Genomic DNA, 72,089 nt, shown 5'->3' on the forward strand with positions numbered 1-72,089 from the left:
CTTAAATATATATATGTATATATACATATGTATGTATATATATAAGTATATATGTATATATATATATGTGTATATATATATATATGTGTATATATATATATATGTGTATATATATATATATATACAGAGTATAATCAAATATCACAACATATAGACATATTTATATATAATTGTATTTATATATAAATGTGCATATATGTATTTAGATTTAAAAATATATACACAATATATAAATTCCAACTCTCAGAATTTTCTCATAAACCTTGATCTCAAAATTTTTTTCCAATAATTAATCTAATGGGTTTGATTATGAATCTAAACCCTAGCCCCGTGTTCTTTTACAGATCTATGCATATAAAATTCTCAAATAAATTAATTACCCATATTGAGAATGCATACAATAAAAATATGAAATTCCTCAGAAGACATATGGAAGACACGAAGAAGACAGGGAATGCAAGATGCGGAAATAGCATAAGTAAAATCACAAGAATCTACCCAGATTCTGATGCTAATTTTCTCTTCCTCAGAAAACCCGCAGAGCAAGCTCCTTTCTTCAGAGTTCTCAAATCCTCCAATGCTCCAATTTCTCTCCAATGCTATGTCTAAGCTTCTAGGAATGCCTGAATATAAAGAGCTCTCAGGAAACATCTAGAATGCTTGTAGAAACAGCTAGAAGGTGTCACCAACTAAGCATGGGTCTTTTCCAACCTTCTATATGAGTCATAGGGTTGTAGACACCATGTGCTTGATTGATGCACTAACCCCCATGTTGTTGACACATGAGAAATAGAAAAGTGCGTTAACTCCCATGCAAGCTTATAACTCCAATTTATTTTTTATAAAATTTCTATTCAAATATTTATAACTTTTATTTTAATTTTTATAAATTTTATTATTATTATTTATTTATTACTTTTATTATTATTAATTTTAATTTCTAATTTTTTTTATTTAATTCTTTTTCCTCAATAATTCATATTTAATTAATTATAATCAAAATATCAAAGATCATGATATTTTATATTAATTTTCTCAAATAATTAATTTATTAATTAAATCTATTTATTAAGACTTAATTAATAAAAAATTCACCATAGACCTCCAAGATAAAATATGAAAACCCATCATAGAGAAATTCACTCAAAATTGGTCTAAAGGGTTAAAAATCACAAATTATGTCATCTAACACATTCGGTGGGTAACATATCCAGATACTTGTCCTACCTCACTAGGACAAATGGTTTAAGGGTTTGGGATTTGGACTTGAGAATTTATCTCCCTTCTCTTATCACTGAGATAGTATAATAGGGTACGTTCATCCTAGCAATTCAGGGAAGTCGATACCCGGTACCTGCAACCTACAGAAAAACCATGCATGTACATACAATATATATAATGCTAAGCTAAACAGACAATGGCAGGAAGTGGTGCATCGTGTAGATCCCAACTAAGTAGGTGACTACAACTCCCTTCCTTAACCATATCAAAAATGCCATACAATAAGAAAACACACACACCATACACATGCAAGTATGGGGTAAGTATTCATAATAAAACACATGAGATAATAAACCATCTAACTAATCATCAACAATAACTAAAAGCAATGTAATGATCATCATGCATACATGAAATGTAAAGTCTAAATGATCTCATCATGTAACCACTGAGCCCATAACATAATATCTGATAGTCTCAAAACAATACTTACTAATCCATCAACATAAAACTAGTCTAACATAGTCTGATAATAATAGCAACAATGTGTCCAGAAAAGATGTGAATGAGGGTAGGCACTACAGTACGAACACCATAATTTGACACAAATAAATGAATTTTTGTAAATCCTTTTAAAGGAAGTTACCCTAAGATTGATGACAATATTTTTTCTTAAATTTTTATTAAATAATTTTTTTATTATTAATTATTAATTGGCTATAAAGGTAAATTTTAAAACCTCTCATGTACAGACACCATAATTCAATCAAATTTTCACTTTTTTCAAAAAAAAAAATTAAACCTCAAAAGAATTGTATGTAGATTGATGACATATAAATTAATTTAACAAAAATTATAAAATAAAAAAGTTATTAAAGTTTTAGTGAATGTCACTTTTTAACATTTAAGAGATAGTTTTGATTAATAAATAATGGAAAAATAGAAAATAAACTAATAACACTACAAAATTTACATTTTTGAAATTAGAACAATAAGACCTATAATGGGTTTTTATTTCATCAAAAAATTCAATGGAAATGACCATATAAAAATTACGACAATCTCTAAAATTGTCGATTAAATGCCTTAGAAAAAATGGATCATAAAGGCATGGCTTGGTGGGACCAAGCCTATGCCATGCCTTTCCCCAAGGCAAAACCCCATGAAAAAGTTGCGGCTATTCCAAATTCCCGCTCATGTGTCAAGAATCAGGCACCCGATTTGTAATTCAAAAATTGGGTGCACAATTGCATGTTAATTGTTGTAAAAATTGGGTACCCAATTGTTTAAAAATTGGGTAACCGATTATTTTAAAAATTGGGTACCCAATTTGTAAGTGAGTACCCAATTTTTAAAGAATCGAGTACTCAATTTTTAAAAAATTAGGTACCTGATTCTTATGTACCGTTGGGCCCCAAAAGTTGCCCCACTAGCCAACTTTCAATGGTTGAAATGATTGAATAACAGTTTCGATCTGCAACAGTAAATTTTGTCATAGTTATTCTATTTTCTTGTCTTCTTCTACAATTTGCAAGTTATTGATTCAAATTCAAAACTAGTGCAAACATGGGATCAAAACAATGAAGAAAGAAGAAAACAAAAGTTCTGACAGATGAAGAGATTGCAACAAATAAAGAGAATGAAGCATGATGTCAACAAGAGAGAAGACAAAGAATTAGAGACTTGAACAATGTTTCAAAGGAGAAAGACATTGAGGATACCATGATGGGTGAAGAGGCCAAAGAAGACAACTCAAAATGAGGAAATTCAAGTGCACATTCTAATCATACATTCAATACAAGTCTGTCTCCAAACCCTCAATTTTTTTCTCATGGTGAAATTGGTGATTTTTTAGAAGCAGGTTATGATTTAAACAATTTATATTTTCTTCATGAGAATAAATTTTCAAACGATCATGCACAAAAAGCTCCAATGGAAATGCATGCCCTGAAAGAAATACCAAGAAAAACTTGAAAATTAGATTCAAATCCCAAATAATAGTGAAAATGAAATGTCAATTGAAAATAAAAATTGCATGAATGTACACATAGAAACACCAACTACTGAAAAAACATGTTAAAATGATAGTAAAGTGTCTGAACATAATTTTCATATTCCTAATGATGTGCTAGATAACCTTGAAGGATTGGTTTCATGAAGACAAATTAGGACACATGCTAATAGATTATATAGACATTTTTTTTATAATAAGAAATTTGGGTTTCAATATTAGTCGATGTTGCAACTAATTAAAATGTCTAAAATGTGAAAATTAATGAGACGGTTAGGAATGTATGCAAAACCCAAGAATAAAAATGAGTCTTTAAAACAAGTTGTATCCAGAATTTTCTCTAAAGATAAGAATGCAACATGACGAGCAATAACAACAACTTTAGTTAACAAATCAACAACTGATAAAAGATTAATTAGCAACATAAGTGGATATCTTAATATGAATTGTAAGACTTTAAAAAGAGTTTTAAAGAGAAGGGTTAACTTTGAGTGTGATCCAACAAATATTTTTTGAACTTCTAGTGGTGGACTCCTGAGATGTGATATGAAACTTACTAGTGTAGTCAAAATTTTGGTATGATAATACAAGAGTATCACCTAATTCAAGAGATGTTCCTAAATTGAGAATTGGGTCAAAAATATGTGATGCACATCCTAAACACCTTTTGGACATGACTCAAACTGAATTATTTAGAAAATTTGTAGATGGTAAGGTATTAAATATTACCATTAGTCAAAGATCTTTTGAAAAGTGTAAACCATGGTATGTAAGGATTAACAAGGAAAGAATCACATATTTTTGTAAAACTCATATTCAATTTCATTACCATTATGATGTATTTTGATCTATATGTGGTACCATGCATAGTAAAGAAATGTTGCAAGAATTTGGTAAAAAAATACCACCTCAAACTATAAAGGGTTTCATATCAAGTTTGTTTTATAAGCCACCTAATGATCAATACTCTCTTTTCAATGCATGTCTTTCTGGTACATGTGATATGTGCAGCAATCTTTCTTTGTTAGATGAATGTTTGCATGAAAATGCTTTGACTACTTTTGGACAATAATTAGTTGAGGTAAAAACATGCAAAACTATTGAATATCCGTTAAGGGATGGGAAGATTGGAAGAAGGTGTGATCTAGTTACAGATAAAGTTAGTTGTCATGCATTTATGGATGAGTTTAAGAGTGTGATCATACCAATATATGTTAAACACTCAATATGCTAGATGGGTTTGATGGACGATTTTACATATGTAAGAATACATTTCTAATTGGTATTATACTTTTAGTTGTTGACTTTGCAAAGAACTACACACTTGTACTACAAGAAGAGGTACAACCACAATATTACAATTCAGTGCAAGTAACAATTTATGTTCATATAGTTTATAGGCATGCATCTGATAGAATCGATGAGGATCAAAAAGTATTGAGAGTGCCATTTTTATATGAGTGATAATAAACTCCATTCATCTGAGTTTGTCCAATATTTTTTTAAGGTCTTTTATGATAATTTAAAAGAGAGAGAAATTCAAATGACACAACATTGGATATGGTCAGATAATTGAACAAGACAATTCAAGAATGCTAGAATGTTCTATTGGTTGAGTAGAAAACATAGGAAAATTAACATCCAACATGTGTGGAGCTTATTTTGAGGCTGGACATGGTAAAGGAGAACATGATGGTGTTGGTGCATGTGTGAAGAGAGCCCTTAGTAGAGAGAAATTAAAATCTGAGGAAAAATCTAAATTCAAAAATGCAAATGAGATTGTCGAATGGTGTAACAAATATTTATACACAGGATCAAGTGAGAACTCTACAATCAAACATTTCTTCTAGCTAGTTGAAGAGAATAATATCCTTTCAAGATATGATTGTGATACAATTAGTGGGTTAGCTAAATGGAATTCATTTAGGAGTTTAGATTCTAACACTTGGACTATATGGACTAGGGAGCTTGCTTGTTTTTTTCAATTTTTTCATGCAGGTGAATGGGAAGAATGTGAGAATACAGAATGGGTTTAAGATTGGCAACAAAAATCATTAGCACCTATTGAAACACATTTTTAAGATGATATAGTAAATGAAGGCCAAAATGTTACTTTTGCATCAGAAGACTATGATCATTTTTTAGACCTCATAAAACCTAGTATGCACAATTTAATTAGATTTTGTTGTGATCTCATGCTTCAATTTATATAATTTGCATATGTACTCATGTGATTAAAGTGTTTTTGTACTTTATCTTATCTTGTAGGACATGTTTATGTTGTTATTGTGCCTAGTAATAATGATGAACTAACTAAGTATTGGCTAGCTAGATGTATGCAACCTAAGAAAAAATTGATATGTCATCAAGTAGACGATGATGGTTTTGAGTATCCAGTTGGGTCTTTCATTGTAGCTGGCACCTGGCTATGTAGATTACTAACAAGAAGAAATGGTTTACCCAGCATTTGAAGACTACCAATCCGAAAAGAAGATTTTACACTATTCTCATTTGGTTGTGGCAATGAATATCAAATTAGAAAGATACAAAGGGGACCCACCAATAAGGTATTATGGACAATTTCAATGGATGAGCACAAGACAATCATTGATTCATTGCAAAAGAGAGAGGATGTAGATGGTACAGTGGGATGACCACATTTAAATCAAACACATGTAAGTTTTTTCTTTATTGTGTTATTTTTATATATGTACTTATATAATTTAATTACATGTATGTTTGTGCTGTCAATACCAAATTAGAGAACTTATATATATTCCTCTTATTTAGGTCTGAATTACAATTTATGCAAATTTAATTGTTAAAGTGGATCGAGCATCAACATCTTTTGCAATTTCACATAGTGAGTACATACAAATTACCCATACATTTACATAGTTCAGATACCTCATCTTAATTTATGCATTTATTAACATGTGTTTTTGTTTTACAATTTTATTTTATTGGAGCTCATTTGAAGAGATGTGTTGAACCAATTTTATATTTTGAGTTCACTTCTATAAATTTATCATTGACATTGTCTTACATATATTGTGAAATATGTTGTACAAAAAAATTTAAAAATAGGAGTTTACTTCTATTTGAAAGTTAAAGGTGTGCACTTGATATTATAAATTAATTGTCAATTTAAGTAATGGCCTCCTATTTTTTTCCATTACTTTTACATTCAAGCATTTTTAAATTAATGTTTTTTTGAAGTTTCAAATTACTATTGATTGTAATATTAAACCCTTCACTTGTACATGATAATTTAAAGATCATTAATCATTGTATTGATTATATGCTATTGTTATGTTGATAATTGACATGTATGTTTAACCACATGTTAACCATGTTAAGTGAGAGGGAGGGGAGGAAGAGAAGGAGAGAGAGGGAGGGAGGGATATGGGGAGAATTATAAGTGCTTGTAATTTATCAGAAAGGGGTCTCATTAGGGCACCTTAGGACAAGTTAGCACCTCTTAGGACCCCTTACAACACATTAGTTATTGTAGTCCTAAAAGTAATCTTTTCTAATGTGTACTAGTACATTCTAATGTTTCCAAGAGGTTTTGATGGGTCATATGTGGTCAGAAGAAACCTTAGAACCCATTATGACTCCTTAGAACCCATTCATACCATTAACACACTTTATGAACCCTTAGAACACATTAATCATCATAGGATACACTTTGGGGTTGTAATGTGTCCTATTCAATCCTATTTTTTCCTAAGTTTTAGTGTGTCCTAAGTGGTTCTAGGAATCCTTGAGACTAATTACAACCTCTTAAGAACCATTATGACCCATTATGAGCCTTTATAACATATTAGTCATTGTAGGACACCGTTTAAAGGTCTAATGTGCCTTAATGAGTCATATGTTCTAAGGGGACATTAGGGATTTTTAGGACCCATTAGTACACATTAGGTCTTATTAGGACACATTAGGGTCCACTCACACACATTTGGACCCATTAGACCCCATTAAAACCTCTTATAACACATTAACCATTGCAAGACATAGTAATGTGTCCTAAGTGGTCCTAATATCTCACAATGGATCATGATTGATCCTATGTGGTTTGAAAACCCATTAATACCATTTAGGGTGCACATTATGACCATTTAAAACATATTAAAATCCATTAATGCCTCTTAGATAATCTTAAGGGGCATAAGACACACTAATGGATTGTAATATGCCCTAATGGGTCCTAATGTGTCTTAAGGGGTTCTAATGTGTTTTAAGTGATCCCATGACCTTTTAGGATGCATTAAGAACCCTTATAATCTATTAGGAGCCATTAGGACTCATAATAACCAATTATAACCCCTTTAAACACATTCACCATCATACGATACACTACTATGTCCAAATGCATTATAATAGTTCCTAAGTCATTGTAATCAATCCTAATGTTTCCTCTTGGATTTTAAACTGTGGTCTTAATATATCATGAAGGGTCATAATGGGTTCTTAGTGGTCCTAGGACATCTTAGGGCCTATTAGGACCCCTTGGAACACATTAACTATAATAGGACACACAAATGGGATGCTAATGATTCTAATGTATCATAAGGGGTCATAATGGATTGTAAGTGGCCCCATGACCCATTACAAAACCTTAATAAAATATTAGGACCAATTAGGACACATTAAAACTACCTCAATCAGTTATTTAATTACATAGGTAATTATATTTAATAAAATGTAACAATTTGATAAGACATCAAGTGTCTTGTCTAGAAAAATACGCATTCTAGCTAGAGTGACACTTGGGATGTAAGAAAACCTAAGTCAAAGTTATAAGGAACCATCTAGGTACATGAATTTCCTAGGTACATAATCATATGAACATAAGTGCATAGCCTTGATCAGAAAATGTGTTAAAGGAAGGGTATCATCCATCATTTCATTAAAAAAATCTTCAATCTTTACCTAAATTTTATAAATTTGAATTTTTAGGATGAAAAATATTTATAATACTAGGTCAGTTTTATTTGTATGAATCTCAAAGCATAAATTTGATGTGATATTTATCCAATAATCTTTTTGATATCAGTACTAATGCTATAAATAGTTAAAATTATTGTTCATGTAGCATATATACTTACAAAATATGTCATATGTTCATGAATAAAATATGTCGCAATAAAGAAAATGGTTTGAATACTTAAAACATGATTAAACATAATAATATATACTACATACACTATCATGATAAGAAGTTGTAAAAAAATAGTACATGGTCTAACATGTCATAACATGATCTATGAAGTCAAAAAATACATATAATATAGTCAACTATCCTAATACAAAGTGTATCAAAATAAATAATATGTTTCATAAAAACACAATCTAATGGTTCCAACAAGACCTAATCTATATGATCAAATGTCTTCTTTACTCCACTCAAAGAGGACTCAGGTGGATCATCCTATGTAATATGAGTTGTCTCATCATGTGGGACACCCTGTGAGGTAGATGGATCATCTTGTGTAACATGAGGCACATCTCATCATGTACATGCTTAATTGAAATAGGTTTCAAAATATAGCTTGTAAATAAATTAAATATTCACTACATAATAAAATAAATACCACATAAGATGGGTGTCCCTCTATAACAAGAGGAGGTACACTGTGAAAGCTACCAAATGTAGCAGTGGTGAGGTCCTATAATTTACAATACATACATTTTTAAAATTTGATAAAGAACATAATGAACTATGTATATACATAAATCACAATATTGACCTCAAAGGATGATTTAGGTACCTCCATCTAGCTAAGTCTCATACTCTTAGCAACTCTCATGGCAACATAGTCCTAAAATTATGGATACATAAATGTTGAGTCAAAATTTTATATATATATATGAATAATTACAAAGTACATAATGTGTACACTAAATTTTTTATACACTATAAAAATATGTATATATATTATACCTAAGTAGTAGCCAATGTCACAGATGTGTCTACAGGTATGCTAGCATGATGATCAAAAGATGGAGTCAAAAATAAACTATATCGAGGCCTGTATGGATGAGTACGATCCATCTCCTATTTGTAAAATTAAAACACATAAAATATATACATGAGTCAAAAAAAATTAGATTATAAGTTATTAACAATGTACATACATAAAAATAGTACAAATTATTTGTCTTCAGTCAAAAGTTCATACTGTATGTATTTGAGGTTGTGCCTCAATGGTAACTAGATTAGGACCTATACTGACATCAAACTATGTAGCAGTGGACAATCCCTACAAAATCAAATAAAAAGAACATATGAGCACATTTTATTAAATTTGAGTTTGAATGTACATTTTTACAGTGTAATTCAAAGTGCATACCATATGAGGGATGCCAACTTTTGTAGGTCTTGAAAAAAGACTATACTACCTCCTACGAGGAATAGTATCATCCATCCTCTATTATTTAAAAAGTAAAAATTAAATATGGTTAATACAATTATGCATGTATATAGAAAGTAAATAATTATGTACTTTATATTTAAATTTTAATTAAAATTTTACCTATTGCTCTTGACTATCTTTGGGCTCTCCCTGCATGAGGTCAACAAATGATGACACATCAATCTCATCACTACCATCACCATGGGTAGTGTATAAGTCATCATCAAAATCAGCACCCTCAGCATAAAGGTCATCATGTGCTACATCAGCATCACTCTAGGGGCCTCTGCATATGCCTCCACAGCTAGTATGAATATGTCCAAGTAGATGAACATGTGTCACCTGTGTCCACTATTGTACTAAATTTCCTAAAAGGGGACTCAAAGAGGTAAGAGCAGATAAAACTACTTGATGATGGTGTGGAGCTGGTACAACAAGTGTAGGAAGAGGTACAAGGGGATTAGGTCATCTATGGTTTCTTGTTCTATCACTTAGCTTTGCCCCAGGCCTATCCTAAGGCATCCCTCTAGCAAACCCCTTGAAATGATTTGATATCAAAATAATTGGGTTTCAAACCCAATTCAAACTCAGCCCATAGCTTCCTAAGGAAGTACATGGGCACCTCATGATTAGCATGTGGTGGATGGTATTTTACCATCCACCACTGCTCCCAAAAGTGTGCTGCTATGTGTGGATGTGTGCACCATCTAATAGAAATATGAGGCTTCTTCTCATTAATCTCTAGACTCATCTTAGGTTTTACAAAATATCTTGTAAAATATCCTTTACCTATTTTAATTTTATGGACCTCTCTATATGATTAGCCATCAGAATAGAAGGCACACATGTTTTTCCTCCATAATCTAAATGAATCACTATTGCAATCTAGATGTTTTATGGAGTGAATGGTGCCTTGCATGCTATCTAAAAGGCATAGTAGGTGAGGAGGGGGGTGAGCCTCATGTCTGATAGCCTCAATATCTCACATGAGGTTGATAAGATTATGCCTCATGCTCTCTCATAGATCATCTATGGTGGGTGGTGGAGGAGGACTACATGGTCATGGAGGTGGGGGTGGAGATGGAGGTGGAGATGGAGGGGGCGAAGGCGGGGGTGGGGGAGGGGAAGGGGGTGGCGGCGGGTCCATCAAATATAATCTGCATATATATTTAAACAACATAAAAAATGACAAAATTACTATTTAATTAAATTTAAATCTAAAATATCAATTATATAAATGCGCAGATCCATATCAATTTAAAAAATAAAGTTAAACACTTAAGTAAACTTTAATGTTAAGGATAACTGAACATTATATCGAATTTAAGTCTAATCATAAAATAATACTCCAAAAAACTATATTAATAAATCAACTATATAAATATGGTTTTAATGTTAGATACCAACTTGTTTTGTCTATGCAAGTTCAAGGGAACATGTTTTTGATAGTAAGGAAAAGAATGTGAAAGTGCCCAATAGTTTAACCATTGTTTTGTTAGATTATGATCTAGATCCTAAATGGAATTACTTTATGAAATATATTGTAGTGATTTTTTTATTATTAATATTTTATATTGAATGCTAGAGCAGTTATATTCCTATTCTATTTATTTTTTAAAGTCTTCTTGAAAAAAATACTACAGTTATATGTTTTTGTCCTAGATCCCTAACTGACCTTATAGAAAGGGAAAATATATTTTGATACTCCTATAAGATTTTTTATTCAAAACTATTTATGCATTTATTTGGCCTACTAAACTTGTGAGGAAATGCACAAAATCATTAAGAAATATAAGGATAAGATGAGATAAAAATGAGGATAATTAACATTATGGAAGGAAAGTATGAAGAAATTGGCAGGGTGACTAAGAATGCAACTTCTAATGTGTTGTTTATTCTAGGGTTGTTTGCCTCAAAATTGTTTCCCTTTTCTATATTCAAGTAGCTAGATCAATTTTTATGTACACTTATTTTGTGACACTAGGGGATTGTATTCTCTTTATGGATTATATGTTCATCTTAGGATCAAACAAAGTTAAGATTATGGCAAGGTTATGGTTTATGATTTTGTTATGTTTAGGGTTTTCATGATGGCTAAGCTTAAGATTATTATAATGATTATGACTAATGTTAGGGTTTACCTAGGATTATGGTTTTTATAGTCAGAATTATATTTAGGTTTCAGATATTTATTATGGTGTTATTGTTTAAAGGATATATAATAAATGGCATTAGGATGAGAGTTAAGGTTACAATTAGAATGAAAGCTTAGAGTTAGAATTATGATTTGATTTATATTTATGATTACTGTTCATCCTAAATATTATCCACTAATGCAAACTATAAGTCTAGATCCTAATTCTAAAACATCAACCCTATCCCTAACCATAATAATCCTAATTCTAATCATAATACTTAAACTTATAATATCTTCTTTAGTAATTTAAATCTTAACTTATCATTTAACAATTGTTATGAATTACTAATAGAACTTTTCTTCCCTCTAAATCTCTATGTTGGAATGTGTTATATTAATTGCATTTTCTAATTATGACCAAATTCTTTTTACTATTAGAAAACTTTGTATTATATTAATCACATCTTTTATAATTACTTTTGGATGCTGACTTGTCTTCCACCTGTGAACTACTCTTGGCTCATCCAAACATTAGCCTCAGTAGTTTCAATGATTAATAAAATATGTTTTCCTAATTCTGATTTGTAGGTGGAAGCAACTTCATAAATTATCATTTTTCTTAACGTGTTTCAATGAGTTGTTGGATATAAACCTTAATTATAAACCTTAATCATAAATCTTAATTATAAACCTTAATTATAAACCTTAATCATAAATCTAAATATACACCTTAATTATAAAATCCAAATTATAATACTTATCGTATTTATATTCTAGAATTGAATACAAATCCTAATACTAGATCCTAATCTTAAATGTTAAATGTTAAACCCTAACCTTATATGTAAATCATAGTTAAGGTCAAGATTAGGGTTTAACATATAAGCTTATCATTTTTATTTAGAATTAGGAGAAGGGCTTAGCATTTATGATTTTTTTTAGGATAAAGGTTTAGCATTTAGGATAACTTAGTTAGGCTAAGGGTTAAGAATTTAGGATAAAGGTTTAGGATAAGGGTTACACTTGAGATTAGAATTTAAAACTTAATGTCAAGGTTTAATATTTTGTATTAGGTGCATGTTTTACCATTTAAAGTATAATTTTAGCATTTATAATTAGGGATGAGATTATAATATCATTGACAACTATAGTTTAGTATTTGAAGAGTTTAGATTTTTTCATTTTAAATTATCATTTACTATAACTTAGGGTTATTGTTTAGGTATGGATCTATTATTTAGTATTTAATACTTTAGATTTATGTAAATATTTTAGAATTAGGGTTAGCATTTTAATAAAAGTTAGAGATTGTATGAGGGTTACGTTTTAGGGACAGGGTTAGGATTAGGAATATTAATATTTAAGATAAGGGTTAAGCATGTAGGATAATAGTTTATCATTTAAGGTGAGGATTATGGTATGACAGTTATAATTAGTACTTGGTTCTTAGGATACTTATTTAATTATTTATGTTAGGGTGTAGGTTTTAGCAAATTAAGATTATGGTTAGGATGACAGTAAGGGTTATGATTAGAGTTTTTGTTAAAATTGGGATTATAGTTAATCCTAAGTGTTTTTCCTTAATCCAAAACTATTAGTGTAAATCCTATGCCTAATACTTGAACTCTAACCCTAACCATAATAATAACCTTGATGTAAAGTAAGGGAGCACATTATGTAACGCCCAGCCAAGGGATCTAAAGAACTAACCCAAAGTTTTACTAAGCAAGCAATAACATGTACAATAATTTACATAAAAAACTTAAGAGATTACATTCCTTAACGATTCCTTAACGAGCACATTTACATTTCATTTTAAATAATTATAAGTACTAGAAGTAAAATAAATAACACATCCACATGGAAGAATAACTACAAGTTCAATCCATATAAATAATATACATTTGTTCTTAATGCCACTTGGCATTAATTCAGAATGCACAATCATCCACTGTACATGTCACAGGGTATGAAAGGCTAAAAGAATATACATTTATAAAATAGTTTACATCATCCATTTTTTATCCATGAAATAAAGTACAATACAATAAGTAAAATCATTAAATACTAAGTTTTGTGTTTGAATCCATTGGCGGGGTGTTACATGATTAAATACTTAGTTATATTTTTAGGGTTTTATTGTACAGTTATGGTTAGGTCAAGGTTAAAGACTTATGAATATAGTTAGTTTTAATTTCTTTGTTATATGGTTTACAAACTAATCTATAATTAATCACTATTTATTTGAAATAAATATAAAATATTGAATGTAACTACATGTTTAAGCAATGAAATTACATCTATCTAATCATTCGACATTGTAATTTACATATTAAATACATTTCAAAACATCTAAAATAATAATTTTTAAATGAACATTTATGAAACTATTATTTAAATTAACAGAGACAATAATCTAAAGATAATACTCATTAACAATGAAAATTTACAATTTTATGTATATTAAAACTAAAAAAATAAAAACAATAAATTGATAGTATATAAAACATAAAACTAAAAACAATTAAATAAAATAGTACAAAATAGAACAAAATAAAATACCTGGTGTGTTAGAAAATAGCAGTAGGGGGGTCAGTAGAGGTCAAAAACAAGCTCCCATATTGCTCGATAATCGAGCTCCCATTTTCTAAATGATAAAAATGGCACCAAAAATGCTAAAAATGGGGTATTTATAGTTTTTGAAAATCAGATACCTGATATTTTTAGAATCGGGCACCCAAGCCACGATTCAAAAATTGGGCGACCAATTTTTGAAAATCGGATCAGGTGCCTAAAGCAGGATTTAAGAAATGGGTACCCGATTCTAAGCAAATTGGGTACCCGTTTCTAAGAGGTCTAATTCCATAGAATTATGACCCAACTTTGTGCTCTTACCCTATGCTAATGAAACTAATGTAGTTGATGATTCTTTTGTAAGGTTTAACAAGCTGAACTCTCAACTTGATTTAGTAGACCACATTGACTTTCCTAGGGCTTATTCTAATGTGGGTACCTTTGATGATTTCCCTATAGGTCCTAACTCTCTTGTCACTAGAGATATTTCTCTTGATATGAACAACTTAGAACCTTCCACTTTGCTATCTTGTACACACCCTAATCTCATTGATTGGTCTATGAAAAATAAATGACTAGAGCTACCATCATTTCAAAATGTTTGTGAGATTGCTTGCTACCTAAATATCATTGAGCTTGTAGTCTCTTCCACCAATAAGCATTCTATCAACAATACTGAGTTAGATATCAAGTACCTTAATCACAAATTAAAATGAAAAATGAAAAAGAGGAGCTCTGATGGAAAAAAACCACCTTGTGGTAGTATCATATCCTAAAAATAGTAAAAATAAAGATGTATCTAAGGGTGAAAACCTCTTTGAGGCACTCAAAGATGAGGTACTTGGTAGTCTACCTAGTCATTTCAAGATAGATCATTAGTATTGATTGAACTCACACAGCCTATCAACCCCCATAAAGATGAATCTCCCAAGATCATAAATTTAGCTCAATCACTATTAACTAAAGAAAAAGAACAATTCACTCAGGTTATTTGTGAGAATAAAGTTAACTTTTCTTGGATATATGTAGACATGTATGGTCTTGACATTTATTTAATCATGCATCACCTTTCCATAACTCTTGGTGTCAAGCCTATGATGTAGTACAAGGTAGGAGAATCTATTAGATACAATTGTCTAATTGTGTGTTGTCTTTAATGTTACACAAATGTCATTATTAGTTGTCAATCAATGCTTGCCAAGCTCACTTGGTCAACAAGACAATTTTCCTTGTCTACCAAGCATTCCTGGAGATTACTCTATGAAGACAATGTCTATTGAGCTCACTCAAGCATCGAAGGAAATTATGGAAAAAAATAGTATTAACCGAGTTATCATGGTTAACAAAGGAAAGTTGGTCAAGTTCAGTGTTCACCGAGTTCACTTGGTTGCCAAAGGATTTTGCAAGTTTGCAAAGTTAACCAAGCTTATGTTGATTAACACAGGAAATCATTTCAGGATCAGTGTTTACCGAGTAGGGTCGGCCAATGAAGGATTTTGTTGATTTGGGGATATGAAGTTTAATTGTTTCAAGTATTGATTTCAACCAATTGTGGTAATGTTTAATGGTCATTGTAAGTTTTAATTAAGCCAACTTGATAATTTTTATGGTATAAATATATGGTCAAGTTGATATTCTAATGTATGTGAGAGAATGCAAGTGTATTGATTGATTGAGAAGGAAAGAGTGTGAGAAAACTTGAAGGATGGTCAAATATCCTTGTGGAGCAACAAAGTAATAGTTGATCAAGAAGGATCTAGCATGAAGTAGAATAGAGATCTGTAATCAGCAATTCAGTTGCATCTCATTTAGGTCATTTCATTGTTACTTTCTTACCATTGTAGCAGTGATTCCAAAATCTCTTAACAGAGTTGGTTTAACAACCAATTTTAAATCCTCTAACAAGGTGACAGTTCCATTGAATTATTTTAAAGAGCTCTTGCAAGGCCACTCCTTGTAGGGTGATTAAATCCTCTAACAAGGTCATGCCTAACAGTGTGTTTTGTCACCTTTAACTAGGTTGGCTCCTAACAGAGCTCACTTCAAAAGAGTGAAAATTGGTAACTAGTTGCATTGGTGGTTTTTCCCATATTGAGTTTCCACGTTAAATCTTGGTGTCTCATGTGTTCATGTTATTGCTTTTATGCTTTCAAGTTAATCATTGTGAATGTTTAAGATCATAAATAAGTAAATCACACTACTTTTATTGAGTTACAACAATTTCTGTGTGTTTACCAAATAACAGTAGCAATCAATTTTATTGTTAACATCCAAGGGATCTGAAATATTTTTGTTGTAAGTAATTCACCCCCTCTCTTAGTTACTCCATCTATATTTCCAAAAATTGGTATCAGAGCTTTTGGTGCTTACAAGAAATGTTTTAAGGACCTAAGCTAAAGATTAGGATGCCTTACAAGAGAGAAATTCCAAAGCTTAACAGAGATAACTTTTCAGCATGGTAGGGACTATGAGACTTAATTTGGCTTCCATTGGTGATTTAGGATGCAAATATCTTGATGAAGATTACACAACTACTACGGGTACATTATCTATTGGTAACATTGCTGAGAAAAAGAACCATAACACCATGATGATAGATATTGAATCTACTCTTAGCAATGAGGAATTTGATGATATCAAGGACTCCAAAACTACCTTTGAAATATGCAACAAGCTAAAGGATATCTATGGTGGTGATGACAATGTGAGGAGAGCCAAAGAAAAAAGCCTTAGAGGACAATTTGATTGGATGAGAATGAGAGAAGATGAAAATGTTGCCAAATATGTTGAAAGAATCAAAGAAAGTATCAATACAATCAAAGCTTCTAGAGGAGATATCAAGGAAAAAACTATTGTAAATAAAGTTCTTAGAACATAGCTTCCTATCTATGCAATTAGAGTATCTGCTATTCAGGAAAGAAGGTGTGAAAAAAATCATAAGATAACTTTGAATACCTTAGTAGGAAGATTGATAGCTTTGAGCTAGATAACTATGACAATTATGTTCCAGCTTCCAAGAATATTGAATCTGCATTTGAGGCAAAACTTTCACTTGAGGAGAAAGGCAAGAAAATAAAGGACATTCAATTAGAAAGTAAAAAAGAATTAGAGGAAATTTTTGATAGTGACCTTGAAGTTGTTGAAGCTTTACTTGCAAGAAAATATTCTAGAGGTAGAGGAAAATACAGAGGTAAAGTTCTCCTAATCTATTTTTCATGTGAAGAAATTGGTCATATTGTTGGCAAGTGCCCAAAAAAAGAAAGCAAGGATGAGAAGAAAAATCACAAGTGCAATGGCAAGAAGGATTTCAAAAATCACAAATCATTCAAGGACAAAGGTAAGAAGACATGTTTTATGCTAAAGATTTTTATAATAGTGAAGATGAAATATTTTACATTGTTGTGATAAATGAATCCGATGATGATGAAGGAGATAAGATGGCACTTATCTCTCATGTGAGCAAAAATGATACATGGATCATAGATAGTGGATGTTCACATCATATGACTGGAGATAAAAAAAAAAATTGAACACTTTGAAGACTATTTTAATGTTAGTGTAAGGTTTGGAAACAATAAACCTTTTTGCATAAAAGGGAAAGGCCAAATCTCATTAACCAAAGAACTTGTATGTGACAATGCCTATTGGGTTGAAGGACTAAAACATAATCTGTTGAGTGTGGCACAACTAATCAACATTGGATTCAACTTGGAATTCATGCATGGCTAGGCAAGACTACTAGATGACAAAGGAAAATTGATTGGATCAAGTAAACAAACAAAAGGTAACCTATTTTATCTTGATCTTGGTGATTTCTCATGTTTTATTGCTCAAGTTGAAGAAAGTTGGTTATGGCACAGAAGGTTATGTCATTTAAATTTTGATAACATGTTAAAAATAAGCAAGTTTAGGAAATTAAGAGGCATTCCTAGTTTGAAGAAACTTGATGTTGGTTTATGCAAAAATTGTCAGATTGGCAAAATAAGAAAGACTAGTTTTAAAAAGGAAAAACTATCAATCTGAATATATATTGGAAATTGTGCATACTGATTTATGTGGACCTATTGGAATAGAAAGCTATAGTGGAGAAAAATTCTTTATTCTTTTTGTTGATGACTACTCTAGGATGATGATTGTTATGTATCTAAGAGAGAAGTCAGAAGCATTTGAGAAATTCAAATGGTATTTGGAAAAAGTGGAGAAAGAAATAGAGAAAAGACTAAAATGCTTAAGATTAGATAGAGGTGGTGAATTCATCTCTAATGAATTCAATAACTTTGCATTGAAAGAGGAATCAAAAGATAGGTATCGACCCCTATAACTCTTAAGTAGAATAGAATAGTTGAAAGAAGAAATAAATCTATCATGGATTGTGCAAGGGCTCTAATGATTGAAAAGAAAATTTCTATCAAATACTGGAAGGAAGCTATTAGCACTACAATTCATACCTTAAACCAAGTATAGTTGAAGAAGGACTTATACCAAACTCCCTATGAGTTATGGTATGGCTATAAACCCAATGTAAGTTACCTGGAAGTATTTGGAAGTAAATGTTATATCTTGAAAGAATCTAGAAAACACAAGTTTGATGTGAAAGTGATGAAGATATATTCTTAGGTTATTCTTGTAGAAGTAAGGCATATAGATGTTTAAATTTTTCTACTCATAAAATCATAGAAAGTGCACATGTGAGAATTGATGACTTTGTAGAAAGGACTGAAGAAGAAATTAAAAAGGAACTAGAAGATTACAGGAGATTTGTTTACATTGAACCTGATACATTTCCAGACACATCTGTCAATAAGGAGATTTTTACTCCTGAGTCTTCCTTAGTCATCAAGTTCAAAGAAGTATGAATTGAGTCACAAGGACCCAAGTCACATTCTAAAGCTACTGAGCCAATGCCTACCAAGTCTAAGCAACCAGAACTAGAAGTTGAAATTCAAGAAGATGAAAATGCAATCCATTCAAAAGTAAGGAACCTATTTTAGCTAAGTATGTTAGGAGGCATCATGCACTAGATTAGATTATTGGAGACAAATCAAAAGGTACTATGATAAGAAGTAAGCTAAAATGTACATGTTTACTTGCTGATTTTTAACCTAGAAATGTCAAAGATGCATTGGAAAATGAAATTTGGATTGATGCTATGAATGAAGAAATAGAGTAAATAGAGAAGAAAAAAACTTGGACTCTTGTACCTAGGCCTAAAGATAAAAATGTGATTGAAACAAAATTGGTATTCTAGAATAAGTTGAATGAAGATGATAAGGTATCAAGAAATAAAGCTAGATTAGTATTTAAAGGCTACTCTCAAGAGAAGGCATTGATTATGGTGAGACTTTTGCTCTTGTTGCAAGATTGGAAGGTGTCAAGACCTTACTTGCATAGAAGCACATAAAGGATTTAAAGTATATCAGATGGATGTTAAATCTACATTTCTCAATGGTATTCTTGATGAAGAAGTTTACATTGAACAACCAGAAGTTTTTGTTGATCTAGACAAAAGGGACATGGTCTACAAATTACACAAAGCATTGTATGGTCTAAAACAAGCTCCTAGAGCATGGTATGAGAGGTTTCACAACTACCTTATAATAGATTGGTTTTTAGAGAACTAATGATAATAGTAGTTTGTACATCAAGGAAGGACCAGACAACAAGATTGTATTGGTAGAAATATTTGTGGATGATACTTTATTTATAGGGAATGATGATCTATGCACAAAAATTTCAAAGAAAATGAACAAAGAGTTTGAAATGTCAATGTTTGGTGAGATTAAGTTCTTTGTTCGATTATAGATATAGCAGAGCAAGAATGATATCTACATCACTCAATCTAAATATATTGAGGAGATACTCAAGAAGTTTGGTATGGAAGATTCAAAACCAATTGGAACCCCCATGTGTACTAGATTAAAACATACCAAAGATGATGATTCGAGTTAATCATTATGAATGTTTAAGATCAGAAATAAGTAAATCACACTGCTTTTATTGAGTTATAGCAATTTCTATGTTTTTACTGAATAACAATAGCAATTAGTTTTATTGTTAACATCCAAGGGATCTAAAATATATTTTTTTGGTAACTGATTCACCCCCCCCCCCCCCCCTCAATTACTCCATATATATTTCCAACAGAATCCCCAAAGGAGATGTCCTAGCCCCTAATAAATAGCCACACATTAGAAGAATAAATAATAACATAGATAATTAGATCCAAAATAATGCCAATTCTCATAATATAATCATAATATTTACATCCAACATGCCTAGCTATAAGGCCTTCTGAGTTACGAAAAAATATATGATCAATTGCAATAGTAATTCTACAAGATCCAACCCAAACACTAGCTATTCTAGATCCACACTCTAGTAGAAACCTCCAAGGAAGATCTCTACTTGTGCTTGCAAGCCCGCCAAGCAATCTCCTTATTTTCCAAGCCTTGACTACTAGCCCTTCTCAAACTTTATCCAAGATCCAAGTGTAAACTACCTTACATTTGGTGCTCTATCCATATACTCTAGAAAACTTTGCTCACTCAACTACTCCATCTTCCATGCTCTTCTCCAAGTTGGATGATTAATCATAATCCTATTGTAAACTACCTCACATTTGGTGCTCTATCTACAAACTCAGGAAAAACTTGCTCTTTAACTACTCTCCATACTCACTCCTCCAAATGAATGAATAATGACAAGTCAAGGCCCTCTACTTATACCAAACCAAGCCACAATTCAGTCACTAGAAAGTTAAATTAAATAAACCCTCTAGCCACAAGTTACATTTAATAATGCCACCTATTAAATGCCTTTTCCCTCTTTTCTCCATTTTTTATTTATTTTAATTTCTCTTCTAATTTTTGTCACTTTATCTCTCCACAATTATTTTTTAATTCTCTTTTTTTCTCTTTTTTTTCAAAAAAAACAAAAATAAATTGTTTCCCACTTTATTTTCTAATGCAAGATGCTCCTGCATCAAACTCTATGGTAGATAGAAAAGTGTCTCCCACACTTCAATGCGAAAAAAATATATGCAATGATCTTCACCTTCATCTTTATCTTCATCATCCACATCTACATCACTTTGTCAAACACCAGAATCTCATCCATCCAATCAATATGCTCACTCCCAAGAATAAACTAAACATAATGCTTCATTAGAAAACCCTCATCCACATCAATAACTAGTGAATCCACACCAGCATCAAAAAACTCCATATCAACAACAATATGTCAATCTCCATCAACACATTCCAAACTCACAACACTAGGAATCTCATTTTCTCACAACAAGTCACCACCAACAGCAACCAGATCATCCATAACTGAGTGCTCTACAATATCCATGTCAGACTCAACCAACTAGTCATGAAAACCAATCTCCATCACAATGTCAACAAGGTTAGGAATATCCTCAGCAACAACCTCTAGTTGCTCTATAGCTTTTGTATCAAACTCTACAAACTAATCAACAAAACCAACCTCTTCCACATTGACCTTATGATTGTGTACATGAAATGTGGGCCTCGGATCCTCACACACACTTCAACATGGTCATAATATGTGAGACCATCCCAAAATGAACATTGAATTGTTCATCTAAAATAGCTTGATAAATCAACCTATTGCCTTCTAACTAGAAGGATTATATTCCTCCTATTGGCATAAATTTATTTTCCATTAGTGACAACACTCATTATACAGTTCTAACCGAGTAATACAGTTCAAACCGAGTAATACAGTGCAGACCGAATGATGGCAACACAGTTCAAACCGAGCACTGGAGACATAGTTCAAACTGAGCAGTGAAGACACAATTCTAACCGAGCATCAAAGACACAATTTTAACCGAGTGAAGTACCACCTAGTGTCAACCGAGTAAAGTTGCACTTAGTTTCAACCAAGTAAAAGTTGCACTTAGTGTCAACCGAGTAAAGTTGCACTTAGTGTTAACCGAGTGAGGAAGCACTCAGTGTTGATCGAGTGAGGAAGCACTCAGTGATAATCGAGCTCAGGAGGTTATCGAAGAAGTTAGTTTCTACCGAGTGACACTATATCTACTGAGTCACCAATGGTTACCAAGTTCTAGGCAATGTTGTATGACTAGTATGAACTGAGCCCCTACCTCTATCGAGTGCATGATGATGCCGAGTAACGTAGTGGATGCCGCATATCAAAAGGTCATCAAGTTTGTTTGAAGAACCCGAGTTTATTTTACCATTTGGCCGACTCAGTTATATTTTGTTTACTTGTGTTTGGCCGACCTTGCATAAATAATTATTGGAATGGTATATATATGTAATGTATTATAGACATTCAAGTGACATAGATATTCAAGAAGACATACAAGATATCTGGAATAATGATAGTGTGAATTCATCAGCAGAAAAGAATACTCAACAAGGTCTACCAGGAGAAAAAATGATTTCATCAATCACAGAAGGTGATCTACAATAAAGAACTCAATCAAATTATAAGTTGATCTGTTGGTTCATCCTAATAGGTGAATCATTTTTGTAAATCCTTTAACAGGGTAGACTTAACCGTCTTTATTCAAATCTCCTAACAGAGTGCATACTTATAAAGTATGTTTGTAAATCCTCTAACAAGGTGGATCTAGTAATCCTCTGTGCTCCTAACAGGGCAGATCACCAGAAGTGATCATTGTAAGCCTTAATCGGCCAACTTCATTCTGCAGTAACAAAGCTTTGTGGGTATCATCCCCACCCCAGTTTTACTTTCTATTTTTGGAAGGTTTCTGGGTCACCAAATCTCTATGCATATATGGTTTTAATGTTTAACAGTTTTTATGTAGCAGGATAGATGAGTAAATGTTGTGTATGGTTGACTTAAAAAGTTTTATTGTTACGGATTCACCCCTCCCCTCTTAGTAACCTATTATATCTTGAATATTTCCAAAAATTGGTATCAGAGCTTTTTGGTTCTCAGGACAAAGTTTGACAGCTTGAGCAAAAAATCTAAGTTATGGAGATATTCAGACTGGAGAAAGTTATTGAAAATGATAAGTTAGATCTAGAAATGGCCATGGTTCAACTCAAAGAAGCAAAGGAGCATCTTTCTCAATCTCTAAAAAGAAGAAAGGAACTTGCAAGACAAATGAATGACCATCACTATGTTGAAGAAAAGATTGAAGATTTGTTACCATCAAGTAATTCAGAAGAAGCTGACAAGGCAATCAAAGAACTTCTAGAAAAGAATGGATCTCTCCAAGAAGAGGTAAGAAAACTCAAAAGAGAACAAGAAGTCCAGTCCATCAGGTTATGTGAAGTTTTGGAATAGAGAAACAAAGCAAATGAAGACATAGAGGTAAGGAATAATCTATCCCTTCAGCATGAAGATCTTATAGGACAACTATCTAATGCAAATGAAGAAATTATGATTCTAAGATTAGAGAATGAAAGTTTGAGAAATGATTTAATCACTGAGAGACAAATCAATGTAAGTTTGCATAGTGATCTGAGAACTGAGAGACAAATCAATGAAAACTTGGAAAATGACTTAATCTCTAAAAGGCAAGTCAATGAAAGAATGATGAAATCCTGAGCAGATATGAATCAATTGAATTTGCAAAATGAATAGAATCTTCATAGACAAAAAGGTAAAGCTGGTCTTGGATACAATGAAGAAGGTGAATCTTCAAAACAAAATATCCAAAAGAATCAAAAACCTACTTGCAATCACTGTGGAAAATTAGGTCATACATCAAACAAATGGTGGAGCAATGGAAAAGCAAAATTCAATGTTAAATGTTTCAATTGCAATCAGCATGGTCACAAAGCAAATGAGGGCAAAGAAAAACCAAAATTTGAAGGCAACTATCACAAATGCAATAAAAATGGTCACAAGGCATTCCAATGCAGATCCAAATCATTCAATCCAGCTGAACAACTTGTCAAAGCCATATTTGGATGGGACTACAACACCTGGTGCAGATGTCACTATTGTGGAGAATATGGACATACTGGCATAAATTGTGCAAGACATCACTTAAGGAAGAAGGACACTACTGTAAGGTGCTATACATGTATAGAACTTGGTCATATAGCTAGAAATTGTATGAATATAGAAAGAATTGAAGATGAAAAGAAAATCAAAGTAGACAACATCTGGAAGCAAATGAAGCAACAGTGGATTCCTAAATCTATTGAACAAGATAAGTCAAGCAATGGCAATGTCACTCAAGAAAAGAGTGACTCCATCATTTCCAGTTAATATTCATAAAAGAAAGTATGGAACTGCATCCTCCAAGAATCATCCTAAGCAGTTCCAAAGGAAGAAAAATGATCAGATCAGTATGCAGATACACTTTGATCCCAAATCAGTTCAAGACTCAATCGAGTTCAGTCAGGTGCAACAAAGTTTCACTCACTGAGTTGTATCTACCGAGCGAGGTTGGTTCATGACCTTACCGAGTTAGGTCGGTACATCAATACTTTATTTTTGCTCGCCGAGTTGATAGTATCTACCGAGCAAGTGGATGACAACCTGTCATTTCATCTACTATCGTACCAAGCATTTATGAAAAATATTTCATCAAAAAGGGCAAAATTTGATCTCATTCTTCACTACAAACTTTGAGCTAAGTTATCTTTTGCAATTCCAGAGCAAGCTTAAAGCAATTTCGAGCAATTTTTTTTAAAAGAGCGAAGAATCTATTCAAAATTTCTCTTCACCTATCGAGCAGCAATGGCATCTGGAAGTAGCAACTCCAAGACAAAAAGAGGCTCATAAATGCTGGTTAAAGGTGTGGAATGGAAGGCGTTGAACTTCAAATTGGCACCAACAATTGCAGAATCACTCGACCCTAACGGTGCCCAGTCTCGAATTCCTTCGAAGGTACTCCTTGTAAATGATATTCGCTCTTATTTCAAATGTTCCATTCAAGAACTTGGAAATCTAGAAATTGATAATGCCCTAGGAGAAATGAGCGTAGATGGAAATTTGAAACCCAAGCATAAGCATCTTGAAACAAAAGGGTTAACCCACATTTCACATTTGCCAAGAAATTTTCAAATTAAATGGGTTAGGTATGTACTCAGCTGGGTTCACAACGGGCAATTGTGGTTAGAGCAACCAGTGCTTATCACAAAGAAAATGATTAACAAAATTACTGGTCTTCCCATATTGAGCAAAGCTAAGACTACCAAAACCCTAAGTCAGGAAGAATTGCAAAGGCTAACCCAAGCAGAATGGGATGGTAGAGGACTTAAGCTCAGTACAGTAACTGACGCTGAACTAAGATTTGGTATTCACGTCATTGCTCATAAAATTTACAGTTCCAGCCATCCAAACAGTGTACCTTGCAAAGTAGTATATTTAGCATATAAGATAGTAAAGAAGAATGTTGAGTTTGATCTGTCTAAATTGCTTTTGTCTCAATTTAATAAAAATATGGAAAGCATAAGAATTTCAAAGAACAATTCCTACAAATTTGGTTCACTTTGGATCTGTCTATTTTTCTATGTTCAAAAGTATTTTCCATCAAAAGGATCAATAGTATGGAGAAAGGATATTCCCATTCTCTATCAAATAAATGAGTTTATTACAGAGTTAGGTGAAAATTTTGACAGTGTTTTGGATAATTACTTTGAAGATTTTAAAGAAAGAATGAACAATAGGTTTCGAATTCCACCAAAACTGGTTGAGGAATATAAAGAAGATGTATGCTTTATGGTAGATTGTGACAAAGTATACATACAGGCAGTCAGGCCCCGAGTTGCATGGGTGAAACCTCTTCCTTATGAGGTTAATATTGATGAAACTAGAGATATCATAGAAGCACTGGTGAATGAACCAATAGACCCAAAGCAGCCAGTCTTTGGAACTTATGATGAAGCTAAAGCTAGAATTGAGCTTTCAATCAAAATCCCTCAGGTCATTAGCAAAGGAAAGAGGAAGATTGCAAAGCTAAAAATAGAACTTGGCCCTCTGATGATTACTGAAGGGAAAGGACAAGATGATGAAGAAGAAGAGGAAACTGAGTTAGAAAAAGAAGAGGAACCTCAACGGAAGAAAGGTAAGGTGATTATCACCAAACCTAAAATGCAAGCTACTGCAGTCTTCTCCAGAAGAACAAGACAGGGGAAGAAGGAACCTGTATTTTTCAAGTCTCCACTCACATTTGAGGCAAGGTTGAAGCAATTAGAAGAAGGTACTAGCTTCACAAACTTCAAAGCATTGAAGTTTGAGACAAGAACAGAACAAGACAAAATGCAGATTGAGGAGTTGGTATTAAATAAAATGGGAAGATGGAAATACTCTCCAGATGAGATTGCCTCTCAGATCCCTAAAGAACTACTGGAGAGGTTGCAACCAAGATGGGAAATGCAAACCCTAAAAAATCTCCTGTCGAGTCTCACTGATGCAGAAGTAAAGAAATCACTGAAAGATCATGAAGGTAATATGATGATTAGATTTCACACTTGTTTGATACTTATCAAAGACATTGAGCATGTTGTCGATGATGCAACAAACATGTGGAAACATATCTATCATCTACATAAACCCAGTGAGGATATTGTTGAAATCAAGGACAATGACAGCAGTGATGATGATATTGAAGATATTCCAGGGAATCTACATTCAATGATGATAAATATTGAGGAAGAATTCAAGGAAGATGAAATGGAGGAAGAAGAAGCTGATCAAGCTAAGGAGGAAGATGATCCTGTAAAAATTACAACCAAATTCATTGCATCTCTTCCTCACTCTCCACCTAAAGCAGCTACATCAACTATGGAGATAGCCTCTACTAGTGAGATTGTGTGCACAACAGCTTCATCAACTACTCAATCTTCACCTGTCTCCTCTCAACTCTAGGCACCACCTATTCAAGTGTCTACCACTTCATTAACCAAGCTACAGCCATCTTCATTGACCGAGGCATCATCAGCTACAGTAGTAAGTTCATCAGGCATATCAACTTCTACTGCAGCGTGTACAGTTAGTGTACCCACTAGTACTCCAATTTTGACAACTTCATCTGCTCCAATTTTTGCATCTGTTAGTTCTCCCATACCAACTTGTACATCAATCTTGGGAAGAACATCAATTTTTGATACTGTTAGCACTTCTCTCAATTTTCCTCTAGCTATTCCTATTCCAATTTTGTCAGCCAGTCCAGCCTCATCAACTATTGTTTCAGCCTCAAAGGGAAAAGGTGAAGACACTGCAGGAAGAGCAAAAAGATACATAATTTCTAGCAAGGCAGTGGATGAGGAAATAAACTTGGATAAGGACATTATCATTCCTAAGATAGATCTGGATAATGCATCAGTTGATGAAATGAGAATGGTCAGTCAGCTATTAGATTAGAAGGCAAGGCAAAAACAATTGAGGCATGAGAGAGACCACGAATATAGTATTATTGAAAGTGCTAAGAATATTCTAACAGAGGCTATAGTTTTTGAAGTAGATTCTACTCAACACATTTTGAATCAGTTAGAAGAGGCTGTATATAAATTCAATGAGGATACCTCTGACCAAGAAAAATTGATTGAAAAAGCAGAGAAGAAATTTGACAATAAGGTGCTTGAGCACATTGCTCAGGATATTGCATTAAAACAGGTAGAACTGTCTACAATTTTGAGTAATTTTGAACATTCTTTTAATAATGTAACTTCACTTTTTGGAAAACTTTGTGATGTTACCGAGTATACTAAGGAAATCAAAGAAAAGTTGAATAAAATTGATGAGGATATGAAGGTCACTGCACAAATGTTGCAGCTTGACCACAGTTCAAGTTCATCCCATCATCTCAGAATAAGATTTTTGTCAAAGAAACAGGCAGAATTGTTGAGAGAGGAAGCAAGGATCAGGTGTACTCTGATTGACATCCAAAATATGATCCTTCTTGTCATGGACACAATGCCAAATCACATTGCCCATTCCAAAACATTGATTCATGACAAAAACTTCTCAATTGCAGATCATATGATTGAACTCTCTGCAGAAATTCAAAATGCACTCTCCACCAGCAAACTTTTGCAAGAAAATTGGGATAAGACATTGGCTCTTATTCTCAAGGTACATCATGAGTTTATCTCCCATTTTGGACTGTCTGTGTAAATACATATTGTTTAATTTGGCATTATTGTCAAAAAGGGGGAGATAGCACACTCCAAGAGATAAATCATTATGTAATGAATTGTAAATACTATGCATATTGTATGGGGGAGATACATATGTGTAATAAGACTTGCAAAGATCAATTTTGAAAATTCAGAACTGTATGTCTATTTTTGCACATAATTGTTTTTGTCACTAATGCTAAAGGGGGAGATTGTTGGCATAAAGTTATTTTCCATTAGTGATAACACTCATCATACATTTCTAACTGAGTAATACAGTTCAAACTAAGTAATACAGTGCAGACTGAATGATGGCAACACAGTTCAAATTAAGCACTGGAGACATAGTTCAAACCGAGCACTGAAGACACAGTTCTAATCGAGCATCAAAGACACAGTTTTAACTGAGTGAAGTAGCACCTAGTGTCAACCGAGTAAAGTTGCACTTAGTGTCAATCGAGTAAAAGTTGCACTTAGTGTCAACCAAGTAAAGTTGCACTTAGTGTTAACTGAGTGAGGAAGCACTCAGTGTTGACCGAGTGAGGAAGCACTCAGTGATAATCGAGCTCAGGAGGTTATCAAAGAAGTTAGTTTCTACCAAGTGACACTATATCTACCGAGTCACCAATGGTTATCGAGTTCCAAGCAATGTTGTATGACTAGTATGAACCGAGCCCCTACCTCTACCAAGTGCATGACGATGCTGAGTAACGTAGTAGATACCACATATCAGAAGGTCATCAATTCTGTCTGAAGAACCTGAGTTTATTTTACCATTTGGCCGACTCAGTTATATTTTGTTTACTTGTGTTTGGCTGACCTTGCATAAATAATTATTGGAATGGTATATATATGTAATGTATTATAGACATTCAAGTGACATAGATATTCAAGAAGACATACAAGATATCTGGAATAATGATGGTGCGAATTCATCAGCAGAAAAGAATACTCAGCAAGGTCTACCAGGAGCAGAAATGATTTCATCAATCACAGAAGGTGATCTACGATAAAGAACTCAGTCAAATTGTAAGTTGATCTATTGGTTCATCCTAATAGGTGAATCATTTTTGTAAATCCTTTAACAGGGTAGACTTAACCGTCTTTATTCAAATCTCCTAACAGAGTGCATACTTATAAAGTATGTTTGTAAATCCTCTAACAAGGTGGATCTAGCAATCCTATGTGCTCCTAACAGGGCAGATCACCAGAATTTATCATTATAAGCCTTAATTGGCCAACTTCATTCTGCAGTAACGAAGCTTTATGGGTATCATCCCCACCCCAGTTTTACTTTCTATTTTTGGAAGGTTTCTGAGTCACCAAATCTCTGTGCATATATGGTTTTAATGTTTAATAGTTTTTATGTAGCAGGATAGATGAGTAAATGTTGTGTATGGTTGACTTAAAAAGTTTTATTGTTACTGATTCACCCCTCCCCTCTCAATAACCTATTATATCTTGAATATTTCCAACACCTCCTTGTTGTGAATATCCTTTGCAAACAAGCTTTTCCTTGTTTCTTACAACTTTTCCTTGCTCATTCATCTTGTTTCTAAATATCCATTTGGTTCCTTTAACATTTTTGTCTTTAGGTCTAGGAACTAATTCCCATGTTGCATTCTTCATAATATAATCTTATTCTTCCTTCACTGCTTGAATCCAATGATCATCTTTACATGCTTTAGCTGCACTCTTAGGTTCTACTTGACAAATCAAACATAATTCCTCATTAACTCGATTTCTTATCATCACACCTTTGTCTTTTCTTTCAATTATCTACTTTGGAGGGTGATTCTTTGTCATATTTTTGTTAGAGGTAGGAGTTGTAAACTCAAATCTTATCTCTTCTCTTGGTTTGGATCTTTGTTCTCCTCTTTTCTCAACAATTTGTACATCACTCTATAGATCATTGTTAATCTCAAAGAAAACATCTACATTTTGTGTAACAATATTTGGATTATAATCATCAATAATAGTTACTAGAGATAGCTCTTCTTTTACTTCCTCTTCGTTAACCAATTTAGGCTTATTAGTTTCATCAAAAAGTGAACTCTTTCTAGATTTTCTTTCTCTCATAGGACATCTTGATGAAAAGTGACAAAACTCTTTACATGTCCAAAATGAAGGTTTTCATACCTTCTGGATCTCTTTTCATAAGTATATCAATTCCTTCTTTGATCTTCATGTCTTCTTTGAATAAGGATTTTCTTACGCTTCTATTCTTTTGTATACAAAAAAAGGATTATGGATTACGAAATTCAATGTTCAAATCATTACACATATTTGATAACTCACCAAGAATATCCATCTTAGATGAGATGAAATTTCCTTTATCTAACTTGGAACTATCTCTCTGAAAAGATTCACCATTGATCTCCCAAAGCTATTAAGCTTTTCCTTCAAGAACTTGAAGCTCTAATACTAATTGTTAGAATATATAGTCCACAAATATAACTAAGAGGGGGGATGAATCAGTTATCAAACTAATATCATAGTTATCAACCTTATTTAACTTTAACCATATGAGAAATATAAATAGAAACTACAACAAGATACTCATGCACAATAATACCATATATGTTAACTAGGGAATTCCTTGATCAAAGAGAAAACCCTGATGGGGATGGTACCCACAAAATGATATACTAATATAAATATTCCTTGTTAGATGATGGACCCTATTAAGAGTCTATAGTAACATTCAATACATACCATTCCCTATTTGGAGATTCCAACCCTATTAGGAGTTGTAGAAGATAGATGGACCCACCATCCAAACAACTTCAAGGACAAGACCAATGAACCCACTGTCCAAATGATCTATGTATTATTCCTTATAGAATAATAGAAATTAATAGCAATTTCTTCCTCTTTCTTTTTCTTATCAACCAAACTTTTGTTCCTTATAATCTTATAACTAGATCACAAATCTTACATCCAATAATCCCTTGGATCACTTACTTGCATTCACCAAACACTCTACTCCTTTTTCCACTTCACACTCAATATAATGATCACACACTTACAAATAAGGAAAAAATCTTTCCTTTATACTATATCTTCAAAATAATTCTTCCAGTCAGCCTTGAGGGTTTCCCAATTAATTATAATAAGTTAATTAATTTATTCATCATTACAATATCATTGTTAGCTCACAATCTATACAACTTCTCACACGTACAACACTAGGGCTTGCACACTTGATAATGTTATCATTATATTGTCTTATATAACTAGTTGACCACACATCTCCAAATTATATCCCTATTAGAAGATATAATACAAATATCAAAAACTTCTTCTTAGCTACTCTATCTATGTATTGCCCTCTATAAATCAGGCATATCTTTCATACATCTTCAACTCAGGTACTACACATTGAACCTTAATATCAAGGCGTCATATAGAACATGTCCAAGAATACACATCACCAAAAAATAAAAATATTGTCTACACAACTAAGATCTTTGTCTTCTACTATGTCAGTCTTCATAGACTTGTTGCTTTGTTGACATCAATGACAAACACCATCGTGAATGCAACATTTTAATCATGCTAACAATCTCCCCAAGTGTTCTAGAAATGGTTAGGATACTCCCCCAAAGGAATATCATTGGAATTCATGCTAAAAATTCCTTCCTTGTGATTTTACTTGTAAAGGTTGATTACTACTAAAGATTATAGGGTTGTGAGGATACATGAGCTTGAAGTCTTAGATGAACGTCATAAGGCTTCTTTTGATCACATGCAGGATTATCATAAATGGATGTCTACTAGCTACAATAACAAAGGTTCATTCTATGGAATTTCAAGTTGGTGATCTTATCCTTAGAAAGAATCCAAAAAATTATTAGAATAGATAATAGAAGGGAAAGTTTGAACCTAATTAGTTGAGTCCCTATATTGTTACTATTGCATTTAGATCTAGTGCTTATCAACTCTCTATACCTGAGGGAGAACAACTCCTTGAGCCCATCAAAATCCTTCATTTGAAGAAGTTATATTCTTAGTGCTCTACATTCTTAGTGCTTGTACTCTTATGATCTTGAAAAAATCATATATGATGCTGAAAAAATCATTAAAAATGTATCATCTTAGTGAAAACCTAGCAATAGGTGCTTTGATTCATTAGAAAAAAAAAATATCTCAAAATAAATACTTCCAAGTGGTAAAAACCTAGAAAATAGTGCTACTTGAGATCCTTGCATCTATGACTACCAATATTCTACTTTGTACTCATGAACGAGTCATCTCACATTGTTTTGTCTTTCTTAGGTTGGAACTGACTCTCATCTAGGGCTACAGGTTATAAACTGCATCGCTTATTGGGGTCTCCTTTTTGTATTGGTATTTCTTTGGTGTCTCACTCAATAGTATTTTTCAACACATCCCCTTGATATCAAGTGTTTCTAAATACTTATCATATACTTTGGCTACAGTTTAGGATATTGTGATACTTCTAGTCATTGGTAGACTTGAGTCCTAAAGAGACAGTCAGTAACTTTGACATAAACACTAAACATAGCTGAGAATTGTTGGCATATTTTATTTGTATTTTCTATGATGCTTTATTTATTGAGTGCTTCCTCTTTAATATTCTCTTGAGGATCTCATGAACTAGAGGGTTGGGGGCATGGGGCATGTTTTCTTTTCTTTGTTCCTGGGGGTATGCCTTACTAATCTTAAGTTTCTTGAGCATCTTGCTTGTCCCACTTGACGCTTGAGATCTTCAAGTGTGTCATCCTTATCTATTTTTTTTGAGTGCATACTTATGACCATCTTGACATTTTGTGTCTAGATGCAAGCCTAATCTTGCACTAAACCTAGGGAATTTAACTACAATGTCATCTTGAACTTTATGTCTCTAATGCATATGTTGGGTTCTCACATTCCTATTTGATATAGATCATATTCATATCCTCATAGCTATACTAGTGATGATTGTATGATCTTTCAATGTCCCTAATAAGGCTTGATGATAAAAACTAGGACCTGCTTATATAACCCTTTTAATTTCACCTTTGCATACTAGCTTACATTTTAGGGTTTCATGATTAGCTTAATTATTCCATTTGAATGTTGAGAGAGCTTTCTTTATATTTCAAGGATGTGTTGCCTAACTATGTTCACCTTCCCTCACTTCTTCTCGATCATATATTTTTGACTTTCACTCACCTATTTTCCATCCTATCATTATAAGGGATTAATCTCACAATCACATTTAACCTATACAAGTACTAAGTTTCCAAATCATGAGTCCATATAATCATATAGAACTGACCATATGAGAGAGAAACATTAATACATCTAGGAGCATACCAATACAAGATAAACATACATAAACATGAGCATGTATATCAACATCACATGAAACATAAGCATAAGTATTGAAATGATGTAGTGTAAGGTAGGAGAATCCCAAAAGGAGATGTCCTAACCCTTATCAAATAACCACAAATGGAATATAAAAATTAACACATAGATTTGATACCAATTCACAACTATTTCTTCATAAAACAACTTATTACAATCAATGTGTTGGGCTATAAGGCCTTCCTAGTTATGGTCAATAAAATAAATTAAAAATAGGTCTTCAAGATCCATCAAAATCCAACTCAAATCATAACTATCCTATATTTTTAACATAACAACAATCTAGTAGAAACCTCCAAGATCTCAACTTGTGCTCGCAAGCCACCAAGCAACCTCCTTATTTCTAAACTGCAACCACTAGCTCTTCTTCCAATTTTCTATCTCAGATACTCCTCTACTAATGATATAGAATCCTCAAATCATATTCTAAATTCATCCTTCAATGATCCACACTTATCCCATAATGATTTCTACATCAACACATGCTTCTTATATAGCTAGCTAAGCGACAAGTCAGTTAGTCAATTATTTAATTACAATATAGGTCCACCTTGGAAGAGTAAACCAAAATAGGAAAAAAATAAAATGTAAAGTTATATTTAGGTCCACACATGACATAGTAACATGTCCCTAACTTAAAAAGATCCCATTTCATCCTACGAAACTATGCAAGATGAAAACTCCACACGTTTCATGCAAAATTGGCTGAAAAATGATACCCAAGATAAATTGTGATGTATCTTAGATACAATTGAATTAGAACTTGTGCTTCAAATTGAAGGTATTAATTTAGGTCCTCTATAACCCTTTAATTTTTTAAAGGGTGATTCCTCAAAGAGAATATGAATCCATCCTAAAATTCATACACAAAAACTTGTCATGAAAGTAGAAGAAAAGTGATGTGTTAGAAAAATGGTCATATCTCTAGAGTCATGATTAATTAAGACTTTCTCCTTGGATCATAGATATTACTCTAGGTCCTTTTCAATATGTAAAGTTTTCAGCCCCTAACTCATTGCAAAATATATATATGCACGGCCTGTAAAAGGCACCTAGAAACCAGAAAACACAATTCCAACAGCAAGGTAAAAATGGCTCAAACTTTAGCATGATAACTTCAATCTCTATGTGCTCATAGGAAAAGGTTCCTTGTGTCCCCAACACATCCCTAACCATGAAAATCATAACTCCACCAAAATCCAAGCTCGATGCTCTTGCATCATACTCCCCAAGTAAATAGAAAAGTATGTCCCATACTTTGATTCCCAAAGAAAGATTTACAACCACCTTCATCTTTACCAAAGGCTTCCACTCCATCAAAAGTAAATAGAAAAAATCTGAAAATAAACCATATATACTTCATCCACTTAAACATCAAAATCAAATAAATCTCAATAACCCAATCAACATGCTCACTCCCAAGAATAAACTGAACATAATTCTTCACCAAGAATTTCTACAACTGATCACAACTAGCAACACCAATATCCTCAAACATGTACTACATGTTAGAAACATCATATGACTCCAAACCAAGTCAAAAACATGTAAAACATGTAAATCCCCAATTAGAAGAACATGTAAATCCTCATCCATGTCAACCACAGACAAATCAAGAACATGTAGATCTACAGTATCATGTAGATCCAAAACCAAATCAGTAATTAGTGAATCCACACCAGCAACATCAAACTCCATATTAGCAAGAACATCTATATCCTCAATCAACTTATAAAAAACATATGAATTCAGATCCACATCAATAAAAATATGAAAATCCTCATCCATATGTAAATCATCATAATCAACAATCTTAGTAATCTCATTGCTCACAAAAAGGTGCTCTGCAACACGTAATTCATCACCAATAGCAACTTGATTATCCACGACCAAGTGCTCTACAATTTCCATTTCAAACTCAACCAACTAATCATGAAAACAAATCTCCATCCCAATATCAATAAGGTTAGGAATATCCTTAGTAACAACCTCAATTTTCTCTATAGGTTTCACATCAGACTACATAAATTGATCAACAAAACCAACTTCTTCCTTCTCAACCTTGTTATGCCATCTTCTCTCTTGAACAAGTCTTCTTACCAGCCAGACAACTCTATTCTGGATTAGTAGAATCCAACTCCATAAACATCTATGGAATGCCTTCTTCACCCTATCCTTATCTTGATTAGTCAAACTAGCTTCAAACTAAGTAGACACCTCCTTAGCTTGATTAGCCAAACTAGATTCAAATTGAGTAGACATCTTAAAAAACCTCCTCTCCACCACACCATGGAGATTCACAATCATCTTAGGGTCCAATACTCTTGGAGCCATCTTCCAAGATCTTCATAAATCCTCTACAAAAAATTCTTTACATGCTCCTTGTGACAACCTTGAATTGTTCACAAGTTAAATCACAACTTACCACCTCACATGAATAATCAGGAACTAAATCACAAGTCTAGGAACATAGATCTACAATCAAAAACTCTCTATGACCATGCCTCAACAAGATTAATCTTCCATTTTTTCATCCATCAATCCATCTGCAAGTGTAGGTCAGATCACAATCTACCACCCCACACCAAGAATTATAAACTAGGACTCCAAAGTAATTGATCCTCAACACAATCACCACCAAATCAAGATCTTCTTAGATAAACTTCTCTCAACCCATGGTCTTGGTGAAAACTTCCTCAACTTTGGTGATCTATGCACACATTCAAAAACAACTATGCTCTAATAAGATCAACCAACCAAATCAATCCTCACTCTAATAAAATCAACAACCCAGATCAATTCTCACTTTGATAAGATCAAAAAACTAGATCAAACCTTCACTTTAATACCACTTGATGTAGTGCAAGGTAGGAGAATCCCCAAAGGATATGTCCTAACCCCCAAAAAATAACCACATTGTGGAATATAAATAATAACATAGAGATTTGATACCAATTCACAATTGTTTATTCATAAGGCAATTGATTACAATTAATGTGTTGGGTTGTGAGGCCTTCCTAATTATGGCCAATGGAAAGAAATTATAATAGTTCTTCTAGATCCTTCAAGATCCAATGAAAATCCTAGCTAGCCCAAATCTGTAACATAACAAGAATCTGGTAGAAACCTCAAAGATCTCAACTTGTGCTCACAAGCCACCAAGCAACCTCCTTGTTTCTAAACTATAGCCACACTCTTCTTCCAATTAACCATCTCAGCTACTCCTCTATTGATGATATAAAATCCTCCAAATAATGTTCCAAAATAATCCTTCAATTATCCACACTTATTCCATAATTATTTCTACATCAACACATGCTTCTTATATAGCCAGCTACGCCACAAGTCGACTAGTCAAGCATTTAATTACAATATAGGTCTACCTTGGAAGAGTAAACCAAAACATGAACAAAAATAGATAAAAATTTATTTTTAGGTCCACACATGACCCAATAACATGTCTCTAATTTAACAAGATCCCATTTCATCCTACGAAACTGTGCAAGATGAAAACTCCACATGTTTCATGCAAAACTAGCTGATACTCGAGAAAAATCATGATATCTCCTAGCTCCAATTGAATTAGAACTTGTTATTCAAAATAAAGTTAATAATTTAGGTCCTCTAAAACTCATTAATTTTTAAAAGGCTGATTCCCCAAGGATAACTATGCATCCATCCCAAAAGTCATGCACAAAAACTCCTCATGAAACTGGCAGCAAATCAATGTGTTAGGAAAATTGACATATCTCCCAAACAATGATGAATTAAGAATTTTACCTTGGATCATAGATATTACTCTAGGCCCTCTTCAATCCCTAAAATTTTTAGCCACTAAATCATTGTGAAAAATTAGTTATATGGCCCACAATAGGCACCCATAAACCAGATTACCCAACTTCAATAGCAAAGTAAAAATAGCTCAAACTTTAACATGATAACTCCAATCTCTATGCGCACATAGGAAAAGGTTCCCCAATGTGTCTCCAACACATCCCTAACCATGAAAGTCATAACTCCACCAAAATATAATATTTATGCTCATCATGAAACATAGAGATACATCCATCACATGAGTATAGAGGAGACAAGTACACAATGCTAATTCTGAAATCTAGAATCTCATATATAAATAGTGAAATATCAAGTGTCTATAAAAAATGAGTATAAAATATGGATCAATGTCTCAATAATGATACATCAAAATTTTCATAATGACATAGACCATATAAACCTAATACTAGCTCCCTCCCTCCTATGTCTGATGTGGCTATAAAGGAGAAGCCCCAATCCTATCTGGTGGTGGCACTGCTCCCTCTAATCTCCCTACTTGCTCTAAATAATCTAGAATTCCTTGTCCTAGAGGCACAAAAACTCTTTACACTACATATTAATAGGTAGCTCTTACACCATGGCACTTTGCCTCTAGTCTCACTATGTCTCCCTCTCCCATGTACTCCTCACTACTAGTACATGTTGAGTTGTTGTTTTGCATGATGCTTAATGGAAAGAATCCTTTCAAACTTCTCTCTTGAAAAGGTAATCCAAGGATCAACTCCAAGGTTCTAGGTGATCTTTTGACCTACTAGAATCTGCTCAGTTGAAAATAAATGTGTTTGTTCACAAAGAGGCCTTTGTTGGTTCGAACCAATTTTGGATCAAATGATCAAATATCCTTACTATTTCAAACTTAACCAAAAAAGAGATATGTTTTTTGATATTTTCTATTTTTATGATGAATTCAATCTAACAATTAAACTATAAGAATTCCTAATTTAACTAGGGGCTAGTAAAGCAAATAACAAAGATAGGGTAACAAGAAGTTTAAGAAAATGACTTGAAAAGTAAATTCCTAATGGACATAAGCTAAGGAAACAATGTGTCTGCAAGTTAATCTTTTGAAAAGATCAATAGATAACCAATGAAAATAGGAGCAGTGCTTCCTTAATTCCACTAATGCAATCTTTGATGGGAATTTAGTAATTGTAAGATGTTTCATTTTTCATCAAATCGCAAGGCCATGGAAAGTGTACTCATGTAAGACAAAAAGATATGTAGGAACAATATGGTGATCTCTTCTTGAACTAAGTACATCAACAAAATTTATAATGGACATAAGCTACAAAAACAACGTGTCTGCAAGTTAATTTTTTGGAAATATCAGTAGGTAACCAATGAAAATAGGAGCAATGCTTCCTTAATTTCACTAATGCAATCTTTGATGGGAATTTAGTAACTGTAAGATGTTTCATTTTTCATCAAATTGCAAGGCCATGGAAAGTGTACTCATGCAAGACAAAAGGTATGCAAGAACAATATGGTGATCTCTTCTTGAAGTAAGTATGTCAACAAAGTTTGTAGATCCATAGCAAACACCAAAATTAAAAGATTTCACAACTAGAAATAATGTAATAAAATTTTGGCTCAATTACATTTCATGAACATACATCCACAAAATATAACACACTTAGGCAAGAATCACTGCACTCAAAATGCGAGCACCAAAAGCATATATTATTACAAAATAACAGTGGCCTAGAATACATATTACATTCCTAAATTTATAAGAAATCCTCTCCTCAATTTTAGTTGAGAGTGAGAGATCTCTTTATGCAAACCTATGCTCCTAAACTAATAAAACAAATCTATTTATGTACAAACTAACTCTCTAACAGGTGCTAAGTAGGCTCTATCCTTATCTATATGATTTAATGGATGCATTAGCCTTTACATGTCTTAAAAAAAATAAAGAATGAGAAAATAAGAAGAAGAAAGCCATTAGATGATGTAGGAGTCTCTAAAGGCACCAAAAATGGAAGCTCCATCTTCACTAGGCATCTGTAGGAGTTAAATTGTCATCAAAATGCATTCTTGATGCATGGAAAGCTCTATATTTGGAACTGTTAGTTAACTATTAGTGTACCTTTGTCTTCTTCAAAAACTTCTAGCACACCTCTAAAAAGGCACACCTCAGAAGAATCACACCAGTGCACCTAGCACACCAGCACACTTGCACACCTTGATGAAATTTGTGCAAGGTGCTCAATTCACCAAAAAATTGAAGTTCTTAGTTTTGAAAGTAGTTTTGGGTTTTTCTCAAAAAAGTTCTAAGAGAACTCTAGTGTACCTACTTTTTTCCCTTTTTAATGATTTATACTCTCTTTGTAGCCAAACAGTTTCTTACATTTGAACTCCTTCTACTTCTTCTATCTAAAATCCCAAGGCACCCATGTTGAATCTTTTCATTAATAATTGCATAAGATGAGGAACTTGTTCTAGTTCATGTGTCCAACCTCTATATCTTTCATCTTTTTCTTCTCTCCAACTACGCTATCCTTCCCGGTGAGAGACTAGGTGATCCAAATTATCCAAAATGATAAAATGTTTCAAAAAAATTCACAAGATTTTCTAGGCATTTTTAACTACTTTTTCAGAGATCTTCTACTCAAAATTTTAAGTTGAAACTTTCATTGGTCTCTAAAATTAAGCAATCGAAGGCTCGCTATTTTAGGGAGTAAAATTAGATTTTTAGTTCTTCTTTCCAATGGTGTAAATGGTATTAATTTCTGAGCTCTAGGTCAAAAGATATGACTCTAACAAGTTAAGGATGCCTTTTTTACCTACACAAAGAAGCAATCATTAGTTCAGAGAGTTGAAAATGCTTAATTAAGACAAATCCTAATGATGAAAAAAATACAACCCAAAATCCCCAACTCTCAAAAACTATTTAAAAACATCAAAAATCTTAAATCTTACCCTAAAAAGCAAAAAAGAGCACTTCTAGTGCACCTCTGAGGTGTGCCTGGTGTGCCTTTATCATTTGATTAAGTTTTATAAAATGGGGTGTGCATCAGTGTACCTCATGGGGTGTGCTAATGTGCACCCTATTTTTTTCCTTAACACAAAAAGGTGTGCATTAAATGCACCTCACGAGGTGCACTAAATGTGCACCTTTTCCTGCTTTCTATGTGAGGAAGGGTCTATAGAGGGTGTGTAGCAGTGCACCTAGATAGGTGCGCTAATACGCTCCAAGACTTAAGCTTTATATGTTTTTATTTTTTTCAATTTTTTAAAATGTTTTTAGAATAGAGACAGGTGCATAGCTACACACATTTTAAGTGTTTTAACATTGTTTCTTTGAATGTGGGGGTGAGAGAAGGCAAGGCAAGGAGGCACAAAGGCGCACCTCTGAGAGGTGCACAACTACACACTTTCAAGAGGAAAGTGCTTCCCCATGTAACTTAGCACACTAGTGCACCTAGTGAGATGCTATAGATGCACTAGTGCATATCCTTGTGTACCAAACAAAATGTCTTTCTCTTCCAGAATCTTGGTTTTCAAAATTTGGGTTTTCAGGTAGAGACATAGATTAGCCAAAGACATTAGGAAAAACCCTAAAAAAAGACTCAAACCTTGAACTAGGGATTTGGAAAGTTAAAAAAAATGTAGGGGGTCCTTATTTCTAGGTGAAATGGGGTGTGTGTTGTGAAACCACAATAGTACACTCATCTATGAGCTACTAGTCATGCACAGTGATGATAGTATGTGTCTGATAGAGATCTACCTCTAACACCCTAAGCTATTGATCCTATAGTTTGTCACCTCCTACTATTATAGCCCATGTCTATTGTCCCTACTCTTTTTTCCTCTCTATCTCAACTCAAGATCATCTAAATAGCCTCTCCCTTTCTATTGGCTTCTCCTCTTCCTCCTCATATGTCCTCGCTTTACTCCTAGACCCAGTGCAACTACTAGATGGACCTCTAGAGTCATTAGCTCTATCCCACCCTCTCCCTCCTCTCCCTCCATCTCCTTCATCAGCCCCATCATCCCCCTCTCTACCATCATCTCCTAGTAGGTCATCTGGGATCATGGACTAGGGGAAGGGGTGCTTTCTTACCTACTATGCATAATCTAGGGAGACCTTTGCATTCGTCACTACTAGTAGGTAATCCTAGGATTTCTATTGTAAGCCACACATTTCTCCCAAGCATACTATGTATCCTAGCATGGGAAACCAACCCATGTCCTCCTCCTCTCACATCCAAGCATACATGGTAGTCTTTGTGGTTACCTGGTGCCTCTACCTAAGCTACCACCATACACGACTAATCATGAAGTTCTCCATTATCCTCACATGCCTCGTAACAAAGGTTTACTACAAAACATGTAGCCTAGCTCCTCATGTGCCTCTTCTCATCCCTCACATTCAATGTAAGGTCTTCACTTGAAGGAGGATAGCTCATCCAATATCCACCTATATAAGGGAACATCTCCACTATGTAACTATGCTATGAACCCTAAATATCTATATATAAAAGGGTATCCCCTCTCTTGAGATTTCATTCTTGATTGTATTATTGCAATTTGGTCTTGTTCCCACACCTACACTAGAATAGCCTCACATGTGAAGCTCTTGCCCTCCCTATACAAGATCTCATGTAATTCATGGTACATATCCACTAATATGGTGTGACCCCACACCATCTACCTCAACCTCCCAAGTAGTTCCATAACTAATCTCCTCCATCCACATAGGAATCCTCTATGACTCTTATCAGTCATTAGAACCTATCCAATCAGGGAATTTATGATGCATGCCTTTGGATACTAACCCCCATACTACTCTATCATCTAGTCCCAACCTATGTAGAAATCCAAGATGATGTAATCTTTGAATACCTCTCGTAGTAAAGCTCTACCATCTACAAGAAATTGATCAAAGTATACTTGTGACACACAAGATTTCACATCAGCACTGACATCAAAGGCACTAAGTAAACATGACAACTATACATACTCAATAAACTCATTAGATCTCCATGACTCAAAACCCATAGTATATGATAAACATCCTCAAGTTTGATGGTGGCTTCTCTTGTAGGAAGATGGATAGCATTATGCTCACTATGCCACCTTTCTATTGATATTTTCAATAGGTTGTAGTTTTCTTGAAGATGGGGAAATTGCAATAATCATCCAAAACATGGTTTCAAGTATGAACATCTATGTGTCATCTAGCCAGGGCACTAGTCATAGTCCTACTACCTATGGGGATCTAATGGAAAATAATTTGAACACATCGTACATAGAAAAAACACACACAAACATGTTACTACTTGTTTGATTAGAATTATAATGAATCTATGAACATCACAACTCAGATACACAACCAATCTACTAAGTCTTCAAACTTAAAATGATGAAATTTCTAATCAAACTATAATATACGGCTAAAAAAATGTCACTTGGGTTTTAGGTGCATAACAAAGAAGGAAGACTAACTCTTATGGTGAGTGGAAGTAGAGGGGGAAGAGCAGCTTTTCAAATTTTCAATCTTGTTTTGGGCAGGACTCCCTTGGGTGGCCAAGATCAGAATCATGGTTTTGGTCAAAGATCATAGGGAGGGGATGGAGAATGTTAGGGAAATTTAGAGATCTGAGAATCAACAAAGAATGGAGATGAGGATCGGCATGCCCTTTGTAAGGCTCCAAGCAAGTCACCTCTAGCCCCCAAGGTGGGATTTCCTAGGGCACAGACCGCCACATGGTCTTCTCTATTCAAAGTTGAACCAATTGGTAAGTCTTCTTTTCTAGCTATTAAAGTACTTCCTAGGTCATAAAAAGGAACTTTTTCTATTGCTATTCTTGATGAGCTTGTTGACCACAACATTTCCTCTATGGCTTCTACCCTAGTGGGTAAGTTTATTGGGAAAAGGCCAAATATTGACATTGTTAGATCTCTCACGAAGAAGAAATTTAGTCTAAAAGGTCGAGTCATAGTCATCGTAATGGCCAAAGGATTTATGTCTTTTGATTTTTCTTGCAATGAGGACCTCTCAAACATATTGTGTAAAGGACCTTAGGTTATAGGTTGCTTGACTTTGGTCCTTCAAAAGTGGACATCAAAGCTGGACCTGAATGATTCATTTTTTGTGCAAGCTCTAGTTTGGGTTAGACTTCTAGAGCTCCCACTAGAATTCTGAAATGAGGATGTGTTCATGGGAGTGGCTAGTTCCTTTGGAGAGCTTCTCTCCATAGACATGATAACAACTTCTAGAAGAAGATTAACCTATGTTTGTATCTATATTAGAGTTGGGGAGGGGGTGGATATGCTAGAGGTAGTGAGCTTCCATTCTAAACTTGGAACACATGTTCAAAAGCTAGTCTATGAGAGTGTGCCTTTTGCCTACTTTCACTGTTTGAAAATCGGCCATAAATCCAATCAATGCCCAATGGCTAAAGAGGAAAAGAATAGGAAAAAAACTTTTTCTAAATCCAGAACTTAGTAGGAAGAGAACAAGGTTTGGAAATAGAAGAAAAAGGGTCCTTAGATTAGTTGTCCTGAGAAATAGGAGGTGATTATGGAATTCCTTGGAAAAGAAGCAAAGGTCTCAAATTTGGCTGATTCCCAAATCAAAGTGATGGAGGGAGGACCAACTAGTGGTGAAAAAGGGCTCCAAAAGGAGAGTACCAAACCACCTCTTGAAGGGGAAAGGGGTCATTGTGATACTTCCCTTGAAGAACTTCATCAGTCTTCTTCCTTGAAAAGGATAGAGGATGAGAAAACCTTAGGGAGCCAAGGAGGCCCCCTCATCAACTCTTGGGAATCATTTAGCTTCCCCTAGTTTGGGAACTAGGATTCTGGAATTGGTTAGAAATTCTTCCACTAGACAAATTTCAAGAATGGAGGCATGGCTTGAGAACTATTCAAATGAAAACAAGGGGACTTGGACCATGGTTAAGAAGAAGAAAAGTAGACTCTTCCTTAGTATCACCAGCGACAACTAGGAGCCAAGTGAAAGTTGATGTTGGGGTTAAACCAAAGACTCTAGGTAGAAAGATTTTAAGCCAAACCATTCAAGAGAAGGCTAGAAGGAATTTGGCTAATGGGAGCCAAAGACCATCAAGGAGGTATGCTCTATTAAAAATAAATGAAGATAATATCCTTGAATATAAGGAGGCTAAATGGAGCCCATAAATAGGAGGTAGTAAGGAACATGATTAGAGATCATAGACTTGATTTTATGTTGACCCAAGAAACTAAAATGAAGAAGGATCCAGTAGGTAAGATTTTGTTTAGTAATAGCATGGATGGAGAGACCACCAATTTTGAGCATCTAGAGGATTTCTAACACTCTTCAATAATAAGTAGTTCTTAGTTACCACCATTCATGATGAGGGTAATTTACTCTTATGTAGAGTTCTGCACATCAATAGTAAAGATTCCTAGTTTGTTTTGAATGTTTATGCCCCCAACTCTAAGTCAGAAAGGAAGGCTTATTGGACCAAGCTTTATTCTCTCATACAGAACTACAACCTTAATAAAGGTATAATAATGGGAGATTTCAATACTCCCCTTTTTGATGAGAAAAAATTTGGGGCTTTGGCCGTAGACTTGGACAACAAGTTGGACCTTTCTAATTTCATTAACAGTTTGGCTCTCCTGGATGTTGATCTCTCTAGTGGGATTTTCACTTGGTCCAATAGGCATATAGGGAGTGATTGTATCTAGGTTTTCCTTGATATGGCCCTCATTTTTCTTTATTGGTTGAACTCTTTCTCTTGCAAGCTCTCCCTTCTCCCCAGAGTTGGGTCTGATCACTCCCCTATTTCCCTATCGATAGTCCCTCTTGCAAAAAAGTGGAACTTTCCTTTTCATTTTGAAAAGATGTGGATATCCCATCTGGACTTGTTATCTAGGATATCCTCTTGGTGGAACTTTGAGGTGGAAGGGACTATTATTTTTAGGGTTGCAAAGAAATTGAGAAATGTAAAATGCAATATAAAAAATTTGGAACAAGATGGATTTTGGTCATATTTTCTTGGATAAGGAGGAGATGTTTGATCAGCTTCATACCATTCAGGACATAATTCAATAGGAAGGATATAATGAACATAATAGGAATATAGAGATGGCAATTCTCTCTAATCTTCATAATATTATCAACAGAGAAGAGAATTTTTGGAAACAATAATCCAAAATCAACTGGCTCAAAGAGGGAGATCAAAATACCAAGTTTTTCCACCTCTTCATGCTAAAGCATAGAGAAAATAACAGGATTTTAGGTATCAAGAAGGGCTAGTCCCTTTTGACTAATGATAATGACATTTCTACTAAAGCTATTAATTTTTTCTCTTCTCTTCTTTCTTGGTATCCTATGTTATCTAGGGACGACCAAAAGGAAATTGTTTCATCTCTACCCCATTTGATACAACCTCACCATAATGCAATGTTGCAGGTGATAACAAATTGTTAGGAAGTAAAACAAGCCTTATTTTTTCTCCCTACCAATAAAGCCCTAGGGTCAGATGGTTTTACAAATTTCTTCTTCCAATTTTATTGGGAGGTGGTTAAGGCGGATGTTGTCAAGGTCCTGCAGGAATTCTTTGGGGCTAGGAATCTTCTGAAAGAACTCAACTCTACCTTTCTAGTTTTTATTCCCAAAACCCCTGGAGTGGATACTATGGACCAATTCAGGCCCATTAGTATTTATAATTGTTTCTATAAGATTATTTTGAAAGTTTTGATGACCAGAATTCTCAAGATTCTTCCTTTGATCATTTATTTGTAGCAGATAGGCTTCATTCCTAGTAGACAGATCCTAGATTCTATTATATTGGTTCATGAAGCCATTCATTCTCTAGAGGTTGGGAAGAGAGAGGGCCTTCTCCTCAAGTTGGATCTCTCCAAAGCTTATGACTAGGTGGACTAGACCTTCCTTGGAACAGTTCTCCAAGCTTTTGGCTTTGACCATTAGGTATGTAAACTCATTTCCTAACTTGTTTCTATCTCTTCGCTTGCTATCATTATTAATGGGGCTCCATCTGATTTCTTCAAACCATCAAGAGACTTAAGGCAAGGAGATCCCTTATCTCCCATCTTATTCATCATTATGGCTGAGTGTATAGGTAGATTGATTCAGAGAAAAAGATGGGAAGGGTCCTTGAGAGGAATTAAGCCTTCTTCACGGTATGTATCTTTCACTCACCAATAGTTTGTGGATGATATTATAATGGGAGGAGAAGCTTCAGCCCTAGAGGCTAAATCAATGAAGAGATTACTAGATATGTATACTAGGGGAATAAGATAGCTTATTAATTAGGCAAAAAGCTTGGTATTCTTTATCAACACCCCTATAGACAGAAAAAGGAAGATTGTAAGTATTCTTGGGTGTGGGATCGTAAGCCTACCTACAAGCTATCTTGGACTTCCATTGGGGACTAGGCTACCAGAATCTTCTTGGAATAGGCTTATTGATAGGTTCAACAAGAAGCTGGCAAGTTGGAAAGGAACCACTCTTGGCTAAGCTAGTAAATGTCTTTTGGTGAAGTCCACTCGCCAAAATCTTCCAATGTATGTCTTGAGTCTCTCTGGGATTTTGGTCAAATATGCTGAGAAAATGGAAAAGATCCAAAGAGATTTTTTGTGGTCTGGATTGGAGAAACATAAAAGATACCCCCTAGTGGCCTGGGGTAATATATGTCTCCCCAAATGTTATGGAGGTTTGGGAAATAGAAATCTTAGGCATCTCAACAATGCTCTTCAAGCTAAGTAGGTCTAGTGCATGTTTAACAGTACTATGGAATGAAGAGATATTTTGGTGGATAAGTAAATTAGAAGACCTTCTCTAAGATATTTTCTCAATGATTTTGACATCTTAAATGGTTCAGTTATATGGAATGGGATCTTAAAGGCAAGGACCCTAGGTAACTCTAAGGCCAAATGGAAAGTGGGGAATGGAGAGAACATCCTCTTCTGGCATGATAATTAGCTAATTCAGGGCCCTCTTATTAATAACCCCACATATGATGACTGGGTCAATACCTATATAGGGTTGTTTAGAATGAAAGTAAGAGACTATAGAATGGTCCAGGGATGGAGAGACTTGTCTTTGATTTTGATTGATCTCAAGCCGATAATGGTGATGTTGAATTCTTTTATTTTGAGTAATAATAATGATGAAATAATCTAGGAAGGTAATCTAGGTGGATCCTATTTGGTGGCCTAGGGGTACAACTCCCTTTGGAGCCTGAAAGAGAAACCTCTATGGGCTAAGGCCTGGCTACCTAGCCTTACCCCCAAAATTAACATTTTCTTATGGCTGATGCTTCAAGATAAAATTCTTACTCTAGACAATTTGGCAAAAAGAGGTCAGTATATCCCTAATAGATGTATTCTTTGTAAGCACCACTTGGAGATGATTAATCATATCTTCATCCATTTCCCTTATTCAATGGAGGTATGGGAATACCTCACCAAGACCTATGGGGTCAATTGGTGCAAGGCAAGAAATATTTTGGACTTCTTTTATCAATGGGATAGTATGTATAAAGGCACAAATTCACATAGTAAAAGCATATGGACTTTGCCCCATTTCTATTGGGGAGTATGGAGGAGAGAAACAACCAAATTTTTAGAGATGGGGAGGCTCTTTCTAATGTTCTTGTGAATAAAATCAATAGCAATATGAGAGAGAATTTTCTTGTTAGGAAGGGTGGAGATCTTGATGAAGGGGGTAATAGTAAGGAAAGGGAGGATATGAGAATGAAAAGATAGGGGGTGAAGTGGAGACTCCTCCTGAAAGTCAGCACAAAGCCAACTTTGAAGGAGTGGCTAAAGGAAACCTTGGCCCTTTGGGATGTGGGGGCATCATCAGAAATAGTCATGGTGTGGATATTGCTACTCTCTCCTACCCCTTGGGAATCCATAAAAATCACTATGCAAAAGCCAATGTTGCCTTCCACACTGCTAAACCGGCACTGGAAGTGGAAGTCAAAAACTTATGGCTGGAGGGGGACACAAACCATATCATCAGATGCATAAAAGGTGACCTCCAACCTGCCTAGACCATTGCAGACATAGTGGAAGAAATCCATACTACCCTTGGCAAGTTTGAGAGTGTACACATCAGCCATGAGTATAGAGAATCCAACTCAGTGGTTGATTAGTTTGCCAATGAGGTAGTCAAGAAAGAAATGGTGACAATATGGACCATCGAAGAGAATATTTTGTCAGTCACAAAAGGCCTAATTGATTAGGAGAGGATCCAAGGAGGTACAAGTGAAAGCCCCAATTGATTATGGAAACTAATGCAAATATGTGCAACAATAATTGCATTTATGGAAAATACAAGAGGAACTAGTCGATGATACATTTGATGTCTAATTGCCACACTTTATTGGTTGCTTATTTTCTTTTCCAATTCTCCAAAATTAAAAGAAAAGGCAATTTTGGATAGAACAAATAGATGACTAAGAAAGGTGAAGAAAATACTATGTTTATGTGAAAGGCTATCACTCAACTTGCCAAAATGGTGGGAGAAAGGAGTAGAAAGGAACCAGTTGGAGAGGTGGAGAAATGGAAGCATAGAACCAAGGTATGGGAGAAACTTGAAAAGGGTGGTATCGCTAACTACATAGCCAAGCTTCATGGGTATGACTCTATGATTACCAATCTCATGGTAAACTCTTGGAAGGATGGCAAGGTTAAGATTGATGAGGTGTCGCATCATGTCAATGTGGATATAATTGTCCATGTTACTGAAATCCCTAATGAAGGTATGAATTTCTACAAGGACAAAAAAGTATTCACGAATGTGGTGAAGGATTTTGCCAAGAACATAGAAGAGAAGAAGGAGCTAGTGAAAAGTGAGACTTGCTATGAGATGGACTCAATTAAGAAGCTTTGGAGGTATGTGTTGAGGGCCATCATTGAGTTTATTTCTCTGGATACAAGGTTTAATAGGGTTAGAACCCATCATTTTGTTTTTCTTAACCATTTTTGTTATGGAGCTAAGGTTTCTTTTCCTTATTATTTGTATTCTTCCATGAACAAGAATATTTTGGGGTATAAGAAGAAACTTAGTGCTAACCCTACCCTACATGAGGGTTTACTTCTATTGCTCTTTGAAAATTTTAAAGCTCAATCTAGGAGTAAACCCCTACCTCAAACTATGGTTGCTTCTAAGGAGACGGGGAGCTCTAATTTCTCCTCAAACATGGAGGAAATCCAAAGCCTAAGCTCAAAGGAGGAGGAAGAATATCATTCATTAGGGAAGAAGAGGGGGAGAGACAAGGAAACTCCCACTCCTAGTAAGGCTCCTTGCAAGAAAAGCCCCAGGGTCCATGTACCCAAAATAACTAGTCAGGGGGAAGAAAAGTACAATGAGGAAGGAGAAGACATGGACACAAATGAGGAGAATAAGGGGGAGGATGTTGAGACTAAAGAGGAGTTGGTTGGTAACCCCAAAAATAAGTAGAGGAGGAATAAAGAGTAGGACATGTCACTAGAGGGGGAAAATGATATGGGGCCAAAGATCTCTATGCTCCCTCCTCTTCCCATTCCCCCACAGGAACAAGAAAAGGAGAAAATGGAGGAGGGAAACATAAGCGGTGATGTTGCAATAAAAGATAGGCACATGGCTTGGAAAAAATTCAATGCTAGAACATCTAAAATGGGGATTATTAGAGAAGTTATGAACCCCCAAATCCTTGAAGAAAAAGAGGGCAAGATCCAATTGGAAGAACTAATGCAACCAACGCTAGTGGCCATCACTAACAATGCAAGGGAGATGGGTATGAATTTGTTGAACAATGCAAAAAATAGCATCATTAATAACTTCCAATCTATAAAATGGCTTTTTTATGCATTGGAGGAGGTAAAGGAAAGAATGGACAGATAGAAAGCCAAGGGAATAATAATGAGCAAGGGAACCTAATAGACCAGGGCAAATGAATCAAGATGGTTGAAGAAAGAATGAAAAATATGAAGAATTTCAACCATAGCATGGCCAACTAGATGCTAACCATTTTGAATTCTCTCAATGAAAACATTGTCATTCTTAGTGGAAAGCTAAAAGCCAAGGGGTTTGTCATGGAGAAGGATGGGAAGGACAATGATGAAGATAAGATGGAAGAGGACACAATAATGAACATAACCCAAAGCCACTTGGATCAAAGCTATGAGAAGAACTAGGCGCTCTTGGTGGTGGAGATTCAGAGAGCCCACAAAGAGGTAGAGACATGAAAACATTGTCATTCTTAGTGGAAAGTTGAAAGCCAAGGGGTTTGTCATGGAGAAGGATGGGAAGGAAAATGATAAAGGCAAGATGGAAGAGGACACCATAATAGAAATAACCCAGAGCCACATGGATCAAAGCTGTGAGAAGAACCACGAGCTCTTGGTGGTGGAGATTTAGAGAGCCCACAAAGTGGTAGAGACATGAAAACATTGTCATTCTTAGTGGAAAGCTGAAAGCCAGGGGGTTTTTCATGGAGAGGGATGGGAAGGACAATGATGAAGACAAGATGTAAGAGGACACCATAATGGACATAACCCAAAGCTACATGGATCAAAGCTATGAGAAGAACTAGAACCTCTTGGTGGTGGAGATTCAGAGAGCCCACAAAGTGGTAGAGACCATTCAGAACCTCGAAAGGAAGGTGGGGGAGTAAGTGAAGAATTTTCAAAATTTTACCTTTGGTTTTTGTTGTCTCTATAGGTTTCTTTCCTTTTGGCTTTTTGCCTATCTTTTGTTCTGGCCTTTCAGTTGGTGGTTGTTCTATTGCTAGGCTTATTTTGTTAAAATGCAGCCCTTTTTTATGTAAGAACTTTTTGGTTTTAGGATCCTTGTAAAACTTGTTTTTCTTAATCAAAAACAAATGTCGTACAATACTTCTTTCAATACCAGTATGATACTTTCTACTTGTACAAAACTTCATCTAGTATCGTATGACTATTTGGTGGGTTTTATATGATGATGCTCATAATAGGGGAATGATACAATTTGGTCATCATAAATATTGTACGACAATTTTCATAACTATGATATGATATTTTGTAAAGTATCATACAATATTTTTTGGAAACCTATATAAACCCTAAGGGAAACATGCTAAAATTCTCAAAATAACTCAAAAACTAGCTTGGATGATGGATACTTACCAATGTGTTGTATTGTGGAGGTTAGTTGTGCAACTGGCTATTCTTGAATTAGTGCCTCATGATTAGAACTCTCCTCTAGGCCATCATTTATGTCTCTCTCTACTTTGAGCTCTAAAAATTGAATAAGAAAAATGATTTGAAAATGACCCATTGGGCCCCTTATATAACCTTCTAACCCTATTTTGACATAATTTTTTAACTCCTTGGATTTGCATGAAAATTGCACCCTACTAATTTTGAGGTCGTAGATCCATTTTGGGATCAAAATCAAAATCTAGGTTCATCTTGCTAGTCAATTTTTCTTTTTAAGTTTATTCATTCTTCTACATAGTTTGTTGACCTTTTGAGGGTTAATCTTTGAATCTTGTGTGAACATCTTCATTTCTTCATCATTTCTACTTAGTTTCTCTCTTCTCTTTCATTTCATTTTTTTCTCATGCTTTGACCCAATTATCATGCCTTACCTTTCTTGGTCAAGCTTAGTCGATTTGGGGCATCTCTTCATTTCTTAGCAGTCAACCTTTGGTCATAGTCTCTTATCTCACATAATGGAATTTATCATTTCTCAATTTGATCTTTCTCTATCTTATTTTTGCATCTCCTCTATCTCATTTTGATTTCAATCCTGAGTGGGCAAGAATATTGTATCATTTTTGTAAATTATTTTTCTACTATGGCTATGTATTTTCTCTTGATCTATCTTCTCACTTTGGCTACTCAGCTTGACATATCAAAACTCATATTAGGTATAGAGATTGTCTATTTTTCTCCTAATGCTTAATTTTTTTGCTAACTAACTATGCATTCTGGATGTGGTATCTCTCTATAATTTGTTCTTCAAAGCTAGATTTCTCTATCAATTGCTCACTTAGCTTCTTCATTCTTTGACTTACTATGTTCCCAAACTGATCATACATTAGTCAAAGAGGGGAAAATGTAATCACCCAAAAATGGTCATCTAGACTATGAGCCCCCTTTCTAGCAATTTTACATAATTCATCCCTTGCTTATTTTTGATAAAATCCTCAAAAATATAGTTATTCAATTTTAACATATGATTTGACCACTTTATCCAAATTCTTTTATTTAATTGAAAGAAATTTCTCCCTTTTAATTAAATTAAAATATCCAAAGTCCCACTTATCCTAAGTGTGCACATGAAAGTCATTATTCCTATTTCAAAAAGAAAATAAAAGATATCTTTGTCTCGCATGAGGGGCACACTTTTCTATGTGAGAGGAATCTATATTTTCAAAATAGCTTTAATTCTCCTCCACACATCTTTTGCCACTTAAATTCAACCCTTGATCTTGCTTAGGTGAGATTATTGTGTGCATGGATCACTCAAGATGCATTCTCCACCCTTAATTATGCTTATTTTGCCTCTTAATCTCTACCATCCATTTATATTTAAAAGGAGGTTATCTCCTCATTCTCTCAAGATTACACTCTCATACTAACATTATGTTATAGGTTTTCTTGGTGACTTTAGAGCTTTGAAGGACTTGGAAAATTCTTGCATTATCATACTTGCGTCATGGCATTCTTAGCTTAGTCTTTGTTTTATGCTCTAGATTGGCTCACATAACTTAATCAGGAGGATTTAATACTCTCATTCTCATTATTTTATCTTGCATCTTTCATTTAATTTATATTAGATCTTGTATTTTTATTGTATCCATTGTGCATTATTAGATATTGGCATTTGAATCTCTACTCTTTGACTCTTCCATTCTACGGTGCACCTTGCAAGGGTTTGCATAAGCTAGGTTTATTTGAGAGCCACTCACATAGAAATTTCATGCCATGGATAGGAAGTTATAAACCAACTTTAATAGGATTCTTTGGGGAAAATGGTTTATAGAAGTGTGCCCTATTTTTGGTATATAACAACAAACTATGCATTTATGATTATTTATCTCACCCTACTTTGATCGATTAGGTTCAAAGTCATACGTCTCAATTAGCTTGACATCATCATTCTATGACTTAATGTGTTCCTATATCTCTCATACATTAGTCAAAATGGGGGAAATGTAATTGTTGGCCTAAGTGTTGAAGCCTGACTAGTAAACACCCTAGTAGACTTGGTCATTAAAGTTGTTGTCACTACTAGAAACACTTACAAGGGGAACAAGATTTATAGAAAGGCACAATTGATAAGGAACTACAATGTGCCATAGTAAAATTAGATATGGCAGCCCAAGTAACATGAAGAAAAAGGTTATCCACTTAGACAAAGGATGCTTAGTGAAGTTTGCACATGTAGTAAGTAGCTAAGTAGTAGAAAAAAATAAATAGATCAACAAGCAGATCTAGCATAGACATCATATGAACAAGAAGAAAGAAACCCATGACTATCTATTCATGAAGAGGGTAAGAGTTTAGTCTACATTGTATTTAATGGTAATGGGAATGGAGATCAAGAAAAACTAAAAGAATTTGAGTTTGAATTGTTGATAATTAGGGTAAACCATAGAAAGCACATGGCACCTGTGACTCCAGTATGAACATGCCACATTTCACAATAATGACACATTATTACAATGGGAAGCTAAGCTAGTAGTAGGGAAAAAATTCAAAACTTGAATTCATAATTTGAGGTTTCTAAGTGAAGGTAAAAGGGTAGTATAAAAGAAGACAAAATGAAAGGAGAAAAGGTTAGATTATTAGGTGATTAGCCAAAGAGACAAAGAGAGTTGAGCTAGGAATCTCACAAGGAGAAGAAGAGAAACAAAAGAGATCATCTTCAAAGATTTGTTAGACTAAGGAAAGCTTGGGAGAGGCTTCCAAGATACAACAGTGCAAGGATGTTGTGTGCAAGAGCTAGAAGAGCCAAACACACCAAAGATCAAAATCTAAAGATTCTACAGCCATGAAGAGGTAGAGAATAGTTGTAGATAGATCAAGAGATCCAACTAGAGATCTATGTTAAGCTAAGTTTAAAGGTGAAAATTGATAGATCATTTCCCTATTGTTTACTTACCTTTGCAATAGGAAATCTTGACAAGGGTGAACCTTAGCATATTATTTGTATAGATACCTTAACATGGTGACACATTAACTTATGTTCTAAGTTCCTCTAACCATCCTTCTCTTAATAGGGTAAGTTCTTAATAGGTCTTATCTAAATCCTCTAACAGGGTGGCACTTTACAGTGTTGTTGTAATCTTTTAACAAGTTTAAGCTCTTGACCAAGCACACACTATGGCTTGTACCCTAGTTGAGTATAAATTTGTGATAATTGACTCACACACTATGGCTTTTACCCTAGTTGAGTTTCCATGAGATAAATACTATTTTCATGTGGTGTGTTTTTGCTTGACCCTAACCAATTGAGATATAGCTTCCACTAACACATAAGTTGAAGTGCAAAGTGATTCAAACTAAAAAGTCAATCTTAAGGAGTGTAGTGATTCACCCCCCACCCCCTCCCCCTTACTATATTAAAATATAGTTGGGACCAATAGTAATCACCCAAAAATGGTCTAGTAAACTATACACCCCCTCTTTTTAGCATTTCAATCTCTATACTAGACTACATCTTATGCTTAATCAATTTTGCATATTCAAATCATATATTCTTGATTAAATCATCATTTAATTATTTATTTGAATTTATCCAATAATTTTTTTTGGAAATTAGGTAATGAGGATATGTAATTTTTATCATTTATGGCAACACATGATCTATAGGCTTATAGGAAACCTTGGAAATAAAGATACTTAGCTTTTGGTACTCAAAAAATTGTCTAAGTATGAATTTGGTATATAGCAGTGTGTTATTTTGTTTGTAACTTGTTGTTGATGTCATATTATGACTAAAAAAGTTAGATGGAGATAGTATACATGTTGATGATAATGTGTATAATCTTGGAAGTCTATATGGACTGTATGGAAAAGAGATATTCATGTTTTACCAATGTAACAGGACAGCAGAACTAAAGGAATGGAATTATTTTGTTTACCAAATAGTTACTTGACCAATTAGGGCTGACATCCTAGATGTTTACTCTAAGTTGGAAAAGTGTATTGTGGTCTTAGCCAACCTAGAAAAAATTTGTGAATTCAAGTGTGCTCTATTGGAGAAGTTGTGTTGAACAATTATATGTGAACTTTTGTGAAAGTGATATGTGCAAAGTTTGGGAAGCTATTTTGTGATCTGAGATTGAACTGAGAAAGAATATATATTATAGAAGTCTAATTACTTGTTTGGGAAGTGATCTCTTCTTCTAATTATAAGTGCATGTTTAGGTAGTGGGCTCATCTTGCATCTACTGTACTACAACTCCTAACAAGGTTGGGAAAACTCCTAATAGGGATTCAAAGTCTCCTAACAAGGACTCTTTATACTAAATTTTCTCATTGAATCCTAACAAGGTCCATCCTCTAACAAAGATCTTATATATTAGTATACTATCTAGTGGGTATCATCCCCACCGGGGTTTTCCCTTGGTTAGGTTTCCCTAGTTAACAAAATATGGTGTTATGAGTTATCTTTGTGCATGCTGATTACTACAGTTTAGCATTACTTTATTACTTTATTATGTATGGTTCAAAGTAACAAATAATATCTAGTTGGTGACTAAAGTTTATAAATTACTAATTCACCCCCCCACCCTCAGTAATTCCTATTTCTAACAATTGGCATTAGAGTGCAATTACTCAGAAGAGGCTTAATAGCTTGAGTAAGATCCCTACAAATATGAAATAGTTGATGAAGAACCTCGAAGAGGCACTTGAACAAATTGATCTCCTTACTGAAGAAAGAGATAAGTTGAAGAATAGATATGAAGAATCCAAAGTATAAATTGGACAATTGAAGTAAAAGATTAACCATCTCAAATCCATTTGAAACTAGTGATGATGATTATTCAAAACTGAAGATAGAGTACAAGATCTTGAAGCGTGAATTGAAGATTATGAATCTAAAATTAACTTTGAGGAGTGATCCTAGCAAAATTGAAAGTAATTTGAAGATTGAGAATGCAGATCTTAGAGCAAATCTGGCAAAGAAGATATTTGAGCTTGAAACATTGAAAGAAGATCATGAAGAACTTCATAAATACAATACTTTGTGAAAGGTGAATTAACTTAGTGCAAGAAATAACTTGAGATACTTTATTCTAGTAGAGAAAATCATGATGATTTAATGCCAATACAGAGACCTACTTATGATAAGACTGGTCCTGGTTATCTATTTAACATGTCTACAAAGAGACTTGAGATTAGATCATATCCAAAAGAAAAAGATATATCTGATGATAAGATTGAATCTAGTCAATCTTTTGATAAACCTAAAGAAGTTGGACAAGAAAAGGAAATTGAAATATTGAATGAACCAAAGCAAGTGGAATCTCTTAAGGAAACTAGGTATCAATTTAGAGGTAAGTGTTTTTCGTGTAATGAAATAGGTCATATGAAAAGAGATTGTACAAAAAAGTCATTTAACCATGTTGAGGAATTTTATTGTCATAACTGTAATGATATTGGTCATAAAGCAATTGATTTTAGGAAACCTAAATATGATAATAATAGAAGGAATAGTAGAAAGTCTAGGAATACTAATCATGTAGATAGAAGAAGATCTAATGAAAGGACATCAAGAGAACAGAGACTTTATGAGGAAAGAAGATAGATCTTTTTTTATAAGAGTAACAACTTTAGACACATAGCTCAAAACTATCATGTACCTGAAGATTGGTAGAATCCTAGAAGTAGAACTCCAGTATGTTAGTTATTCAACAACTTCAAACATATAGCAAAGTATTACAGAATGGATAGAAACTTTAGAGATAGAAGGAAAAATGGAAGAAACTTCAAAGATAGAAGGAAAAATGGAAGAAAATTTGAAAATAGAAGAAATAATGGAAGGAATGTCATAAATGACAAAAGAACCCATGAAAGAAACTTTGAAACTAACAAAGACAATGAGGAACAAATAAATGTAGTTAGTGAACTTTGAGAAGAACTCAATGAGACATTTTTAAAAGGATTAGACATCTCAAAAGAAAAGCTAGAAGATGATGAGACAGAAAGATTGAAGTCAGCTGTCAAGTTTGATTCAATTAAGTTGAATCAAGCTTATTCACAACACCAGAATCTGAAACTTCATCTAGAGATTGAACTAAAGGTAGAAAAGTTGGGAAAAGGTGTATTGAGATAAGTTTAGATTGTATCTAAGCTCACTTGTAATTTGGATCTTATCTAAATTAGTAATGAAGAAATTAAGAGTTATTGTTATTACAGAGAAAGTTAATTCTATAACAAAAGATGAAAATTATGTTTTTGCTAAGAATTTCATGGAGCAAAGTTTCATGGAGAATTATCATGATGAGAGGAAGTTGTAGTAAACATCGGGTGGCATCTGAAGATCGGATAGATGATCTTGAGCAGTTATTTGATCTTAAAATGCAATTGACATCTCTTTCATGTTTGAAAAGTACACAATTAACACAAGTTCAAGTTCAAGGAATAAATGGAGTACATACTTGATTATGAATATATCAGAAGCATAGAGCACTCAAAAGTGACTTGACAAGGAAATTTCTAAGCAAACCCTATTTTCAAAAAAGGTATTTTATCATTTCTCTAAAGAATTTATTTGATAAAAAGTTTATATTTAATAGAATCATGGATATGTCAGTAGTTCACAATGTTGAGAATGAGGAGAGATCAAAATTGAAGGTTATTTCTGTGAAACTGATAAAAGGAAACCCTAATTTAGTGTTATCTATTACTCTGAATAATGTAGTTCATTTGGAAGAATTAGGAAGTTATCTTACCAATAAGTTTGAATCTATTGGAAGTGGATATATGAACAAGGATATAGAACTAGTCTTTAATCATGATATAACTATGAAACCCAGATTTGAACACTTGAAGGAACTAGACCTATTCAAATATCACTTTTACTAAGAATTGGACATAGATGAGTGGACACAAATCATACTAAGAAAAATACATGATGGGAAACTATGGATGCAAGATAGTGTAGTTGATATCTTAGCTGACCTTATTCATGAGGTAACTAGTCTTTGTAAACAAGGTAGTGTACCTATAGGTGAGAAAATGGTTAAGAAGAAAGTTGAGAGCTACACAAAGGCAGTGTATAATGGAAAGGCCATGGTGATCACCACCATTAAGCAAGATGATGTAAGATTTCTAAGTAGAACCATTGCCTACTCTATATGTACAAGTTCAAAGATTGATGAATTGTCAGCTAGATTCATCTATGCAGCCTACAAGATATATGTTGAGAAGGAACAAATTAATCTTAGTGAAATTCTAAGAATGCAATTTCTTGAGAACCTAGAAAAGATCAAGAGGACTAAGAATGCTGTGTTTAGATTTCATTCACTAATTAATCACACATTCTTTCATATGCTTGAAATATTTCCATATTTTTTAGTAGTAGAGATTATGCGCAATGAGAGGTGTACAATGGAGAAGATCACATAAGTGTGTAGAAGACATCCAACTAATAAAATATTGGATAGTAGGAATTTGATTATGAAAGCATTTCAGAATAAAATGAGGCAAAGATTCAAAATTGCACTTGCAATTGTAGACAGATTTAAGGAAGATATTTGTGTTATGGTTGATATAGATTTTACTTATATTCAAGTAGTATAACCTCAGGAAACATTTTTGGATCCCTTAGGTTATGAATTAAGTGATCATATAGCAGTTGGATATATTGAGTTATTACTAAAATCAAAGAAGGACCAAGCTGAATACAAATTTGGAACTTAGGATGAGATTAATCAGCTCAGCAGACATCCTTGGAGAAGGCATCTCACAAGAAGATAGAAACTATAATGAAGAAAGCCTTATTAGAAGTCAGTATGACTAAGAGTGAGTCACAAGCAGTCAGGCAAACTATAAAGCAACATATACTGAATGTGTAACATTTGTCAGTGTCTATTGCAGAGACATCTTTGGAACAAAGAATTCCTTATGCAATAGTGTTAGATATTCAAACAAGTGAGCCAAAGAAAAAATCTAAGAAATTAGTGGACGTTATGACCACAAATACTAAAAGGATCAAACAACAAGCCACTGGACCAAGGAAGAGACAAAAGACATTGTTGACAATTGTTGAGTCTAGTGAAGAAGAAGATGATGAATAAGAAGTTAAACAAATAGAGAAGGTAACAACTTCAATGTAGTTAGTAGGAAAAGCTCAACAACCTTGGAATTTGAAGATGAAGATAAACTCAGCTATTTCTAATGAAGACAACTTTGTTCAGATGAAAAATTTTTATAATTTGTATAATAATTTTGAAAAATCAAATTGATATCTTTATTGTGAGATACATTATAGCCAACAATCTAAAACTGAAGGATATTGAAGGCACAATAAACCAAAAGGTGTATGACAAACTCGTAGAAAAGAAGGCACTAGCTAGAGAAGAGGACATAGAACTTTGGAAGTCTATGTTAAGAAAAAAATGCAAGAGTAATGATGAATAAAAAGCCAAGATATTGTTAAACAATCTAGCACCTTACTTAAGAAATGAGGTAAGGTCATTTATGTTTATGGTGGGTGAGAAAGATAAGATGAGAAGTGAAACTATGGCAGCCATAAATCAAATGTTGATATAGTCCAAGGCAACATCTTCACTAGCACCGAGAACCTTGGGAGTATCAATGAGCAGTGACACAATGCAAATAGATTAGACCAATATTACCATTAACATTGATGATACAAACCCATTCGAGAGTTCCAAACATAATAAATCTCATACCAAGGATATTGAAGAATAACTAAGACAAATTGAAGAGGAGAAGAGGTTACTAGAAGAAGAGAAAAATAAAATAGAAGAGGCCAAGCAAAAATTGCTTGAAGATGAGATGAAAGGAAAAGAAGAGGAAGAAAAGAAAAGATTAGTTGAAGAAGAAATGAAAAGGAAAATAGAGGAAGAAAATAAGGAAATATTAGAAGAGGAAGAGAAGAGAGAAAAAGAAAGAAAGGAAAGGGAAAAGAAAGAGGAAGAAGAAAGAAGAGTCAAAGATGCAGCTGAAAAGAAGCAAAGGGAAGATGACACTAAACCTTCTAGTTCATCTACTCTGCTTTCACTTGGTAGCCTAGCAACTGATGATGATGATCAAATTGACTTGATCTCATCTTTGTCAAAGCTTATTCAGAAGAACAAGATAGTGAAGAGCCTACAGAGAACCTTGATGGAGGTTATTGATAGATTACACAGTCTTGATATTAAGAATGATTTGATAAGTCTTGATACTTGTATCAAGGAAATTTTGAAGTGTCAATGGGATGGAAAGATATTGTACATTAAGTGTACTCTATCTCACAAGCTAATTAAGCATATTGATAGTTAGATTGGAGGAAAAATGAGTGAGCTAGAAGCTCTATCTAACCAATCACAGCATCCTGCTAGTAAAATTGATGATTTTTAAGGACAAGTGGCTAGTATTTAGAGTGATGTCAGGAAACTAGAACTTTGGAAGGAATAAATTTTGAAGAGAATATCAGATTTCAAAGAGTCTATTTCTCTAAAAATATCTTTTGTTGAGAAACAGTTGGAGGAATGTGTCATTTCCAAGGACACTTATTCTAACTCTTAATACATGGATAAAAGTTATGAATAATCTTAAAGCAAGTTTTGATGACTACATGAAGATACTATTAGTTTAAGGTAGATGTTTACAAAAATTTTGACAATAGACAGATAGTTTTTGGATACTTTTTAACATTTTAACCTTTGTCATTGATGTCAAAGGGGGAGAAGTGCATAAGAAAATTGTAAATCGGGTAAAAAGAAAAATATTTGTTGGTGTAAATACATATTTACTATTTACACTTACTTAACTTTACATAGGTTAATGCATTATTTTATTTTATTACATTATTTTATTATTTATTTTGTGAGACACTTAGGAGTTTGTGTACCTTTTTGAGTTGTCATGTAGAAAACACAGTTATTCACACTCCCTTTTTAGCACATGTTGTCTACAACATTAATTTGCATGATACACCTTTGTAGGCTTATCCTCTCATCATCGTACTTACTTCCATGCTTAATGGAGGATAACCCATATCTGGTGGACATATGCCTAGTTGTATAACTTATCATGTAGCTAATTCTTAGGCATTCTAAATGCATCTTAGAGGCCTTTATATATAGGCACTCCTAGTGTAATTTCATGCATATTGAATTGAATACATTGTTATTCTAATCATACTCTTTCTCATCTACAGTTGTGCTTGTGTTTGAGTTCTTAGTTCTTGGGTGAATTTTTCCCTAATTTAAATTCTTACATGGTATCAGAGCTTGGAGAATTTCTCTTCACATAGCCATTCAAGACCATTGTTACTTCAGCACCTCGGCCTGAATCCAGAGTATCACAAAAATTGGGAGCATCTAGAGCTAGAACGAAACTTGCCATTGCGTCCAGAATGTCGATTTGGTCCAAATTGGCTATAAGTTTGGCTACCCTAAGCCAAAGTTGATTGTGAGGGAAAAAAAATTGCAAATCAAAACTCAAAGGCCCCAATTTTTAACTTGGGTATGGTCATTTTTAGATCTACAATTTAATTTTTCAGATCTGATTTTAATTTCTCTATATTTTCATCACAATTTTATTGTAAATTTTTGAAAATTTGTTTTGCCCAGTCAGGCTAGCAAAGAAAAAAAAATTACAAGTACCATCCAGTTACACCCTAGCCCTACAAGGAAAAATATTTGTTCGACTAAGGATATTCCATTGGATTGGCATACTACATTTATTGTACTGACTTCTCACATTTTCTGGCACAGAGAGCAACCGATCACATAAGCCGACGACGGTGACTAGCCAACCCCAAATCCACCAGCTAAGCACAACAACCTAGCAACATTTCAACCTCTACCAGCTATTTGGTTTACCATCTATGGTTCGATGCTATTAAACAGCCCACACTGCATTCAACCCATGAATGTGGGATAAAAACTTTGCACCCACCGATCGTGAAAATTAAAACCAGTGCCCTGCATAACTTTTTGGTGACAACAACATGTTTCTCGGAAATGGCAGCATGTACAATGCAGCCCACAAATTTTGTGACATGGATCTCGTAGTCACCCACCTGTCTACCACCTAGACACCATGTGGCAAGAAGCAAAGACTTACACATGTCAATCCAAGGACACATCACCATTACACTTCAGCTAAGCCAATTGTGCCATGCAAGCTCCATGCAAGAAGTTATGTACTACCAAGCTAACTTGCCACATCACCTACACACACCATCCATCTGGTGACACATGTCACATCTGTACAGCTATAGAAATCAGTTAGTCACAATGTCAGCCTAGGTGACTTTTTTTGCTAACGTCACCTAGTTAAATTTTCCTGACATGAGGTTAAATTTGATGGTCACCTGACCGTCAAAACTAGGCATTTTCTATCTATTGTAATGATCATTTGATTGTAAAATTTAAGCATGCAATTTTCCTCCCAAACCCCTCTTAAGATGTAGTTTTGATCTGGCAGCTTGACTTTGAGAGGTCATAACTTGGTCATCTAGACTCCAATTCAGGTGTGATTTTTTTATTTTGGGTAGAATTTCTTGAATTTTTTTGTGGTCATGTTCTTTTTTGCTTTTGATGCAAGTATTTTTTAGAAATTGCATTTTTTGGTGACTGTACCTATTCAATCCTACATTTTGCAACTTCAAATGCTCCGTACGAGCTCATCTGGTCACGAAAACAAGTTTTGTTTTTTTTGAAAGTGTGTTATTTTTCATCTACTTTCTAGATCTATAGTTAGATTCTAGGTTTCTGTAGAAAAAAATCTCACTTTCAAAATTAGGGCATTTTTTGCATTGTAGTGCTTTGATTACTTTTTAGAATTGTTGTACATCTGAGCTATAGTGCTTAGTGACAGATTTGGGCCTCAAAAGGTAGTTGTAAAAAGAAAAATCAAAAGTTCACTTTGTTTATTTTTTCAAGTGGCCTATTGTACACGCACTACATATAAAGTGCCAAAAACATCTTTTTTCAGGGGGATCTTTTGATTGAGTGAAAAGGGGGGGTGTGTACTGTGTTTTGTTTCTCTCTTGTGTGCTTTTTTCATTTCTACATCATGGTTTCACCTAAATGCCCACTTCTAACTTCACATAACTATTCTACATGGAAAGATATTGCATGGAGTACATTAATGGAAAAAGGTTACAATCTTTATGTTGATGGTATGATTCCCAAACCCACTGATGCTAAAGAACTCATTCATTAGCAACAATAAGACCAATAGGCTTTAGGAATTATCAGGAATTGTGTACATAGAGATCTCTTCTTCCACATTTCCAATTTCAAGGAATCCAAACCTACATGGGACAAACTTGAATCATTGTATGGTAAGGTGGATGAGGAAAAGGGATTTTAGATTGAGGACAATCTACTTCTCTTGGATCCAAATAACTTTGACGCAATTTAAGATTACATCGATAAAGCCAATGAGTATAGAGAATTACTTAAAGATTGTGGAAATCTCATGAAGGATGACAAGTTGATTCATCACATCCTGAAAAGGCTACCTTCAGAGATGCTTCCTTTGTTTTGAGTTATAATACTCACGGGTTGACCATGGGAAGTGCTTACCAAAAGCCTACATTTGATGCATTTGTAGAGATGTTTATTGTTGAACAATCTCACTTGATAGATTTGGGACTTCTCATAACATCAAAGACCAAAGTATTGGTGGCTAGTGATGAGCACCAATCAAGTCAAGGAGGGAAAAGTTCTAGCAACAAGAAGAAGAAGCAATGGAAGAAGAAATCACAATCTGAGACACAATAATCCTCCTCACAACAAGGCAATTCTTCTTCCAACAAGAAGGGAAGTAATAAAAAGGAAAAACTTTTTTGTGCATATTGTAAAAAGCCAAATCATGATGAGCATCATTGCAAGACTAAAAGAATAGATGAGTTGGAAAGCCTACTCAAGAAGAACAAAATTCAAGTGCCAAGTACTTCCATGGATTCAACTCCAACCTCTTCAAAGGGAAAAGGGAAAGCACTTATGGCAAACACAAGTTCTTTGGAATGGATATCTAACTTAGGTGCCTCCTATCATATGGGTTCTTCAAAGGGAGACTTTTCTTTATTGAAATAGTCACAGGTAGCACACATCTTCATGGGAGATGATACTAAAATGGAAGTTGAAGGGAAAGGACATGTGGAAATGGACAATGGGAATTCAAAGATGTTCTCTATGTTCCAAATGTTAGCTCTAGTCTCCTCTCAGTTTACCAAATCACTCACCTTGGAGATGGTCATAAAGTTGAGTTCCTTCCAGATTCAGTGATGGTGCGTAGTCTCAAAGATGATTCATTGGTTGTAGTGGGGAAAGTCAATCATGACAAGAGGATTTATTTCTTCTCCCACTTTGTGCCTAAATCTCCTTCTCAAGCCTTGTTGACTCACTCTAATTCTAAAAGTATATTATTGCATGAGCAATTTGGTCATCTTGCCTTCTGCCATCTTTAAAAACTTTTCTCAAAACACATGGTCAAAGGTCTACCTATCATCAACTCTTCTAAGGGTGAGTGTTCATCATGTTTTGTGGATATGCATCTCAAGGAGAAGTATGATAAAGGGAAGTCTTCAAGAGCTCCAGTTGTTCTTTAGTTGGCTCACATGGTATTAGTAGGACCTTTTGTAGTGACTTCAGTTAGCCAAGGCCACTACATCCTTACTTTTGTTGATGACTTTTCACAATTCACATGGGTCTACTTCCTTCATCATAAGAATGAAATGGTTGATAAGCTTCAAGCCTTCAAGATTCATGTTGAACAAAAATCAAGGAAAGTCGTCAAGGTTCTATGAATGGAAAAAAAAAAGTAGATATGTGGACAGAAGGCTTAAAGACTTTTGCAAACTTGAGGGAATTGATCTTTAGAATCCACCAGCATTCAATCCGCACAAGATAGATGTTGTAGCACTAAGGATTAGGACTCTTAAAACCATGGCAAGTTGCATGATTAAAGCCAAGTCTCTTGATCCTACACTTAAAGTTGAAGCCATTTGCAATGCTACTCACATACTTAACAGGTCTCCTCATAATGCCCTTGATGGTAAGACACCTTTTGAGGCATGGTGCAGTAGAAAACCAGTTGTGAGTCACTTCAAAGTCTTAAGTTTTCCAGCATGGGCAAACCTATCTTCCAGGGGTTGCAAGGCACCAACACCTAGGCCTTGTACTTTTATTGGTTATGAAGATGATGTAAAGGCTTACAAACTCATGGATCTAGAGACTCATGAGATTTTTGTGGAGAAGGATGTTCACTTTGAGGAAAGTTCACCCAACTAATTCTCTTTGCACATCATACATTATGGAAACTACTACTGACACCAGCAATAGTGCTTCAACAGATTCAAACATGTGGGGTTCTATCAACAGTTGCAGTGAGAGGTCACGTCATCAGTATATTCCACATGAATATATTGCCACAGTGAAAGGTCCAACACAATAAGGTACACATTGTCTTCTAGCTCTAGCAACAGGGGATGACTACATGGCAGACATTGCAAGTTTTTTCATGGAGTCACACACTGCAGATTTCAGAGATAGCCTTGATGATTTAGATCTTCTCTTTGATGAAGATGATCCTTCTATAGTTGTTGTGAGGGCTCACTTTGACCCTCATATCCATTCTCTACATGATTAATCTTTACAGGTTGATGTGATTGTGGATCCTAATGTACAGTAGTTGTCAGAGGTCTTTTTATCATTTGAGGAGATAGATGGTACATTGGAACAAGTTCAACAAACATCCTTTCCATATCTACATTTGTTCTTTTCAACATAGTTGGAAGGGGTGACCATCAGCATCGACACAGGGACACTTGACTAGGTTTCAAGGCCATCATACATCTTTGAGATTGTACCTTTGCCAATGTTTCTTCCAAAGGGGAGGAACATCATTCAGCACTCTTGGACCAACTTCTTCCTTGGAGAAGCAATCACTGGCAGGCATTCTTCCTTTGGGGGAGGGGACTATCTTGTCTCTCTTCCTCTTATTTCCTATGGGGGGGACTTTTTCCTCTTATGAGGTCTTGTTCTTCTCATTCTTCACTACTATATATACTCAATGTATGTCATAAGGGGGGGGCGAGGGGGGCGGGGGTGGTCTTAATTACTCCATCCATCCATGCATCTTTCTTTTTATCTCTCTTTTTGGGGGAGGGTTTTTTCCATAAGGTTTTCCCTCTTTCTTCGCTTTATGAGAGATTGCATTTTCATTATGTACATGGGTACCTAATATGGCCTAGTAGTCAGGACCCATTATGCATTTTATCTTAGTTTTTGTAAGCTTAAGGGCATTCCCCTAGGTTGCATTTAAGGGGGGGTGTTGGTGTAAATATTTATTTACTATTTACACTTACTTAAGTTTACTTAGTTTAATGTATTATTTTATTATTTATTTTGTGAGACACTTAGGAGTTTGTGTACTTTTTTGAGTTGTCATGTTGACAACACTGAAGTTTGCATCATTCACTAAGTTTTCATGTAGACAACATAGTTATTCACACTCCCTTTTTAGCACATGTTGTCTACAACATTAATTTGCATGATACACCTTTGTAGGCTTATCCTTTCATCATTGCACTTACTTCTGTGCTTAATGGAGGATAACCCATATCTAGTGGACATGTGTGTGGTTGTATGACTTGTCATGTAGTTAATTCTTAGGCATTCTAGATGCATCTAAGAGGCCTTTATATATAGGCACTCCTAGTGTACGTCCATACATATTGAATTGAATATATTGTTATTCTGATCATACTCTTTCTGGTCTACAGTTGTGCTTGTGTTTGAGTTCTTAGTTCTTGGGTGAATTTTACCCTGAGGAAAATTCTTACAGAATTAAATCATATTGTAAGGGGAGCATGTGTAAAATGGATAAATTGTAATAGATGTAATGTTAATGTGTTATTTATTTTAAGTTTTTTATACTTAGCCAATTTCCCTATTTTTTTGCCATCATTGCCAAAGGGGGAGATTGTTGGCAATTGGCTAATAAGGATATGTAATTTTTGTCATTTATGGCAATACATATACTTATAGGAAACCTCAGAAATAAAGATACTTAGCTTTTGGTACTCGAAAAATTGTCTAAGTATGAATTTGGTATATAGTAGTGTATTGTTTTGTTTGTCACTTGTTGCTAATGTCATATTATGACTAGAAAAGTTAGATGGAGGTAGTATACATGTTGATGATGATGTGTATAACCTTAGAAGTTAGTATGGATTGTATAGAAAAGAGATATTTGTGTTTTACCAATGTAACAGGATAGCAGAATTAAAGGAAAGGAATTATTTTGTTTACAAAATAGTTACTTAACCAATTAGGGCCGACATCCTAAATGTTTACTCTAAGTTGGAAAAGTGTATTGTGGTATTAGCTAACCTAGTAGCTATTTGTCTAAAGGCATGGTATTTATGCAAAGGATAGCTTGTGAATTCAAGTGTGCTATCTTGGAGAAGTTGTATTGAGCAATTATATGTGAACTTTTGTGAAGCAATATATGTGAAATTTGGGAAGCTATTTTATGATTTGAGATTGAACTAAGAAAGAATCTATATTCTAGAAGTCTGATTACTTGTTTGGATAGTAAGCTCTTCTTATAATTGGAAGTGCATGTTTGGGAAATGGGCTCATCTTGAATCTACTATACTACAACTCCTAATAGGGTTGGCACAACTCCTAACAAGGTTGGAATCTCCTAACAAGGATTCAAAGTCTCCTAACAGAGACTCTCTATACTAAATTTTCTCATTGACTCCTAGCAGGGTTCATCCTCTAACAAGGAACTTATATATCAGTATATTATCTAGTGGGTATCATCCCCACCAAGGTTTTTTCTTGCCCAGGATTTCCCTAGTTAAAAAAATATGGTGTTATGAGTTATCTTTGTGCATGATTACTATTACTGTTCAACATTACTTTATTACTTTGTTATGTATGGTTTAAAGTAACAAATAATATCCAGTTGGCTACTGAAGTTTGTAAATTACTGATTCACCCCACTCTCAGTAATTCCTATTTCTAACAATTTGACCACCTTATCCTAAGTTTTATTAAATTAGAAGAACATGTACCCTTTTAGTTAAATAAAAATACCCTTTATCTCATATTTGCACATAAAAGGAATTTTCTAATTTAAAAATAAAAGAAAAAGGATTTTTGTCTACACGTTGAATGGACACTTTCCAAGGTGAGAGTAATCTCTTTTTCCTCTTAATCTTCTCCACGCATAATTTTCCTCTTAAACATAGCCTTTGATTTTACCTCTGGATAATCTTGTGCACAAAGCCAAAATAAGAATTATTCTCCACCCTTGATTTTTCCTCTTAATCTCTCACTTTCCATTGCTCTTTATAAGGACTCTCTCTCTCTCTCTCTCTCTCTCTCTCTCTCTCTCTCTCTCTCTCTCTCTCTCTCTCACACACACACACACACACACACACACACACACACATCTTAGACTTTTATGATATGGTTATGTTTTTGCACTTTCATTTGACAATTTGAGTACTTGAGTACTCTTGTTTTCATTATCATTTAGTTCCCTTGCATCTTAGATTAATATTTCCTTTATTGCATTTTAGCTTAAATAACATAGTCTAATTAGGAGGATTGTAACTCTCATCTTTTTATCTTAGTTTTCTTTATTTATATTTTTATTTGTATCATAATTTGGATAGCTTTTGCATCCATATTAGCTTACTTTTCATTTTCATACTTACTTCAAAATCCTAGGATACAAGCATGTCATTTATTTTATTCTATTGAATATTTCGTCTTCTAGTGTACCTTGCAAGGCTCACTTATCTTGGTTCATTTGAGATCCAAAAGCATCACATCTCTTTCATTTCCCTTGCACATTGTAGGTAGGAAGCTATAAGCTAGTTCTTGAAACATTCTACGTCATGGGTTCTCTCAAGTGTAATGGTTTATAGAAGTGTACCTCATTTTTGGATTATAAAGAGCTAGTGACTGATCTTGAGAAAGGTGATGAAAAGTTCTTGAGATCCTTGACAAGACTAAATACTAAATCATGTTTCAATCCTCCTAATTATAATGGTAATATTGATGGTGATGAATTGTTAGATTAGATTTCTAAGATGGAAAAGTGTTTTTAGTATGAGATTACACCAGTGGCTAAAAGGGTGACAATTGTAAGTACAAAGTTAAAAGGACATGCATCTTTACAGTGGGAACATTTGCAAACTAATGTACAAAGAAGAGGAAATGAAAAGATTAAGACTTGGATTAAGATGGTTAGAAAATTGAAGGGTAAAATCTTACCAAGTGATTATCAAGTTAGCTTGGTTAAGAAATTGCAAAACTTGAAGCAAAAGGACATGACTATGAAGGATTACACTAAGGAATTCTACAAGTTGCATATGAGATTTGGACAAATTTATGATGAAGTAGAAAGGATCAATAGATACTGGAATGGATTGATGGCTTATATACAAGATGGAATCAATTTTGTCAAGATGAATAGTATTAAAGAAACAAATCAATTTGCTTTGAAGGTAGAAGAAAATTTAAACAAGAGGCATAGGAAGAGGCAAAGAGGTAGAGGTGGTAGATTCCCTAGAGCAAGAGGAAGATCCCCTAGAGGAAGAGGTAGATATGGAAAGAATAAAAAATCTTATTCAAATTGAGATAAGCCTAATCATGACAAGGGTAAATTAGAATGAAAGGAAGATGGTTCATAAAAATGTAGAAGATTTTATTCAAGTGGAAACTATGGAAGTTATTAAAGGATTAATAGTCAAAAGAGGGAATATAACATTTGGTTTAAGGGAACTTGCTTCAATAGTGGAGAAGAATATCATGCATCATTTAAATATCCAAATTATAATAAGAAAGTTGAAAGAAGTAGCATAAATGCATTGCTATAGGAAGATTCACCCAAATTATTAAATGGATAAGAAGGAGAAAATCTAATTGTTAGAACAACCTTTTGGAATGAAGAAGTTCCTAAGGATCATGTGTTCAGGATGAGCTTATCAAAACTAGATGTAAAGTTACATGTAAATGTTGCAAATTGACTGTTGATAGTAGAAGTTCTAATAACTCAACATGAGAGGAATTAGTTAAAAAGTTACAATTACCAAGGATGAAACACCTTAAGCCTTATCAAATTGCTTAGATCAAGTATGAGCATAATTTATTGGTAAGTGAACAAAGTATTGTGAAATTTAAGATTGGATCATCTTATGATGAATCCTTGTGCGATAGTATGCCTATGGATTGTTGTCACATCTTTTTGGGTAGACCTTGGAAACATGATAGACAAGATTTGCATGATGGTAGATTGAGTCAATACAATATTGTCCCAATAGAAAAATACCAATTTTTTTGCCTTTGATAGAAGAATCTATTGGATTCCATAATTAGTTCTGGCTAACAAATGAGAATCACATTGATTCCCCTACACTTTAGGCTCTACTACACCTAGGGGTGTAGACCTTCTTCTTGAACTTGATCACTAAAGAAAATTTAAGCTTTGGAGTTCTTTGGTTGGTAAGGTCCTTGAACTCAATTAAAATGAAACTAAATGTTGAGTGTTTGAATTGAATGTTTTGTGTAAGGTTGTCAATAATGGATTTGATTCTTATAGGAAGGACGATATAGATTTTCTAACTTCAATAATAAAAATACCAATGTCTCTGCTCATTTAGGCAATAGAGTCAACTTCAATGAAGATCTTCACATATAACTTTATAATATTCTACACACTTATACTGCCAACAATAAAATTATCAAGATGTGACAGATCAAATATTTATGCAATCTTAAATTAGTCTAGAATGCGCTTTAACTTCTAAAGAGACAAGCTAGACACATATATAGAAATAATTTGATATCTCACAATATTTGTGATGATCCTATTCAAGATGCTAAATGATTATGTCCACTTATCTGATAATTAAATTGTACGTAGAATTTCAAAAAAAAATTACAAAGGATGAATCATTTGCAGTTTAAATCTCTATGCCATTTGAAATAAGAAAAGGACATTTTATTTTTTTGTTAAAATAAAATAAATGAATTCATATTACAAAGTCATATTGAGCTCCTTATCACTCTAGAAAAATAATATAAAATACTTCTTGTAGAATATGAATGTTTGAATATTACAATGTCAAATACGTTTTCTTCTAAAATGAGTTCCACATTATATATCTCATATACTTTATAACATGAGTTTTCAAAATAAAAAGTCATCTCTTTTAAAATAATTAATACCTTCTTCCTAATTATAATCATGTCTCTTCA

This window comes from Cupressus sempervirens, chromosome 11 (assembly GCF_028749045.1).
Source record: "Cupressus sempervirens isolate cs-2001-9-10 chromosome 11, ASM2874904v1, whole genome shotgun sequence".
Taxonomy (NCBI): Eukaryota; Viridiplantae; Streptophyta; class Pinopsida; order Cupressales; family Cupressaceae; genus Cupressus; species Cupressus sempervirens.